Consider the following 61,166-nt stretch of genomic DNA (forward strand, 5'->3'; position numbering starts at 1 on the left):
GAGTGTGAAGCAGGGGAACCTGGGAGAAGGAGCGGCTCAGTGAGTAAAGACACTGACTGGCACCGAGTGTGAAGCAGGGGATCCTGGGAGAAGGAGCGGCTCAGGGAGTAAAGACACTGACTGGCACTGAGTGTGAAGCAGGGGAACCTGGGAGAAGGAGCGGCTCAGTGAGTAAAGACACTGACTGGCACCGAGTGTGAAGCAGGGGATCCTGGGAGAAGGAGCGGCTCAGTGAGTAAAGACACTGACTGGCACTGAGTGTGAAGCAGGGGAGCCTGGGAGAAGGAGCGGCTCAGTGAGTAAAGACACTGACTGGCACCGAGTGTGAAGCAGGGGAGCCTGGGAGAAGGAGCGGCTCAGTGAGTAAAGACACTGACTGGCACCGAGTGTGAAGCAGGGGAGCCTGGGAGAAGGAGCGGCTCAGTGAGTAAAGACACTGACTGGCACCGAGTGTGAAGCAGGGGATCCTGGGAGAAGGAGCGGCTCAGTGAGTAAAGACACTGACTGGCACCGAGTGTGAAGCAGGGGAACCTGGGAGAAGGAGCGGCTCAGTGAGTAAAGACACTGACTGGCACTGAGTGTGAAGCAGGGGAACCTGGGAGAAGGAGCGGCTCAGCGAGTAAAGACACTGACTGGCACTGAGTGTGAAGCAGGGGAGCCTGGGAGAAGGAGCGGCTCGGTGAGTAAAGACACTGACTGGCACTGAGTGTGAAGCAGGGGAACCTGGGAGAAGGAGCGGCTCGGTGAGTAAAGACACTGACTGGCACTGAGTTTGGAGCAGGGGAACCTGGTTCAATTCCCGGTGTCGGCTCCTTGTGACCTTGGGCAAGTCACTTTATCTCCCTGTGCCTCAGGCACCAAAAACATAGATTGTAAGCTCCACGGGGCAGGGACCTGCGCCTGCAAAATGTCTCTGTAACGTGCTACGTAAAACTAGCAGCGCTATACAAGAACATGCTATTATTATTAGTGCAACACCCTTAAAGTATGTGAAATTTTGATACTAATTCCTGGAAGTAGTGACTTCGAAAGGACTCAGATCAACACATTTTAATCTGCTCTGTAACTGTTACATATGCCTATGACATACATTATCGCTTACTGTGCATGCAATGTCTTGTGTATAATGTATAACCCTGCTCACTTAATGTAGCTATGTATTTGTAACCATGTACAGCTTAACCCCATTATAACGCGATCCGTTACAGCGCGGATCCGCTATAGCGCGATATGAGCGTGGCTCCCAGTTTTCTTATTTATGAATACTGTACAACACGATTATTGGTGTTTTAAATACTTTATTGTACAATGCATATAATTGTACATTATTTCTAACGCGATCCGCTTATAGCGCGATGTGATTCTTTGGACCCCAAGCACAACGTTATAAGGGGGTTGAGCTGCATTTGTCACTATAACTGTGCCCAGGACATACTTAAAAACAAGAGGTAACTCTCAACGTATTACTTTCTGGTTAAACATTTTTATAAATAAATAAAGTCCAAGACAGAGAGTTGAACCCGGATCCAGAGCGCAAATATACGTTCAGGATTATGTGAAAATAAACCAAACACAATACAGTGTCATACAGTATTAGCAGATGATACATTTAAATATCCAGGCGGTATCCCACTCGCACATATATTGTGAGTAAATCAGGCGGTGTGGTGAGTAACCAACTCATATGATCCTCTAGGCACCCTCGTCAGGCATCCCATCGGACCCAGAAAGTGAAACGGGGAGAGAGGGAAAGGGATGTCCACGTGGAATAAAAAAAAACAGCATTAATGGTGCAGATATGAAAAAAATCAATGAAAAAAAAAGTTCAAATGTGTTCCGGAACCTGTAAGGTTTCCCCCTGTTCTGAGGCAGCCATCACTCCTCAGTGTAATGCTGCTACATTGTTGCTTGTCCTTGTGTCTTCCCAGCCTGTTGCCTTGGCAACCCCCCTGTGCTCATATCTACGTTGGTTTGCCTATCCTTCCCCTGCTAGTTGGTATATTCCATGACTTGTTCCTGCTTGCACGGGAAAGCATGCTTTCTTTTCCAACCAGCAGCAATAGTGTGTAGACGTACCTTTCACTGTTCCCCCCAGAAGAGGCATTCTTTTTTTTTTTTACCTTCTCCCCACAAATGTTGCCTGCAAGTTATTTTATACCTTCTGCATACCCCTTCCAATAAAGTTGCAGAAAATAGAAGGACTCTGATGGAGATGCGTTCAGCTACCTGATCCTACTCACTTGCCACAGTGGGCCTGGGCCAGAATAATATATGCATCACACTCACAAACATAAGTAGTATCGAGCAGTTAGACCACCATGGGTCCGAGGCAGAGATTGGCAGTGTTCCCTCTCTAGGGCGGCGTCCCGACATCGCAGGTGCCCTCCGCGGATGACGTCACCACCAAAGGATATGAGGCTTCCAGCTGCAGACTATTCTCCGACTCTTCCTGGGTAACTCTCCAATGCTGGCCATGCCCTGCGTGTTTCACTACACAGGCTTCCTCAGGGGCCAGCACAGACCTACAGCCTTTATAATGGCTAACGCGTTGAACTCGGAATCTTTTACATTACAACGCGGTACCAGACAAGGATGCCCGTTATCCCCAATATTCTTCCGACTCTTCCTGGGTAACTCTCCGATACTGACCATGCCCTATGCGTTTCGCTGCGCGAGCTTCCTCAGGGGCCAGCTCTCTGCCTAAAGATGACACCTGAGACCATCTCAGACACGCTGTGCTGGGTTGCTGCAAGAAGAGCCGTGACAGGAGGGGGTCCTATTACAGTCACACCAGCTCAGAGTTCAGTAATTCTCAGCAGCACAGGCCTACAGCATTTATAATGGCTAACGCGCTGAACTCAGAATCTTTTTACATTACAATGAGGTACCAGACCTCTGTAGATCTCAGATACAATCGCCTTCTTATCTGCTCGGGGTCTACTAAAAGTAGTTGATATCGTACTGTACTGTATGTCCCATGCAATAGTCGGAGGTGAAGTTAAACAACGCACTGAAAATTCTGTTTTGTAATAACATCATTTGCCATTTATTCTTCCACAGCTCATTGCCATCTGAAATACATCCCTCAACTTTATGCGTTCGGCGACATTGTTTTTGTTGATTTATGGTAACAGTTGCTATAGATACATACTGTGTTTGTTTAACAACTCAATAAAATAGCTCTCAAAGTGTGAAAGTGTGATATAAGGCCCATTTAGCGGGGTGCACTAGGATCTATGCAACCATTTTGTCTCTCTCTGTCATCCATTTTGTTTTTTATGTGTTGTGACAGAAGGATGTGTGAGTTTTGCCCAGAGTGATTCTGGTATTCTGTAGGTCACGAATCTCCCAAGGTCCTTCTCTCTTCTGAAACCAGGCTGCCGTATGTCCAGTTTGAGATAAGAGCTATTTCTATGCAGAAACTCCCATTTGTAGAAATTGTGTTAGTCAGTGTTTTCCAAAATACAGCTCAACCCCCTTATAACGCTGTGCTTGGGGTCCAAAGAATCACATCACGCTACAAGCGGATCGCGTTAGAAATGATGTACAATTGTATGCATTGTACAATAATGTATTTAAGATACCAACAATCGTGTTGTAATGTACAGGCATACCCCGCTTTAAGTACACTCACTTTAAGTACACTCGCGAGTAAGTACATATCGCCCAATAGGCAAACGGCAGCTCACGCATGCGCCTGTCATCACGTCCTGAACAACAATACCGGCTCCCTACCTGTACCGAAGCTGTGCACAAGCGGGGAGACTATAGAGCTTGTTACACATGCGTTATTTACATCAGTTATGCACGTATATGTCTATTGCAGTACAGTACATGCATCGATAAGTGGGAAAAGGGAGTGCTTCACTTTAAGTACATTTTCGCTTTACATACATGCTCCGGTCCCATTGCGTACGTTAATGTGGGGTATGCCTGTATTCATAAATACGAAAATTGGGAGCCACGCTCACATCGCGCTATAAGCGGATCCGCGTTGTGACGGATCGCGCTATAACGGGGTTGAGCTGTAATTGGAGTTGGGAGTTAAAAAGATAAGACATTGCTTCGCGCTTTCCTTGCTTTTTAATTAGCAACCCTAACTTAGGGACGTGATAATTGGTTTGCCAAGGAAATACCACCCCCGAGGTGAGCAGAAATATAGGGTAAAGGTTATGTATTGTAAGTTTTTATTCCTAATGCTGGTTAGGCATCTGTAGCATCTAAGCCAACCCCTCCTGAAGGGGCGTATTATTGTAATTTTCTCTAGTCACAAGCCGGCCCATTTTAGGGTCATGCCAAGGACAGAGATTGGGAAAGAAAATGGTAAAGAAACCATTTTCTACGTGTGTACGTGTGAGTATTATTATAAATATCATTATTCGTCTAGCACTGTTGATTGATCACCTACTGTCTAATTTAGTTCCTTTATAATCTAAGCACATTGTGTTTGCATTTTTGCTGTTCTATGTAATGATCCTGTGCTCCCCTACTCTTTTTGTCTAAATACTGTATACTGTATACAATAACATACTGGAGATAAAACAAAAAAAGGTTCTCCCACGCGTTTCACTCCTTGAGAAGGGGACAGCGCTATCACGTGACCTCCTGACGAAGCACTACGTGCGAAACGCGTAGAGGTCACGTGGCGGCAGTCCTCGTGGAGTTTTTGCAGCCGGTGGAAGCGGGTCTTCACGCATCTAGCAGGGTAAGTACTCAGTCTGGTCCGGACCCTTTCTGTAGTACTAGCGAGATCGTGTGTAGACCCGGTGCTATCACCGATTATATTAGTGTTAAACCAGTAATTTTAATGATCTTTGTTGATTATTTGTTTTAATCCCTCAGTGGATGCTTGTGCCCACTGCCCTGTTTTATTAATAAAGTGTTCATATCCCTTAGTGCGCCTGTCTGTCATTTGTTTTCCTTGAGAAGGGGCTATAACAGCGTGAAACGCGTGGGAGAACCTTTTTTTTGTTTTGTCCCCAGTATGCTATTTTAATTATGTAGTCTAATAAATGTTATTTTTGTTGTAACCCGGTGAGTTGTGAGTGCTTTGGCGTGTTGGAGTTGTCCACCAATGCCTCACGGTGTTCTTACATTGCTTTCTGTGCTGGTTTGCCACGCTCATTATGTGACATTGTTTGCTTCTGTCTATGGAGCCAGCTACATCCTCATTACGTGTGTGTGTGTTCATGTTTCCCCATCACACTGCTGGCACTTTTGGGTGTGCCCACTTTTATTGCCAAGACCGTGCCCAGCATCTTTTGCATGTTTCAGCAGCCCTTCATTATCGTATACATGCCAACACCCTCCTGGGGGAGTTCCGGTGCCGTCGGTGCATGCGCGCAGATACAAGATGGCCGCCGCGTCGTCATGGGTGCCTAAGGCTGTGCCTATAGTGCCGTCACCCGTTGCCGTCGGCGAAAGTTATGTTTCGCGCGGCGGCGGCGCGGGATTCCGGCAATTTGATTTGTTCAAGGGCCGTCACGTGACGCAACAGCCCTTGAAATATCAAATTTTGCCGGCTTCAGGTTTTTCGTGACGGCGACATCACTATAAGTGCACGCGGCGGCGGCAATGTATTTGTTTTCGGGCGACGTCGCGTCGCCGTCACTATAAGCGCGGCCTAACAATGGCTAATTCATGCCGCGTGTGCGCGGCCATAAAACACATTGAGTAATGTGCATTGCGCATGCGTGAGGACTCCGCGGGAGAAGATGGCCGACCATTTGGTTCAAAATGGCCGGGAAAGCGCATTAGCGATCGCTGGATCGCAGGTTTGGCGGGCTTTTGACACCGTTAATTCATTGTTCAATTGATTGTGATTAGAGGCATTAGTTCCACTGGGTTTTAGGGGTATTTATGTCACATTATCATTCCCTCACTGCACCACCTTGAGAAAGGCCCCATGTCGGGACCGAAACGTTGGTTACCTGTGCCTTGTTTGTTTACATAAAAACCTATTTACCTGACTTACCTGAGTGCTGTCCTTTGATTTCGTGTGAACGGTATCGTATGGTTATCTATTGCTTATGGGACATGCACCTACCTACATAACTTACCAGTGGAGTGCCGGCTGCCACATATATATATATATATATATACAGTGTTCGACAAACCTATACATTTGCTCGCCCCGGGCGAGTGGATTTAACCCCCGGGCGAGTAAATATTGGCCCAAGCAGCACACGTTTGGTACTAGGTGGCGAGTAGATTTTTTGGTGATTTGTCAACCACTGTATATATATATATAAAGCAGAAAATAGCCGTGTTAGTCCAGTTGCGATAGTGCAGAATAAATGAGTTCTTCAGTATTAGGTGATACCTTTTTTATTGGACTAACAATTTATGTCATAGGACAAGCTTTCGAGAGTTCTCCTGCAGCTCCCCCGGCACTTAATTTAAGCGCCTTCGGGAAGCGCGCAGGGCCTCTGTAAACCGCGCGCCCCCCGCAGGCAGTCTCGCCCCCCAGTTTGCGCACCGCTGAGCTAGCATACAGTGCTTCCACTGCCGCAAGGGATTCTGGGAAATGACATGCAAATGAGCACACAGTAGCAGACCAGTCTAAGGCCGTGTCCCCGCTGGCGTTGACCACGCCTGGAGCGGTTACCTGTGTGACTAGTAATCCTCCACTCCACGCTCACGCTGTGCGCGCGCGCTCATACAGCAGGGGCACGCATGCTCTCCCAAGCTTGGGGCTTGGCGAGACAAGAGAGTTTGACTTTGGAGTGGAGAGCAGGGTCACATGACCCTGCTCTGACCAATGGGGAGAGAGAGGCAGAATAGGCTGAGTGGAGAGAGGTGAAAGGGAGGAGGAACGGAGAGAGGTGGAAGGGGGGGAGGGACGGAGAGGTGGAAGGGAGGGGGAATGGAGAGAAGTGGAAAGGGGGGAGCGGACAGAGGTTTTTTATTTTTCTTGCACAAAGGTTTTTAATTGCCATTTTTGAAAGGGGGGAGGGAGAGAATGGAGACACATACACACACAGAGACACACACACACACACACAAAGCCCCGCGGTCAGCGCCAGGCGCTGGCGAGGCTGGTGGCGCGTGCTGCCGAGTTCCCCGGTCTGCAGTGAGATGTATTCAATATTACATTCCCCGGGCGAAGTCGGGCACAAAAGCTAGTACAGCTCAACCCCGTTATAGCGCGATCCGTTACAGCGCGGATCCGCTTATAGCGCGATGTGAGCGTGGCTCCCAATTTCAGCATTTATGAATACTTTACAACACGATTATTGGCGTCTTAAATACTTTATTGCACGATGCATACAATTGTACATTATTTCTAACGCGATCCGCTTATAACGCGACGTGATTCTTTGGACTCCAAGCACAGCGTAATAAAGGGGTTGAGCTGTATATACATATACATATACACCAATACACACCAATCACATACAAATAGAGAGATCAATTCTACACAGAACATAAAGTACACATAAGGGGGATATAATTTGTCAGCTAAATTAGATGGAGTTAGTGACAGTATGATATGAAGATGAGGGAGAGGGAGAAATGGAGAGAAAGAGAAGGTGGGAGAGCAAGAGGTGGGGAGGAAGAGGAAATGAGTGCCTTAGCGTGCAGTAAAAGAATACATTGCAGTCATGCATCTCCTTATATATATATATATATATATATACTGTATATATCTCTGTATAGGTTTCTCTTTATTTGATAGTCCTTTGTCACAGTGTTTGGCAGGGATGACATGCTGGGTGGCAGTCATCCCCCGCTGGGCTCACACACAGTCTTATCAACTACATTCCACGGTCACCTCTAGGGCTTCACAGCTTAGGGGCACAGGGCCTGGCACCTCTAGGGCTGGGCATTGGGGTACGGAGCCGGGCACCTCTAGGGCTGGGCATTGGGATACAGAGCCTGCACCTCTAGGGCTGGATACAGAACCCGGCACCGCTAGGTACAGGGAAACAGAGCCTGGGATCCCCAGGGCTAGGAACAGGGACACATTGGCCAGCACCACTAGGGCTGGACAGAGGGATACAGAGCCTGGCACCTCTAGGGCTGGACAGAGGGATACAGAGCCTGGCACCTCTAGGGCTGGATACAGGGATACAGAGCCTGGCACTTCTAGGGCTGGACACAGGGATACAGAGACTTACACCTCTAGGGCTGGACACAGGGATACAGAGCCTGGCACCTCTAGGGCTGGACACAGGAATACAGAGCCTGGCACCTCTAGGGCTGGACACATGGATAGAGACCTGCTATTCTAGGGCTGGAAACAGGGATACAGAGCCTGACACCTCTAGAGCTGGATACAGGGATACAGAGCCTGGCACCTCTAGGACTGGACACAGGGATACAGAGACCTGCTATTCTAGGGCTGGATACAGGAAATGACAACCAGGCAGCTCTAGGACTGGACACAGGGACACACAGCCCAGCACCTCTAGGGCTTGACACAGAGACACACAGCCCGGCACCTCTAGGGCTGGACACAGGGACAGACAGCCCGGAACCTCTAGGGCTGGACACAGGGACACACAGCCCGGCACCTCTAGGGCTGGACACAGGGACAGACAGCCCAGCACCTCTAGGGCTGGACACAGGGACACATAGCCCAGTACGTCTAGGTCTGCACACAAGAATACAGAGCCCTGCTATTCTAGGGCTGGACACAGGAATAAACTACCTGGCACCTCTAGGGCTGGACACAGCAATACACAGTGATATACTGTAGACAGAGCCTGGAACATCACAGCTCAGCCATCCGGTAAACAGATGGAATAACCTCACCAAGCCCATTAACCTTTTCGCCTCCATCTCCTTGCGTTTCTATAATAATCAACTGGGCCTCAATGGGGGGGCCTCTAAGACCAAGAAACATCCCGAACTGCGTGCACATTGGGGGAGCCAACGAGTGGGATGGGAGCAATGGAAAACCACCCCACTGATTAATGGCCAAGGTTGATAAAGCCTCGCGTGCAATCGAGAGATGGAAATGGAACCATGATGGGCATTCGCGTCTCGGCCAGTGGGAGACGATGCACCTTCTGCGCCACCGTTGGGTGACGGGGGTTACAGGTGTGTGCTGTCCTTGGTCTCACAGCTGTGGCCATCAGAGCGCGTGACACTGGCTTTGCGGGTACTGGAGGAGACGAGGGTGAGGGGGTCCGGACGGATAAGGTAACTGTGGGAGAGACAGGCTGCGGTCAATGAGAGGGTGATATCCACCCTTGTTCTCTTCTCTCCCCATATCCCTCTTTTCTCTCTCACATACCACTCTACCTCCTTTCTCATTCACCCCTTCCTTTCTCTCTGAAAACCCCCTCCATCCTGTCTAACACATCCCCTCTCCCTCCTTTCGCTCATATCTCTCTCGCTCACACATCACACTCTCCCTCCTTTCTCTATCACACCCCCTCCCTCCTTTCTCTATCACACCCCCTCCCTCCTTTCTCTCACACCCCCTCACCCTCCCATCTCTCAAATTCCCCACTCCCACATTTCTCTCACAAACCCTCTCTCACTCATCTTGCACATATTCCCACCTCCTTCCTTTCTAATTTTCCCACCTCCCTCCTTTTTTCTCACACATCCCCCTTTCCCTCTTCTCCCATATAGCCCTCACCATTCTTTCAGAGTCATCATGCAGAAGACATGAGACAGAAGAGACAGAGACATCAAGAACAAGACAATTGAGCATCAAGACGAAGAGACTGAAGAAAAAGACAACGAGACATCAAGAGGAAGATCATGAGCCATGAGAAGGAGGAACTACATCAATAGAATACGAGATATCAAGAAGAGTTAATGACGAAGAGACATCTAGAAGAAGACAACAAGGGAAGACAATGAGACATCTAGAAGAAGACGTCAGGAGTAGACAATGAGAAATCAAGAGGAAGATAGACATCAGAAGAGGGAGAGACATCAACGCGAGACAATGAGACAACTAGAAGAGGAGCCATCAAGAGGAAACCATGAGACATCTGGAAGATGAGTCACCAAGGGGAGACAGTGAGACATCTAGAAGAGTAGTCATCAGGAGAAGAGACCTCAAAATGAGACAAAGACATATCAAGAGGAGACACAAAGTGACTGTCAGGAGAAAGAGCGAGAGACTCACACCACATCATTAAGCTCCAGTTTGGTGTCTGGAGAAGGGTTTATAAGGATATAGGACAGTGTATTATCTGTATCCATAACGTCCACTGTGAGAGAGAGACACAGGTCAGATTGTATTCTTATTTATCGTGATAAATATATGACTAATACTGACAGACTCCATAGCTTCCTTCTGTCTGTGTCACCCTGCGGTGGGAGGGACAGACGCCATGTCCCATAGCTCCCTCCTGTCTGCGTCACTGTGTCACCCTGCAGTGGGAGGGACAGACTAAATTTCCCATAGCTCCCTCCTGTCTGTGTCACTGTGTCACCCTGCGGGGGGAGGGACAAACTCCATATCCCATAGCTCCCTCCTGTCTGTGTCACTGTGTCACTATGCGGTTGGAGGGACAAACTCCATGTCCCATAGCTCCCTCCTGTCTGTGTCATTGTGTCACCCTGCGGTGGGAGGGACAGACTCCATGTCCCATAGCTCCCTCCTGTCTGTGTTACTGTGTCACCCTTCGGTGGTAGGGACAGACTCCATGTCCCATAGCTCCCTCCTGTCTGTGTCAAACTGCAGGAGGAGGGACAAACTCCATGTCCCATAGCTCCCTCCTGTCTGTCACTGTGTCACCCTGCGGGGGGAGGGACAGACTCCATGTCCCATAGCTCCCTTCTATCTGTGTCACTGTCACCCTGTGGTGGGAGATACTGACTGCATGTCATATAGCTCCCTTATTGTGTCACCCTGCAGTGGGAGGGACAGACTCAATTTCGCATAGCTCCCTCCTGTCTGTGTCACTGTGTCACCCTGCGATGGGAGGGACAGACTCCATGTCCCATAGCTCCCTCCTGTCTGTGTCACCCTGCGGTGGGAGGGACAGACTCCATGTCCCATAGTTCCCTCCTGTCTGTGTCACTGTGTCACCCTGCGGGGGAGGGACAGACTCCATGTCCCATAGCTCCCTTCTGTCTGTGTCACCCTGCGGTAGGAGGGAAAGACTATCTCATACTATACTCCGCAGAGGAGAGCCCCAGATGCTTCATCCTGGTCTTCACCAACGAGTTGAGCTCTTGCCGTTCTGACCGTCTGTACAGACTCATCCTCTGCTGGCTGATCCTCTCAGAGGCTGATTTCCCAGGCTGCCTCACCCCCTTACGGCTCAGCCGCCTGGCCCACTGCATGCTCTTCCTTCGTAGCAGAGGGTGGTCCGATTGGTCGCTGGACGTGGAGTTGCGGTGGGGGCGGCTGTGGGCAGGTTCTCCTCCCCGGGTCTCCCTTGTGTCCTCGTAATCTTCCACACTGATGGAAACCTGGGACTGGAGAAGGGGGAGAGAGAGAGTGAGAAAGTGAGAGAGTGGGTAGAGGGGGAAGAGGGACATAGAGGTGGGAGAGAGCGATGGGTGTAATAGAGAGCGCAAAAGAGGTAAAAAGGAGAAAGAGAGAGTTGTGAAAGACTGAGTAAGGAAGAGAGAGGGGTGTCAAAGAGATAAAAAAGAGAGAGGGCTGTGATACTCTAGAAAGAGAGAGCAGAATAGAGAGAGAAAAAAAGAAGAGGAAAGAGAGAAAGAACAGTCATACTTTAGCGAGAGAGAGAATGAGTGAGAGTAAGAGAAGGGAAAAGAGCTGCGATACTTTAGAGAGAAGAGAGAAAGATCGAGGGAGGGTAAGAGGAAGGGGGTTGAGGAGAGACAGCAAGCAGGAGAGAGAACGAGTTGTCGACGAAAAGAAACAATAGAAATAAAGAAGAGAGGGGACGCCGGCGAACCATTGTGGGTAATGGACGTGTGGCGAAACAGCTCCGCGGACCACACCACTACTTGTTATAATTAACACCTCGATATAATGAAAAAAAGTGGGGGGGAGGGGGGGTTCACAAAAGCCAGCTGCATAAGACCCTGGGAATAAAGAAAAGATACCCCTCAGACCGAGGACACAACCAGATCTAGACCTAGCTCTCTTTTTCAAACAGTCGGACGCGCCTGGCTCAGGAGTGTGACGATGACGAGGGCATTCTGACCAGCAACGTTCCGGACTCTTCTGACACGGAGCTGGACAGAAAATCGAGACAGATCACTCTCTAAATGATCTAGACAGGCTGTCTAACGATATACAAAGCTCATTCAACGCTGCTATACAGAAAGCCGTTTCCGGATTAAGATGGGATATACTGTAGCCTCGCTGGGATCGAGAACTATGGCCCTTGAAAAATCGACGGATCCCGACAACTACAAGCGGATACAGACGACGTGGTCCTGAGGCTAACGGAGGAAGTAAGCTCCCTGAAGGATAGCTTGGAGGATTTGAAAAAAATAGGGCAACGTAGACAAAATCTCCGCACCGGACACGTCCCGGTGAGGACCTCCTCGGAGGCGATCCAGGGGTACTCACCAAAACTAGTCATAGAGCTGGATCCAACCTTAGATGGCTGGAGCGCCCATGATGGACAGAAACCACTGGGCCTTGGGCCCAAGAATGGCAGATCCTAACAGACAGCGTGATATTATAATAGGACGCCACCACTATCAAACAAAAGGAAAGGAATACCGGGAGCCCGCAGAAATAGAAGCGACGTACAGTTGCTGCGCGATCAATCTCCCGCAGCAAGTTTTTTAATAACCTGGAGGGACCAGGTCTTCTCCTCCCAGAATACGGGCTCCCAGCCAAAGTTCAGGACACACACTGCCAACTCTGCGCGTTCAGGAGATGAAGTGATTGATGTCACGGAACGCGCAGGGTTGGCAGCGTTTCCCGAAGGTTTGGCTGGGAGCCCATATTCTGGAGGTGAAGTCCCGGCGCCTCTCCGGTTATCAAACAATTGCTGCGGAGATCGATGGCACAGCAGGGGGGGGGGGGGCGCGACGTCACGGCTGGACCTGCACCGGCTGTACCGGTCGGGGAACACGGCAGCAGACAGACGCAAGGATCCGGTCTACGCAGAACCCTCCGAGTGGGCGCCACGCTTCCCCTTAAAAGCGTGAAGGCTTTTATTTATGGACAACATGCGCGTGCAAAACCATGTGTGTTTTTTAATGTATTTTTTATTAAAACTATACTTCTCTAGGGGGTGTTTTCTGCGCTCTCTCTTTTTTTTTTTTTTTCCTAACATGTACTAAAGGAGGAGCGGAAAACCTCCCGCGGAGAGAAGCACACGCCTGAGAGCAGCACACGCCTAGAGAGCAGCACACGCCTGAGAGCAGCACACGCCTAGAGAGCAGCACACGCCTGAGAGCAGCACAATGCCGGCTGGGAGGAACAGCTGATTGCAGTTGTTTACATGTGTGCATTTGATGTTTCGCGGTGTTATTTATACATTTTGTGGGGTAATAGTTATGCCTTAAATGTAATATCCACATTTGATTGATATCTTTTATATTATTTTTCTTGGACCGCCACTTCAGCAGAAGAACGAAGAAAAGGAGATTCTCTGTCGAGATGCACGCGGTACAATGGTGAAGTGAGGTGTGGGTCATTAGTATAAGACAAAATTACTTTAATGAACGCAATAGCAAAATTAAAAATGGGAAAATGATTGGTAGGGCGAAACGTAGCCAATCATATAAACATGGACATCGGCGAACATATACACTAACAGAGTAGGTTCAGAGAGGTACGTTACTACACTCACCCAAGGGTATTGACATGCATCTACTGTATGGATGAGCAATGAGATAGTACTAAACTGGAGCACTGCCAGGCATATGGGCTACTGCCAAATATATGGATAAGGCCTCGTCTTGAGTGATCGCGACCGCGTGCGGCGCGAACAAGAGACGGCCTTCTACGGGGCCGGGCCACAGTCCTCTCGCGCCTGCTCAAAGCGCGACCACATTTTGACAAGACAAGAAATCTGTCATGGAGGAGGTTTAGCCAATGAGGGTGAACCAGCCGCGTGACGTCATGACCGCGCCCCCCGCCCCCACCTCGCGAGCGATATGAAGTTCACAGATCGCTCGGGTGAAGGGCACGAGTGCCGCCTGGCGCGTGCTCGCTGGGACCGTAGCCCAACACTATGACGGATGTCCAAAAGTGATGTGGCTTGTACACCTAGAATAAACCGATCCTCACAGAGCAACAGGGTACAACCGCCTAGTATGGCAGAGATGTAACTCCCCCGGGGCACAGCTGCATACGGGCTTATGTGCACTATTATCTTCCCTTCAACATGGAAAAACAAAGACATTATGGATCTAGGGGATCTAACCATCAGGGGTATTTATTTAACCTTTGAGGCATTAAGGTCGAAATTTGACCAACTGGAGAGGAAGGCATACAGATGTATGCAGATGAGACATTTTACTTCCCAGATGTAGTCTTCTTCGGTATTCGATGAGTTGTCCGGTTTTGAAAGAACAATGTGGAGATAGGGGATCCCAGAAAGGCCTGATCACGATCATATATAATGAATGAGTAGATGGGGGGCTCCCGGCATGATCATTCCTATACGACAAGGTGGGAAACTGATCTTCAAAGGGAAGTCCCCAGGGAGGATTGGGAGGATATCTGGGAAGCGGCCTCAAAAACCTCAAATGTGCGTAATAACGGAAAAAAATATATCAAATAATGTATCGTTGGTATATGACACCTAAGAAGGATCTTCCTGGGTTGGTTCCTCAAACCTCTGCTGGAGGAAATGCGGTCAAATAGGTGATCTTGTCCACATCTGGTGGACTTGTCCCAAGATACAAAGATTTTGGCCAAGGATTCAGAATCTAAAAATCGAGGAAGTAGTAGGGATCTCGATTCCTCTAGACCCTATGCTCATCGTTTTGGCCAACCCAATAGAAAACCACAATGCTGCCAAAAAGACGGCCAGCATCCCATATTCTCACTGCCGCAAGGTGTTCTACTGCGGCCACGCTGGAAAAACTACCTGGTTCCATCCCTGAGAATGGTGGAGCTCAGGGATGACGAGGTGATGGGGATGGAGAAGTTGACTGATTTTTTCCAGGCAGGACCTTCTACAAAACCGGGGATCCTTGGATACAGGGGCGAAGTTGAGGACCCATATTCATATATTGTTATATAATCTTTAACATCCATGGGATGGCTAGGGACTCATGCTTAGTTACCAGCTGGGGATGTTTGTTCATAACAATTTTGTACCCGTTTTTTCAAAATTGTCTCTCTTTGTATCTATTTATGTCTTATGTTTTACCTGTGAGTGTCTACCGGAATTGTATACTAAGCTGTTGGTGTTTCTCCTCCCCAACCATTCTTCCCTTTCTGTACCCGTCCCCCACCCAATATAACTCAATAAAACTTTTTGTGGAAATAAAGAAGAGATAGACCAAGGGGAGAGAGAGAGAGAGATAGACCAAGGAGAGAGAGAGAGATAGACCAAGGAGAGAGAGATAGACCAAGGAGAGAGAGATAGAGAGAGAGAGAGGGATAGACCAAGGAGAGAGAGAGACCAAGGAGAGAGAGAGAGATAGACCAAGGAGAGAAAGAGATAGACCAAGGAGAGAGATAGACCAAGGAGAGAAAGAGATAGACCAAGGAGAGAGAGAGATAGACCAAGGAGAGAGAGAGAGATAGACCAAGGAGAGAGAGAGAGAGAGAGAGACCAAGGAGAGAGAGAGAGGACAAAAAGATGCACAGCATGAGAGAAGAGTGTAGGGAGAGCTCAGAAGATACCTCGGAGGCTGGGAACATGTGGGTTTCTGTGCGGTATATACCGATGGGTATGTCTCCCGTGGTGGAGCAGAGCTTCTGGTAAAGCCTACCATAAGACCGAATCCACAGGTCCTCGTCTGTTACCCGCAGCTGTGACAGGGACACAACATGTCACATACAGGCAGAGGCTGGCACTGCCCGTGCTATACCTGTGCTGTGTATACATGTCAGCCATGGAGTCTGTCCCTCCCCCCGCAGGGTGACACAGTGACACAGGCAGGAGGGAGCTATGGGACATGGAGCCTGTCCCTCCCACCGCAGGGTGACACAGTGACACAGACAGGAGGGAGCTATGGGACATGGAGTCTGTCCCTCCCCCCACCGGGTGACACATTGACACAGGCAGGAGGGAGCTATGGGACATGGAGTCTGTCCCTCCCCCTGCAGGGTGACACAGTGACACAGGCAGGAGGGAGCTATGGGACATGGAGTCTGTCCCTCCCCCCGCAGGGGGACACAGTGACACAGACAGGAGGGAGCTATGGGACATGGAGTCTGTCCCTCCCCCCGCAGGGTGACACAGTGACACAGACAGGAGGGAGCTATGGGACATGGAGTCTGTCCCTCCCCCCGCAGGGTGACACAGTGACACAGACAGGAGGGAGCTATGGGACATGGAGTCTGTCCCTCCCACCGCAGGGTGACACAGTGACACAGACAGGAGGGAGCTATGGGACACAGAGTCTGTCCCTCCCCCGCAGGGTGACACAGACAGGAGGGAGCTATGAGACATGGAGTCTGTCCCTCCCCCCGCAGAGTGACACAGTGACACAGACAGGAGGGAGCTATGGGACACGGAGTCTGTCCCTCCCCCGCAGGGTGACACAGTGACACACACAGATGGACATTAAGCCTGTGATGACCCTCCCAGTGTACAGGTTATGAACATACTCCTACTGCAGGTCTGTGCGGATACTAAAGAAGGTGTCTGGAACAACGTCCCAAATATCTCATGAACTACAGAACAATGTTCTAGAGACGTCCTAGTGTTCATGTAGAGAACAACGGCCGAGCACAGAGCAACATTCTAGATATGAACTGGTGTAGAGAGAGAGCTTAAATCTCAGGATTATCAGGAATAGTCTGGCGACATAGAGCTCATAATGAGGTTTTAGATGCATTCTAAATTACACAAACAGGATCTAGATACATTCTAGAGTACAGGACCGTGTGATATACATATGTTATGAAGCATGAAAGAATGGTCTCGAGAGAAATTGTGTTCTAAGTCAGTGTTCGAGTGTGAATAAAGAGTCCCGTAGCAAAGGAGGGGTGGGGTGGGGGGGTGGGGAACGCCAGACATGATGTGGTTCTGGGTGACAGACGAGAGAGGAGAAAAGTGGGAGAGGGGGAGGACTTACTGCACAGAGGAATCCAGAACCAGGCATTGAATCCAGACCCAGTAAGAGGCGAGTGATTGAGATCATGTAATCCTTAACAAAGGACTGTGTCATAAAGGGGAGAAGAGGGAGCAATAGGAGGAGTTATAGGGAGCGGTAATATGGGGTAATAAGAGGAGATATAGGGAGGGGTTATATGGGGTAATAGGAGGAGTTATAGGGAGGGGTTATATGGGGCAATAGGAGGAGTTATAGGGAGGGGTTATATGGGGCAATAGGAGGAGTTATAGGGAGGGGTTATACGGAGTAATAGGAGGAGTTATAGGGAGCGGTAATATGGGGTAATAAGAGGAGATATAGGGAGGGGTTATATGGGGTAATAGGAGGAGTTATAGGGAGGGGTTATATGGGGCAATAGGAGGAGTTATAGGGAGGGGTTATATGGGGCAATAGGAGGAGTTATAGGGAGGGGTTATACGGAGTAATAGGAGGAGTTATAGGGAGCGGTAATATGGGGTAATAAGAGGAGATATAGGGAGCGGTTATATGCGGTAATAGGAGGAGTTATAGGGAGGGGTTATATGGGGCAATAGGAGGAGTTATAGGGAGGGGTTATACGGAGTAATAGGAGGAGTAATAGGGAGCGGTAATATGGGGTAATAAGAGGAGATATAGGGAGCGGTTATATGGGGTAATAGGAGGAGTTATAGGGAGGGGTTATATGCGGTAATAGGAGGAGTTATAGGGAGGGGTTATATGGGGTAATAGGAGGAGTTATAGGGAGGGGTTATACGGAGTAATAGGAGGAGTTATAGGGAGCGGTAATATGGGGTAATAAGAGGAGATATAGGGAGCGGTTATATGGGGTAATAGGAGGAGTTATAGGGAGGGGTTATATGCGGTAATAGGAGGAGTTATAGGGAGGGGTTATATGGGGCAATAGAAGGAGTTATAGGGAGCAGTGATATGGGGCAATAGGAGGAGTTATAGGGAGGGGTTATATGTGGTAATAGGAGGAGTTATAGGGAGGGGTTATATGGGGCAATAGGAGGAGTTATAGGGAGGGGGTATATGCGGTAATAGGAGGAGTTATAGGGAGGGGTTATATGGGGCAATAGGAGGAGTTATAGGGAGCAGTGATATGGGGCAATAGGAGGAGTTATAGGGAGGGGTTATATGGGGCAATAGGAGGAGTTATAGGGAGGGGGTATATGGAACAATAGGAGTTATAGGGAGAGGGTATATGCGGCAATAGGAGGAGTTATAGGGAGGGGTTATATGGAATAATAGGAGGAGTTATAGGGAGGGGTTATATGGGGCAATAGGAGGAGTTATAGGGAGAGGTTATATGGGGCAATAGGAGGAGATATAGGGAGGGGTTATATGGAATAATAGGAGGAGTTATAGGGGGGGGTTATATGGGGCAATAGGAGGAGTTATAGGGAGAGGTTATATGGGGCAATAGGAGGAGTTATAGGGAGGGGTATATGCGGCAATAGGAGGAGTTATAGGGAGGGGGTATATGGGGTAATAGGTGGAGTCATTGGGAGAGGTTATATGGGGCAATAGGAGGAGTTATAGGGAGGGGTAAATGGGGTAAAAGGAGGAGTTATAGGGAGGGGTTATATGGAGTTAGAGGGAGCGGTTATATGGAGTTAGAGGGAGCGGTTATATGGAGTTATAGGGAGGGGTTATATGGAGTTAGAGGGAGCGGTTATATGGAGTTAGAGGGAGCGGTTATATGGAGTTAGAGGGAGCGGTTATATGGAGTTAGAGGGAGCGGTTATATGGAGTTAGAGGGAGCGGTTATATGGAGTTAGAGGGAGCGGTTATATGGAGTTAGAGGGAGCGGTTATATGGAGTTATAGGGAGCGGTTATATGGAGTTAGAGGGAGCGGTTATATGGAGTTAGAGGGAGCGGTTATATGGAGTTAGAGGGAGCGGTTATATGGAGTTATAGGGAGCGGTTATATGGAGTTAGAGGGAGCGGTTATATGGAGTTAGAGGGAGCGGTTATATGGAGTTAGAGGGAGCGGTTATATGGAGTTAGAGGGAGCGGTTATATGGAGTTAGAGGGAGGGGTTATATGGAGTTAGAGGGAGGGGTTATATGGAGTTAGAGGGAGGGGTTATATGGAGTTAGAGGGAGCGGTTATATGGAGTTAGAGGGAGCGGTTATATGGAGTTAGAGGGAGAGGTTATATGGAGTTAGAGGGAGCGGTTATATGGAGTTAGAGGGAGCGGTTATATGGAGTTAGAGGGAGCGGTTATATGGAGTTAGAGGGAGAGGTTATATGGGGTTAGAGGGAGCGGTTATATGGAGTTATAGGGAGCGGTTATATGGAGTTAGAGGGAGCGGTTATACGGAGTTAGAGGGAGCGGTTATATGGAGTTAGAGGGAGCGGTTATATGGAGTTAGAGGGAGCGGTTATATGGAGTTAGAGGGAGGGGTTATATGGAGTTAGAGGGAGCGGTTATATGGAGTTAGAGGGAGCGGTTATATGGAGTTAGAGGGAGAGGTTATATGGAGTTAGAGGGAGCGGTTATATGGAGTTAGAGGGAGCGGTTATATGGAGTTAGAGGGAGGGGTTATATGGAGTTAGATGGAGCGGTTATATGGAGTTAGAGGGAGCGGTTATATGGAGTTAGAGGGAGGGGTTATATGGAGTTAGAGGGAGCGGTTATATGGAGTTAGAGGGAACGGTTATATGGAGTTAGAGGGAGGGGTTATATGGAGTTAGAGGGAGGGGTTATATGGAGTTAGAGGGAGGGGTTATATGGAGTTAAAGGGAGGGGTTATATGGAGTTAGAGGGAGCGGTTATATGGGGTTAGAGGGAGGGGTTATATGGAGTTAGAGGGAGGGGTTATATGGAGTTAGAGGGAGGGGTTATATGGAGTTAGAGGGAGCGGTTATATGGGGTTAGAGGGAGCGGTTATATGGAGTTAGAGGGAGCGGTTATATGGAGTTAGAGGGAACGGTTATATGGAGTTAGAGGGAGGGGTTATATGGAGTTAGAGGGAGGGGTTATATGGAGTTAGAGGGAGCGGTTATATGGAGTTAGAGGGAGCGGTTATATGGAGTTAGAGGGAGGGGTTATATGGAGTTAGAGGGAGGGGTTATATGGAGTTAGAGGGAGCGGTTATATGGAGTTAGAGGGAGCGGTTATATGGAGTTAGAGGGAGCGGTTATATGGAGTTAGAGGGAGAGGTTATATGGAGTTAGAGGGAGCGGTTATATGGAGTTAGAGGGAGGGGTTATATGGAGTTAGAGGGAGGGGTTATATGGAGTTAGAGGGAGGGGTTATATGGAGTTAGAGGGAGAGGTCATATGTAGTTAGAGGGAGCGGTTATATGGAGTTAGAGGGAGCGGTTATATGGAGTTAGAGGGAGGGGTTATATGGAGTTAGAGGGAGAGGTCATATGTAGTTAGAGGGAGCGGTTATATGGAGTTAGAGGGAGCGGTTATATGGAGTTAGAGGGAGAGGTCATATGTAGTTAGAGGGAGGGGTTATATGGAGTTAGAGGGAGGGGTTATATGGAGTTAGAGGGAGCGGTTATATGGAGTTAGAGGGCGAGGTTATATGGAGTTAGAGGGAGCGGTTAAATGGAGTTAGAGGGAGCGGTTATATGGAGTTAGAGGGAGCGGTTATATGGAGTTAGAGGGAGCGGTTATATGGAGCTAGAGGGAGCGGTTATATGGAGTTAGAGGCAGCGGTTATATGGAGTTAGAGGGAGCGGTTATATGGAGTTAGAGGGAGCGGTTATATGGAGTTAGAGGGAGCGGTTATATGGAGTTAGAGGGTGCGGTTATATGGAGTTAGAGGGAGCGGTTATATGGGGTTAGAGGGAGTGGTTATATGGCGTTAGAGGGAGGGGTTATATGGAGTTAGAGGGAGGGGTTATATGGAGTTAGAGGGAGCGGTTATATGGAGTTAGAGGGAGCGGTTATATGGAGTTAGAGGGAGCGGTTAAATGGAGTTAGAGGGAGCGGTTATATGGAGTTAGAGGGAGGGGTTATACGGAGTTAGAGGGAGCGGTTATATGGAGTTAGAGGGAGCGGTTATATGGAGTTAGAGGGAGCGGTTATATGGAGTTATAGGGAGCGGTTATATGGAGTTAGACGGAGCGGTTATATGGAGTTAGAGGGAGCGGTTATATGGAGTTAGAGGGCGAGGTTATATGGAGTTAGAGGGAGCAGTTATATGGAGTTAGAGGGAGAGGTTATATGGAGTTAGAGGGAGCGGTTATATGGAGTTAGAGGGAGGGGTTATATGGAGTTAGAGGGAGGGGTTATATGGAGTTAGAGGGAGCGGTTATATGGAGTTAGAGGGAGCGGTTATACGGAGTTAGAGGGAGCGGTTATATGGGGTTAGAGGGAGCGGTTATATGGAGTTAGAGGGAGCGGTTATATGGGGTTAGAGGGAGCGGTTATATGGAGTTAGAGGGAGGGGTTATATGGAGTTAGAGGGAGGGGTTATATGGAGTTAGAGGGAGCGGTTATATGGAGTTAGAGGGAGCGGTTATATGGAGTTAGAAGGAGAGGTTATATGGAGTTAGAGGGAGCGGTTATATGGAGTTAGAGGGAGCGGTTATATGGAGTTAGAGGGTGTGGTTATATGGAGTTAGAGGGAGCGGTTATATGGAGTTAGAGGGAGCGGTTATATGGAGTTAGATGGAGCGGTTATATGGAGTTAGAGGGAGCGGTTATATGGAGTTAGAGGGAGCGGTTATATGGAGTTAGAGGGAGCGGTTATATGGAGTTAGAGGGAGGGGTTATATGGAGTTAGAGGGAGCGATTACATGGAGTTATAGGGAGCGGTTATATGGAGTTATAGGGAGCGGTTATATGGAGTTATAGGGAGGGGTTACCCGGAGTTAGAGGGAGCGATTACATGGAGTTAGAGGGAGGGGTTATATGGAGTTAGAGGGAGCGGTTATATGGAATTAGAGGGAGGGGTTATATGGAGTTAGAGGGAGCGGTTATATGGAGTTAGAGGGAGCGGTTATATGGAGTTAGAGGGAGCGGTTATATGGAGTTAGAGGGAGCGGTTATATGGAGTTAGAGGGAGCGGTTATATGGAGTTAGAGGGAGCGGTTATATGGAGTTATAGGGAGCGGTTATATGGAGTTAGAGGGAGCGGTTATATGGAGTTAGAGGGAGCGGTTATATGGAGTTAGAGGGAGCGGTTATATGGAGTTATAGGGAGCGGTTATATGGAGTTAGAGGGAGCGGTTATATGGAGTTAGAGGGAGCGGTTATATGGAGTTAGAGGGAGCGGTTATATGGAGTTAGAGGGAGCGGTTATATGGAGTTAGAGGGAGGGGTTATATGGAGTTAGAGGGAGGGGTTATATGGAGTTAGAGGGAGGGGTTATATGGAGTTAGAGGGAGCGGTTATATGGAGTTAGAGGGAGCGGTTATATGGAGTTAGAGGGAGAGGTTATATGGAGTTAGAGGGAGCGGTTATATGGAGTTAGAGGGAGCGGTTATATGGAGTTAGAGGGAGCGGTTATATGGAGTTAGAGGGAGAGGTTATATGGGGTTAGAGGGAGCGGTTATATGGAGTTATAGGGAGCGGTTATATGGAGTTAGAGGGAGCGGTTATACGGAGTTAGAGGGAGCGGTTATATGGAGTTAGAGGGAGCGGTTATATGGAGTTAGAGGGAGCGGTTATATGGAGTTAGAGGGAGGGGTTATATGGAGTTAGAGGGAGCGGTTATATGGAGTTAGAGGGAGCGGTTATATGGAGTTAGAGGGAGAGGTTATATGGAGTTAGAGGGAGCGGTTATATGGAGTTAGAGGGAGCGGTTATATGGAGTTAGAGGGAGGGGTTATATGGAGTTAGATGGAGCGGTTATATGGAGTTAGAGGGAGCGGTTATATGGAGTTAGAGGGAGGGGTTATATGGAGTTAGAGGGAGCGGTTATATGGAGTTAGAGGGAACGGTTATATGGAGTTAGAGGGAGGGGTTATATGGAGTTAGAGGGAGGGGTTATATGGAGTTAGAGGGAGGGGTTATATGGAGTTAAATGGAGGGGTTATATGGAGTTAGAGGGAGCGGTTATATGGGGTTAGAGGGAGGGGTTATATGGAGTTAGAGGGAGGGGTTATATGGAGTTAGAGGGAGGGGTTATATGGAGTTAGAGGGAGCGGTTATATGGGGTTAGAGAAAGCGGTTATATGGAGTTAGAGGGAGCGGTTATATGGAGTTAGAGGGAACGGTTATATGGAGTTAGAGGGAGGGGTTATATGGAGTTAGAGGGAGGGGTTATATGGAGTTAGAGGGAGCGGTTATATGGAGTTAGAGGGAGCGGTTATATGGAGTTAGAGGGAGGGGTTATATGGAGTTAGAGGGAGGGGTTATATGGAGTTAGAGGGAGCGGTTATATGGAGTTAGAGGGAGCGGTTATATGGAGTTAGAGGGAGCGGTTATATGGAGTTAGAGGGAGAGGTTATATGGAGTTAGAGGGAGCGGTTATATGGAGTTAGAGGGAGGGGTTATATGGAGTTAGAGGGAGGGGTTATATGGAGTTAGAGGGAGGGGTTATATGGAGTTAGAGGGAGAGGTCATATGTAGTTAGAGGGAGCGGTTATATGGAGTTAGAGGGAGCGGTTATATGGAGTTAGAGGGAGGGGTTATATGGAGTTAGAGGGAGAGGTCATATGTAGTTAGAGGGAGCGGTTATATGGAGTTAGAGGGAGCGGTTATATGGAGTTAGAGGGAGAGGTCATATGTAGTTAGAGGGAGGGGTTATATGGAGTTAGAGGGAGGGGTTATATGGAGTTAGAGGGAGCGGTTATATGGAGTTAGAGGGCGAGGTTATATGGAGTTAGAGGGAGCGGTTAAATGGAGTTAGAGGGAGCGGTTATATGGAGTTAGAGGGAGCGGTTATATGGAGTTAGAGGGAGCGGTTATATGGAGCTAGAGGGAGCGGTTATATGGAGTTAGAGGCAGCGGTTATATGGAGTTAGAGGGAGCGGTTATATGGAGTTAGAGGGAGCGGTTATATGGAGTTAGAGGGAGCGGTTATATGGAGTTAGAGGGTGCGGTTATATGGAGTTAGAGGGAGCGGTTATATGGGGTTAGAGGGAGCGGTTATATGGCGTTAGAGGGAGGGGTTATATGGAGTTAGAGGGAGGGGTTATATGGAGTTAGAGGGAGCGGTTATATGGAGTTAGAGGGAGCGGTTATATGGAGTTAGAGGGAGCGGTTAAATGGAGTTAGAGGGAGCGGTTATATGGAGTTAGAGGGAGGGATTATACGGAGTTAGAGGGAGCGGTTATATGGAGTTAGAGGGAGCGGTTATATGGAGTTAGAGGGAGCGGTTATATGGAGTTATAGGGAGCGGTTATATGGAGTTAGACGGAGCGGTTATATGGAGTTAGAGGGAGCGGTTATATGGAGTTAGAGGGCGAGGTTATATGGAGTTAGAGGGAGCAGTTATATGGAGTTAGAGGGAGAGGTTATATGGAGTTAGAGGGAGCGGTTATATGGAGTTAGAGGGAGGGGTTATATGGAGTTAGAGGGAGGGGTTATATGGAGTTAGAGGGAGCGGTTATATGGAGTTAGAGGGAGCGGTTATACGGAGTTAGAGGGAGCGGTTATATGGGGTTAGAGGGAGCGGTTATATGGAGTTAGAGGGAGCGGTTATATGGGGTTAGAGGGAGCGGTTATATGGAGTTAGAGGGAGGGGTTATATGGAGTTAGAGGGAGGGGTTATATGGAGTTAGAGGGAGCGGTTATATGGAGTTAGAGGGAGCGGTTATATGGAGTTAGAAGGAGAGGTTATATGGAGTTAGAGGGAGCGGTTATATGGAGTTAGAGGGAGCGGTTATATGGAGTTAGAGGGTGCGGTTATATGGAGTTAGAGGGAGCGGTTATATGGAGTTAGAGGGAGCGGTTATATGGAGTTAGATGGAGCGGTTATATGGAGTTAGAGGGAGCGGTTATATGGAGTTAGAGGGAGCGGTTATATGGAGTTAGAGGGAGCGGTTATATGGAGTTAGAGGGAGGGGTTATATGGAGTTAGAGGGAGCGATTACATGGAGTTATAGGGAGCGGTTATATGGAGTTATAGGGAGCGGTTATATGGAGTTATAGGGAGGGGTTACCCGGAGTTAGAGGGAGCGATTACATGGAGTTAGAGGGAGGGGTTATATGGAGTTAGAGGGAGCGGTTATATGGAGTTAGAGGGAGGGGTTATATGGAGTTAGAGGGAGCGGTTATATGGAGTTAGAGGGAGCGGTTATATGGAGTTAGAGGGAGCGGTTATATGGAGTTAGAGGGAGCGGTTATATGGAGTTAGAGGGAGCGGTTATATGGAGTTAGAGGGAGCGGTTATATGGAGTTAGAGGGAGCGGTTATATGGAGTTAGAGGGAGCGGTTATATGGAGTTAGAGGGAGCGGTTATATGGAGTTAGAGGGAGCGGTTATATGGAGTTAGAGGGAGCGGTTATATGGAGTTAGAGGGAGCGGTTATATGGAGTTAGAGGGAGCGGTTATATGGAGAAGGAGGGAGCGGTTATATGGAGTTAGAGGGAGCGGTTATATGGAGTTAGAGGGAGCGGTTATATGGAGTTAGAGGGAGCGGTTATATGGAGTTAGAGGGAGCGGTTACACGGAGTTAGAGGGAGCGGTTATATGGAGTTAGAGGGAGCGGTTATATGGAGTTAGAGGGAGCGGTTATATGGAGTTAGAGGGAGGGGTTATATGGAATTAGAGGGAGCGGTTATATGGAGTTAGAGGGAGGGGTTATATGGAGTTAGAGGGAGCGGTTATATGGAGTTAGAGGGAGCGGTTACACGGAGTTAGAGGGAGCGGTTATATGGAGTTAGAGGGAGGGGTTATATGGAGTTAGAGGGAGCGGTTATATGGAGTTAGAGGGAGGGGTTATATGGAGTTAGAGGGAGCGGTTATATGGAGTTAGAGGGAGCGGTTATATGGAGTTAGAGGGAGCGGTAATATGGAGTTAGAGGGAGCGGTTATATGGAGTTAGAGGGAGCGGTTATATGGAGTTAGAGGGAGCGGTTATACGGAGTTATAGGGAGCGGTTATATGGAGTTAGAGGGAACGGTTATATGGAGTTAGAGGGAGCGGTTATATGGAGTTAGAGGGAGAGGTTATATGGAGTTAGAGGGAGCGGTTATATGGAGTTAGAGGGAGCGGTTACACGGAGTTAGAGGGTGCGGTTATATGGAGTTAGAGGGAGGGGTTATATGGAGTTAGAGGGAGCGGTTATATGGAGTTAGAGGGAGGGGTTATATGGAGTTAGAGGGAGCGGTTATATGGAGTTAGAGGGAGCGGTTATATGGAGTTAGAGGGAGCGGTTATATGGAGTTAGAGGGAGCGGTTATATGGAGTTAGAGGGAGCGGTAATATGGAGTTAGAGGGAGCGGTTATATGGAGTTAGAGGGAGCGGTTATATGGAGTTAGAGGGAACGGTTATATGGAGTTAGAGGGAGCGGTTATATGGAGTTAGAGGGAGAGGTTATATGGAGTTAGAGGGAGGGGTTATATGGAGTTAGAGGGAGCGGTTATATGGAGTTAGAGGGAGCGGTTATATGGAGTTAGAGGGAGAGGTTATATGGAGTTAGAGGGAGAGGTTATATGGAGTTAGAGGGAGGGGTTATATGGAGTTAGAGGGAGGGGTTATATGGAGTTAGAGGGAGCGGTTATATGGAGTTAGAGGGAGCGGTTATATGGAGTTAGAGGGAGAGGTTATATGGAGTTAGAGGGAGAGGTTATATGGAGTTAGAGGGAGCGGTTATATGGAGTTAGAGGGAGCGGTTATATGGAGTTAGAGGGAGCGGTTATATGGAGTTAGAGGGAGCGGTTATACGGAGTTAGAGGGAGAGGTTATACGGAGTTAGAGGGAGCGGTTATACGGAGTTAGAGGGAGCGGTTATATGGAGTTAGAGGGAGAGGTTATACGGAGTTAGAGGGAGCGGTTATACGGAGTTAGAGGGAGCGGTTATACGGAGTTAGAGGGAGCGGTTATATGGAGTTAGAGGGAGCGGTTATATGGAGTTAGAGGGAGCGGTTATATGGAGTTAGAGGGAGCGGTTATATGGAGTTAGAGGGAGCGGTTATATGGAGTTAGAGGGAGCGGTTATATGGAGTTAGAGGGAGCGGTTATATGGAGTTAGAGGGAGGGGTTATATGGAGTTAGAGGGAGCGATTACATGGAGTTATAGGGAGCGGTTATATGGAGTTATAGGGAGCGGTTATATGGAGTTATAGGGAGGGGTTACCCGGAGTTAGAGGGAGCGATTACATGGAGTTAGAGGGAGGGGTTATATGGAGTTAGAGGGAGCGGTTATATGGAGTTAGAGGGAGCGGTTATATGGAGTTAGAGGGAGCGGTTATATGGAGTTAGAGGGAGCGGTTATATGGAGTTAGAGGGAGCGGTTATATGGAGTTAGAGGGAGCGGTTATATGGAGTTAGAGGGAGCGGTTATATGGAGTTAGAGGGAGCGGTTATATGGAGTTAGAGGGAGCGGTTATATGGAGTTAGAGGGAGCGGTTATATGGAGTTAGAGGGAGCGGTTATATGGAGTTAGAGGGAGCGGTTATATGGAGTTAGAGGGAGCGGTTATATGGAGTTAGAGGGAGCGGTTATATGGAGAAGGAGGGAGCGGTTATATGGAGTTAGAGGGAGCGGTTATATGGAGTTAGAGGGAGCGGTTATATGGAGTTAGAGGGAGCGGTTATATGGAGTTAGAGGGAGCGGTTACACGGAGATAGAGGGAGCGGTTATATGGAGTTAGAGGGAGCGGTTATATGGAGTTAGAGGGAGCAGTTATATGGAGTTAGAGGGAGGGGTTATATGGAGTTAGAGGGAGCGGTTATATGGAGTTAGAGGGAGGGGTTATATGGAGTTAGAGGGAGCGGTTATATGGAGTTAGAGGGAGCGGTTACACGGAGTTAGAGGGAGCGGTTATATGGAGTTAGAGGGAGGGGTTATATGGAGTTAGAGGGAGCGGTTATATGGAGTTAGAGGGAGGGGTTATATGGAGTTAGAGGGAGCGGTTATATGGAATTAGAGGGAGCGGTTATATGGAGTTAGAAGGAGCGGTTATATGGAGTTAGAGGGAGCGGTTATATGGAGTTAGAGGGAGCGGTAATATGGAGTTAGAGGGAGCGGTTATATGGAGTTAGAGGGAGCGGTTATATGGAGTTAGAGGGAGCGGTTATACGGAGTTATAGGGAGCGGTTATATGGAGTTAGAGGGAACGGTTATATGGAGTTAGAGGGAGCGGTTATATGGAGTTAGAGGGAGAGGTTATATGGAGTTAGAGGGAGCGGTTATATGGAGTTAGAGGGAGGGGTTATATGGAGTTAGAGGGAGCGGTTATATGGAGTTAGAGGGAGCGGTTACACGGAGTTAGAGGGAGCGGTTATATGGAGTTAGAGGGAGGGGTTATATGGAGTTAGAGGGAGCGGTTATATGGAGTTAGAGGGAGGGGTTATATGGAGTTAGAGGGAGCGGTTATATGGAGTTAGAGGGAGCGGTTATATGGAGTTAGAGGGAGCGGTTATATGGAGTTAGAGGGAGCGGTTATATGGAGTTAGAGGGAGCGGTAATATGGAGTTAGAGGGAGCGGTTATATGGAGTTAGAGGGAGCGGTTATACGGAGTTAGAGGGAGCGGTTATACGGAGTTATAGGGAGCGGTTATATAGAGTTAGAGGGAACGGTTATATGGAGTTAGAGGGAGCGGTTATATGGAGTTAGAGGGAGAGGTTATATGGAGTTAGAGGGAGCGGTTATATGGAGTTAGAGGGAGCGGTTATATGGAGTTAGAGGGAGCGGTTATATGGAGTTAGAGGGAGAGGTTATATGGAGTTAGAGGGAGGGGTTATATGGAGTTAGAGGGAGGGGTTATATGGAGTTAGAGGGAGCGGTTATATGGAGTTAGAGGGAGCGGTTATATGGAGTTAGAGGGAGCGGTTATATGGAGTTAGAGGGAGAGGTTATATGGAGTTAGAGGGAGAGGTTATATGGAGTTATAGGGAGCGGTTATATGGAGTTAGAGGGAGCGGTTATATGGAGATAGAGGGAGCGGTTATATGGAGTTAGAGGGAGCGGTTATATGGAGTTAGAGGGAGAGGTTATACGGAGTTAGAGGGAGCGGTTATACGGAGTTAGAGGGAGCGGTTATACGGAGTTAGAGGGAGCGGTTATACGGAGTTAGAGGGAGCGGTTATACGGAGTTAGAGGGAGCGGTTATATGGAGTTAGAGGGAGCGGTTATATGGAGTTAGAGGGAGCGGTTATATGGAGTTAGAGGGAGCGGTTATATGGGGTTAGAGGGAGCGGTTATATGGAGTTAGAGGGAGCGGTTATATGGAGTTAGAGGGAGCGGTTATATGGAGTTATAGGGAGCGGTTATACGGAGTTAGAGGGAGCGGTTATACGGAGTTAGAGGGAGCGGTTATACGGAGTTAGAGGGAGCGGTTATATGGAGTTAGAGGGAGCGGTTATATGGAGTTAGAGGGAGCGGTTATATGGAGTTAGAGGGAGCGGTTATATGGAGTTAGAGGGAGCGGTTATATGGAGTTAGAGGGAGCGGTTATATGGGGTTAGAGGGAGCGGTTATATGGAGTTAGAGGGAGCGGTTATATGGAGTTAGAGGGAGCGGTTATATGGAGTTATAGGGAGCGGTTATACGGAGTTAGAGGGAGCGGTTATACGGAGTTAGAGGGAGCGGTTATACGGAGTTAGAGGGAGCGGTTATATGGAGTTAGAGGGAGCGGTTATATGGAGTTAGAGGGAGCGGTTATATGGAGTTAGAGGGAGCGGTTATATGGAGTTAGAGGGAGCGGTTATATGGAGTTAGAGGGAGCGGTTATATGGAGTTAGAGGTAGGGGTTATATGGAGTTAGAGGGAGAGGTTATATGGAGTTATAGGGAGCGGTTATATGGAGTTAGAGGGAGCGGTTATATGGAGTTAGAGGGAGCGGTTATATGGAGTTAGAGAGAGAGGTTATATGGAGTTATAGGGAGCGGTTATATGGGGTTAGAGGGAGCGGTTATATGGAGTTAGAGGGAGCGGTTATATGGAGTTAGAGGGAGCGGTTATATGGGGTTATAGGGAGCGGTTATATGGAGTTAGAGGGAGCGGTTATATGGAGTTATAGGGAGCGGTTATATGGAGTTAGAGGGAGCGGTTATATGGAGTTAGAGGGAGCGGTTATATGGAGTTAGAGGGAGCGGTTATATGGAGTTAGAGGGAGCGGTTATATGGAGTTAGAGGGAGCGGTTATATGGAGTTAGAGGGAGCGGTTATATGGAGTTAGAGGGAGCGGTTATATGGAGTTAGAGGGCGAGGTTATATGGAGTTAGAGGGAGGGGTTATATGGAGTTAGAGGGAGCGGTTATATGGAGTTAGAGGGAGGGGTTATATGGAGTTAGAGGGAGCGGTTATATGGAGCTAGAGGGAGGGGTTATATGGAGTTAGAGGGAGCGGTTATATGGAATTAGAGGGAGAGGTTATATGGAGCTAGAGGGAGCGGTTATATGGAGTTAGAGGGAGGGGTTATATGGAGCTAGAGGGAGGGGTTATATGGAGTTAGAGGGAGCGGTTATATGGAGTTAGAGGGAGCGGTTATATGGAGTTAGAGGGAGCGGTTATATGGAGTTAGAGGGAGCGGTTATATGGAGTTAGAGGGAGCGGTTATATGGAGTTAGAGGGAGCGGTTATATGGAGTTAGAGGGAGCGGTTATATGGAGTTAGAGGGAGCGGTTATATGGGGTTAGAGGGAGCGGTTATATGGAGTTAGAGGGAGCGGTTATATGGAGTTAGAGGGAGCGGTTATATGGAGTTATAGGGAGCGGTTATACGGAGTTAGAGGGAGCGGTTATACGGAGTTAGAGGGAGCGGTTATACGGAGTTAGAGGGAGCGGTTATATGGAGTTAGAGGGAGCGGTTATATGGAGTTAGAGGGAGCGGTTATATGGAGTTAGAGGGAGCGGTTATATGGAGTTAGAGGGAGCGGTTATATGGAGTTAGAGGGAGCGGTTATATGGGGTTAGAGGGAGCGGTTATATGGAGTTAGAGGGAGCGGTTATATGGAGTTAGAGGGAGCGGTTATACGGAGTTAGAGGGAGCGGTTATATGGAGTTAGAGGGAGCGGTTATATGGAGTTAGAGGGAGCGGTTATATGGAGTTAGAGGGAGCGGTTATATGGAGTTAGAGGGAGCGGTTATATGGAGTTAGAGGGAGCGGTTATATGGAGTTAGAGGGAGGGGTTATATGGAGTTAGAGGGAGAGGTTATATGGAGTTATAGGGAGCGGTTATATGGAGTTAGAGGGAGCGGTTATATGGAGTTAGAGGGAGCGGTTATATGGAGTTAGAGAGAGAGGTTATATGGAGTTATAGGGAGCGGTTATATGGGGTTAGAGGGAGCGGTTATATGGAGTTAGAGGGAGCGGTTATATGGAGTTAGAGGGAGCGGTTATATGGGGTTATAGGGAGCGGTTATATGGAGTTAGAGGGAGCGGTTATATGGAGTTATAGGGAGCGGTTATATGGAGTTAGAGGGAGCGGTTATATGGAGTTAGAGGGAGCGGTTATATGGAGTTAGAGGGAGCGGTTATATGGAGTTAGAGGGAGCGGTTATATGGAGTTAGAGGGAGCGGTTATATGGAGTTAGAGGGAGCGGTTATATGGAGTTAGAGGGAGCGGTTATATGGAGTTAGAGGGCGAGGTTATATGGAGTTAGAGGGAGGGGTTATATGGAGTTAGAGGGAGCGGTTATATGGAGTTAGAGGGAGGGGTTATATGGAGTTAGAGGGAGCGGTTATATGGAGCTAGAGGGAGGGGTTATATGGAGTTAGAGGGAGCGGTTATATGGAGTTAGAGGGAGAGGTTATATGGAGCTAGAGGGAGCGGTTATATGGAGTTAGAGGGAGGGGTTATATGGAGCTAGAGGGAGGGGTTATATGGAGTTAGAGGGAGCGGTTATATGGAGTTAGAGGGAGCGGTTATATGGAGTTAGAGGGAGCGGTTATATGGAGTTAGAGGGAGCGGTTATATGGAGTTAGAGGGAGCGGTTATATGGAGTTAGAGGGAGGGGTTATATGGAGTTAGAGGGAGCGGTTATATGGAGTTAGAGGGAGCGGTTATATGGAGTTAGAGGGAGCGGTTATATGGAGTTAGAGGGAGGGGTTATATGGAGTTAGAGGGAGGGGTTATATGGAGTTAGAGGGAGCGGTTATATGGAGTTAGAGGGCGAGGTTATATGGAGCTAGAGGGAGCGGTTATATGGAGTTAGAGGGAGCGGTTATATGGAGTTAGAGGGAGCGGTTTTATGGAGTTAGAGGGAGCGGTTATATGGAGTTAGAGGGAGGGGTTATATGGAGTTAGAGGGAGGGGTTATATGGAGTTAGAGGGAGCGGTTATATGGAGTTAGAGGGCGAGGTTATATGGAGCTAGAGGGAGCGGTTATATGGAGTTAGAGGGAGGGGTTATATGGAGTTAGAGGGAGCGGTTATATGGAGTTAGAGGGAGCGGTTATATGGAGTTAGAGGGAGCGGTTATATGGAGTTAGAGGGAGCGGTTATATGGAGTTAGAGGGAGCGGTTATATGGAGTTAGAGGGAGCGGTTATATGGAGTTAGAGGGAGCGGTTATATGGAGTTAGAGGGTGCGGTTATATGGAGTTAGAGGGAGCGGTTATATGGCGTTAGAGGGAGGGGTTATATGGAGTTAGAGGGAGCGGTTATATGGAGTTAGAGGGAGCGGTTATATGGAGTTAGAGGGAGCGGTTATATGGAGTTAGAGGGAGCGGTTATATGGAGTTAGAGGGAGCGGTTATATGGAGTTAGAGGGAGCGGTTAAATGGAGTTAGAGGGAGCGGTTATATGGGGTTAGAGGGAGCGGTTATATGGAGTTAGAGGGAGAGGTTATATGGAGTTAGAGGGAGTGGTTATATGGAGTTAGAGGGAGCGGTTATATGGGGTTAGAGGGAGCGGTTATATGGGGTTAGAGGGAGCGGTTATATGGAGTTAGAGGGAGCGGTTATATGGAGTTAGAGGGAGTGGTTATATGGAGTTAGAGGGAGCGGTTATATGGGGTTAGAGGGAGCGGTTATATGGAGTTAGAGGGAGGGGTTATATGGAGTTAGAGGGAGGGGTTATATGGAGTTAGAGGGAGCGGTTATATGAAGTTAGAGGGAGCTGTTATATGGAGTTAGAGGGAGAGGTTATATGGAGTTAGAGGGAGCGGTTATATGGGGTTAGAGGGAGCGGTTATATGGAGTTAGAGGGAGGGGTTATATGGAGTTAGAAGGAGAGGTTATATGGAGTTAGAGGGAGCGGTTATATGGAGTTAGAGGGAGCGGTTATATGGAGTTAGAGGGAGAGGTTATATGGAGTTAGAGGGAGCGGTTATATGGGGTTAGAGGGAGAGGTTATATGGAGTTAGAGGGAGAGGTTATATGGAGTTAGAGGGAGCGGTTATATGGAGTTAGAGGGAGCGGTTATATGGAGTTAGAGGGAGCGGTTATATGGAGTTAGAGGGAGGGGTTATATGGAGTTAGAGGGAGCGGTTATATGGAGTTAGAGGGAGCGGTTATATGGAGTTAGAAGGAGCGGTAATATGGGGTTAGAGGGAGGGGTTATATGGAGTTAGAGGGAGCGGTTATATGGAGTTAGAGGGAGCGGTTATATGGAGTTAGAAGGAGCGGTAATATGGAGTTAGAGGGAGCGGTTATATGGAGTTAGAGGGAGCGGTTATATGGAGTTAGAGGGAGCGGTTATATGGAGTTAGAAGGAGCGGTAATATGGAGTTAGAGGGAGCGGTTATATGGAGTTAGAGGGAGGGGTTATATGGAGTTAGAGGGAGCGGTTATATGGAGTTAGAGGGAGCGGTTATATGGAGTTAGAGGGAGAGGTTATACGGAGTTAGAGGGAGCGGTTATACGGAGTTAGAGGGAGCGGTTATATGGAGTTAGAGGGAGAGGTTATACGGAGTTAGAGGGAGCGGTTATATGGAGTTAGAGGGAGCGGTTATATGGAGTTATAGGGAGCGGTTATACGGAGTTAGAGGGAGCGGTTATACGGAGTTAGAGGGAGCGGTTATACGGAGTTAGAGGGAGCGGTTATATGGAGTTAGAGGGAGCGGTTATATGGAGTTAGAGGGAGCGGTTATATGGAGTTAGAGGGAGCGGTTATATGGAGTTAGAGGGAGCGGTTATATGGAGTTAGAGGGAGCGGTTATATGGAGTTAGAGGGAGCGGTTATATGGAGTTAGAGGGAGGGGTTATATGGAGTTAGAGGGAGCGATTACATGGAGTTATAGGGAGCGGTTATATGGAGTTATAGGGAGCGGTTATATGGAGTTATAGGGAGGGGTTACCCGGAGTTAGAGGGAGCGATTACATGGAGTTAGAGGGAGGGGTTATATGGAGTTAGAGGGAGCGGTTAAATGGAGTTAGAGGGAGCGGTTATATGGAGTTAGAGGGAGCGGTTATATGGAGTTAGAGGGAGCGGTTATATGGAGTTAGAGGGAGCGGTTATATGGAGTTAGAGGGAGCGGTTATATGGAGTTAGAGGGAGCGGTTATATGGAGTTAGAGGGAGCGGTTATATGGAGTTAGAGGGAGCGGTTATATGGAGTTAGAGGGAGCGGTTATATGGAGTTAGAGGGAGCGGTTATATGGAGTTAGAGGGAGCGGTTATATGGAGTTAGAGGGAGCGGTTATATGGAGTTAGAGGGAGCGGTTATATGGAGAAGGAGGGAGCGGTTATATGGAGTTAGAGGGAGCGGTTATATGGAGTTAGAGGGAGCGGTTATATGGAGTTAGAGGGAGCGGTTATATGGAGTTAGAGGGAGCGGTTACACGGAGTTAGAGGGAGCGGTTATATGGAGTTAGAGGGAGCGGTTATATGGAGTTAGAGGGAGCGGTTATATGGAGTTAGAGGGAGGGGTTATATGGAGTTAGAGGGAGCGGTTATATGGCGTTAGAGGGAGGGGTTATATGGAGTTAGAGGGAGCGGTTATATGGAGTTAGAGGGAGCGGTTACACGGAGTTAGAGGGAGCGGTTATATGGAGTTAGAGGGAGGGGTTATATGGAGTTAGAGGGAGCGGTTATATGGAGTTAGAGGGAGGGGTTATATGGAGTTAGAGGGAGCGGTTATATGGAATTAGAGGGAGCGGTTATATGGAGTTAGAGGGAGCGGTTATATGGAGTTAGAGGGAGCGGTTATATGGAGTTAGAGGGAGCGGTAATATGGAGTTAGAGGGAGCGGTTATATGGAGTTAGAGGGAGCGGTTATATGGAGTTAGAGGGAGCGGTTATACGGAGTTATAGGGAGCGGTTATATGGAGTTAGAGGGAACGGTTATATGGAGTTAGAGGGAGCGGTTATATGGAGTTAGAGGGAGAGGTTATATGGAGTTAGAGGGAGCGGTTATATGGAGTTAGAGGGAGGGGTTATATGGAGTTAGAGGGAGCGGTTATATGGAGTTAGAGGGAGCGGTTACACGGAGTTAGAGGGAGCGGTTATATGGAGTTAGAGGGAGGGGTTATATGGAGTTAGACGGAGCGGTTATATGGAGTTAGAGGGAGGGGTTATATGGAGTTAGAGGGAGCGGTTATATGGAGTTAGAGGGAGCGGTTATATGGAGTTAGAGGGAGCGGTTATATGGAGTTAGAGGGAGCGGTTATATGGAGTTAGAGGGAGCGGTAATATGGAGTTAGAGGGAGCGGTTATATGGAGTTAGAGGGAGCGGTTATATGGAGTTAGAGGGAGCGGTTATACGGAGTTATAGGGAGCGGTTATATAGAGTTAGAGGGAACGGTTATATGGAGTTAGAGGGAGCGGTTATATGGAGGTAGAGGGAGAGGTTATATGGAGTTAGAGGGAGGGGTTATATGGAGTTAGAGGGAGCGGTTATATGGAGTTAGAGGGAGCGGTTATATGGAGTTAGAGGGAGCGGTTATATGGAGTTAGAGGGAGAGGTTATATGGAGTTAGAGGGAGGGGTTATATGGAGTTAGAGGGAGGGGTTATATGGAGTTAGAGGGAGCGGTTATATGGAGTTAGAGGGAGTGGTTATATGGAGTTAGAGGGAGAGGTTATATGGAGTTAGAGGGAGAGGTTATATGGAGTTATAGGGAGCGGTTATATGGAGTTAGAGGGAGCGGTTATATGGAGATAGAGGGAGCGGTTATATGGAGTTAGAGGGAGCGGTTATATGGAGTTAGAGGGAGAGGTTATACGGAGTTAGAGGGAGCGGTTATACGGAGTTAGAGGGAGCGGTTATACGGAGTTAGAGGGAGCGGTTATACGGAGTTAGAGGGAGCGGTTATATGGAGTTAGAGGGAGCGGTTATATGGAGTTAGAGGGAGCGGTTATATGGAGTTAGAGGGAGCGGTTATATGGAGTTAGAGGGAGCGGTTATATGGGGTTAGAGGGAGCGGTTATATGGAGTTAGAGGGAGCGGTTATATGGAGTTAGAGGGAGCGGTTATATGGAGTTATAGGGAGCGGTTATACGGAGTTAGAGGGAGCGGTTATACGGAGTTAGAGGGAGCGGTTATACGGAGTTAGAGGGAGCGGTTATATGGAGTTAGAGGGAGCGGTTATATGGAGTTAGAGGGAGCGGTTATATGGAGTTAGAGGGAGCGGTTATATGGAGTTAGAGGGAGCGGTTATATGGAGTTAGAGGGAGCGGTTATATGGAGTTAGAGGGAGCGGTTATATGGAGTTAGAGGGAGGGGTTATATGGAGTTAGAGGGAGAGGTTATATGGAGTTATAGGGAGCGGTTATATGGAGTTAGAGGGAGCGGTTATATGGAGTTAGAGGGAGCGGTTATATGGAGTTAGAGAGAGAGGTTATATGGAGTTATAGGGAGCGGTTATATGGGGTTAGAGGGAGCGGTTATATGGAGTTAGAGGGAGCGGTTATATGGAGTTAGAGGGAGCGGTTATATGGGGTTATAGGGAGCGGTTATATGGAGTTAGAGGGAGCGGTTATATGGAGTTATAGGGAGCGGTTATATGGAGTTAGAGGGAGCGGTTATATGGAGTTAGAGGGAGCGGTTATATGGAGTTAGAGGGAGCGGTTATATGGAGTTAGAGGGAGCGGTTATATGGAGTTAGAGGGAGCGGTTATATGGAGTTAGAGGGAGCGGTTATATGGAGTTAGAGGGAGCGGTTATATGGAGTTAGAGGGCGAAGTTATATGGAGTTAGAGGGAGGGGTTATATGGAGTTAGAGGGAGCGGTTATACGGAGTTAGAGGGAGCGGTTATATGGAGTTAGAGGGAGAGGTTATACGGAGTTAGAGGGAGCGGTTATATGGAGTTAGAGGGAGCGGTTATATGGAGTTATAGGGAGCGGTTATACGGAGTTAGAGGGAGCGGTTATACGGAGTTAGAGGGAGCGGTTATACGGAGTTAGAGGGAGCGGTTATATGGAGTTAGAGGGAGCGGTTATATGGAGTTAGAGGGAGCGGTTATATGGAGTTAGAGGGAGCGGTTATATGGAGTTAGAGGGAGCGGTTATATGGAGTTAGAGGGAGCGGTTATATGGAGTTAGAGGGAGCGGTTATATGGAGTTAGAGGGAGGGGTTATATGGAGTTAGAGGGAGCGATTACATGGAGTTATAGGGAGCGGTTATATGGAGTTATAGGGAGCGGTTATATGGAGTTATAGGGAGGGGTTACCCGGAGTTAGAGGGAGCGATTACATGGAGTTAGAGGGAGGGGTTATATGGAGTTAGAGGGAGCGGTTAAATGGAGTTAGAGGGAGCGGTTATATGGAGTTAGAGGGAGCGGTTATATGGAGTTAGAGGGAGCGGTTATATGGAGTTAGAGGGAGCGGTTATATGGAGTTAGAGGGAGCGGTTATATGGAGTTAGAGGGAGCGGTTATATGGAGTTAGAGGGAGCGGTTATATGGAGTTAGAGGGAGCGGTTATATGGAGTTAGAGGGAGCGGTTATATGGAGTTAGAGGGAGCGGTTATATGGAGTTAGAGGGAGCGGTTATATGGAGTTAGAGGGAGCGGTTATATGGAGAAGGAGGGAGCGGTTATATGGAGTTAGAGGGAGCGGTTATATGGAGTTAGAGGGAGCGGTTATATGGAGTTAGAGGGAGCGGTTATATGGAGTTAGAGGGAGCGGTTACACGGAGTTAGAGGGAGCGGTTATATGGAGTTAGAGGGAGCGGTTATATGGAGTTAGAGGGAGCGGTTATATGGAGTTAGAGGGAGGGGTTATATGGAGTTAGAGGGAGCGGTTATATGGCGTTAGAGGGAGGGGTTATATGGAGTTAGAGGGAGCGGTTATATGGAGTTAGAGGGAGCGGTTACACGGAGTTAGAGGGAGCGGTTATATGGAGTTAGAGGGAGGGGTTATATGGAGTTAGAGGGAGCGGTTATATGGAGTTAGAGGGAGGGGTTATATGGAGTTAGAGGGAGCGGTTATATGGAATTAGAGGGAGCGGTTATATGGAGTTAGAGGGAGCGGTTATATGGAGTTAGAGGGAGCGGTTATATGGAGTTAGAGGGAGCGGTAATATGGAGTTAGAGGGAGCGGTTATATGGAGTTAGAGGGAGCGGTTATATGGAGTTAGAGGGAGCGGTTATACGGAGTTAGAGGGAGCGGTTATATGGAGTTATAGGGAGCGGTTATATGGAGTTAGAGGGAACGGTTATATGGAGTTAGAGGGAGCGGTTTTATGGAGTTAGAGGGAGCGGTTATATGGAGTTAGAGGGAGCGGTTATATGGAGTTAGAGGGAGCGGTTATACGGAGTTATAGGGAGCGGTTATATGGAGTTAGAGGGAACGGTTATATGGAGTTAGAGGGAGCGGTTATATGGAGTTAGAGGGAGAGGTTATATGGAGTTAGAGGGAGCGGTTATATGGAGTTAGAGGGAGCGGTTATATGGAGTTAGAGGGAGCGGTTATACGGAGTTATAGGGAGCGGTTATATGGAGTTAGAGGGAACGGTTATATGGAGTTAGAGGGAGCGGTTATATGGAGTTAGAGGGAGAGGTTATATGGAGTTAGAGGGAGCGGTTATACGGAGTTATAGGGAGCGGTTATATGGAGTTAGAGGGAGAGGTTATATGGAGTTAGAGGGAGCGGTTATATGGAGTTAGAGGGAGGGGTTATATGGAGTTAGAGGGAGCGGTTATATGGAGTTAGAGGGAGCGGTTACACGGAGTTAGAGGGAGCGGTTATATGGAGTTAGAGGGAGGGGTTATATGGAGTTAGACGGAGCGGTTATATGGAGTTAGAGGGAGGGGTTATATGGAGTTAGAGGGAGCGGTTATATGGAGTTAGAGGGAGCGGTTATATGGAGTTAGAGGGAGCGGTTATATGGAGTTAGAGGGAGCGGTTATATGGAGTTAGAGGGAGCGGTAATATGGAGTTAGAGGGAGCGGTTATATGGAGTTAGAGGGAGCGGTTATATGGAGTTAGAGGGAGCGGTTATACGGAGTTATAGGGAGCGGTTATATAGAGTTAGAGGGAACGGTTATATGGAGTTAGAGGGAGCGGTTATATGGAGGTAGAGGGAGAGGTTATATGGAGTTAGAGGGAGGGGTTATATGGAGTTAGAGGGAGCGGTTATATGGAGTTAGAGGGAGCGGTTATATGGAGTTAGAGGGAGCGGTTATATGGAGTTAGAGGGAGAGGTTATATGGAGTTAGAGGGAGGGGTTATATGGAGTTAGAGGGAGGGGTTATATGGAGTTAGAGGGAGCGGTTATATGGAGTTAGAGGGAGTGGTTATATGGAGTTAGAGGGAGAGGTTATATGGAGTTAGAGGGAGAGGTTATATGGAGTTATAGGGAGCGGTTATATGGAGTTAGAGGGAGCGGTTATATGGAGATAGAGGGAGCGGTTATATGGAGTTAGAGGGAGCGGTTATATGGAGTTAGAGGGAGAGGTTATACGGAGTTAGAGGGAGCGGTTATACGGAGTTAGAGGGAGCGGTTATACAGAGTTAGAGGGAGCGGTTATACGGAGTTAGAGGGAGCGGTTATATGGAGTTAGAGGGAGCGGTTATATGGAGTTAGAGGGAGCGGTTATATGGAGTTAGAGGGAGCGGTTATATGGAGTTAGAGGGAGCGGTTATATGGGGTTAGAGGGAGCGGTTATATGGAGTTAGAGGGAGCGGTTATATGGAGTTAGAGGGAGCGGTTATATGGAGTTATAGGGAGCGGTTATACGGAGTTAGAGGGAGGGGTTATATGGAGTTAGAGGGAGGGGTTATATGGAGTTAGAGGGAGCGGTTATATGAAGTTAGAGGGAGCGGTTATATGGAGTTAGAGGGAGAGGTTATATGGAGTTAGAGGGAGCGGTTATATGGGGTTAGAGGGAGCGGTTATATGGAGTTAGAGGGAGGGGTTATATGGAGTTAGAAGGAGAGGTTATATGGAGTTAGAGGGAGCGGTTATATGGAGTTAGAGGGAGCGGTTATATGGAGTTAGAGGGAGAGGTTATATGGAGTTAGAGGGAGCGGTTATATGGGGTTAGAGGGAGAGGTTATATGGAGTTAGAGGGAGAGGTTATATGGAGTTAGAGGGAGCGGTTATATGGAGTTAGAGGGAGCGGTTATATGGAGTTAGAGGGAGCGGTTATATGGAGTTAGAGGGAGGGGTTATATGGAGTTAGAGGGAGCGGTTATATGGAGTTAGAGGGAGCGGTTATATGGAGTTAGAAGGAGCGGTAATATGGGGTTAGAGGGAGGGGTTATATGGAGTTAGAGGGAGCGGTTATATGGAGTTAGAGGGAGCGGTTATATGGAGTTAGAAGGAGCGGTAATATGGAGTTAGAGGGAGCGGTTATATGGAGTTAGAGGGAGCGGTTATATGGAGTTAGAGGGAGCGGTTATATGGAGTTAGAAGGAGCGGTAATATGGAGTTAGAGGGAGCGGTTATATGGAGTTAGAGGGAGGGGTTATATGGAGTTAGAGGTTAGAGGGAGCGGTTATATGGAGTTAGAGGGAGCGGTTATATGGAGTTAGAGGGAGCGGTTATATGGAGTTAGAGGGAGCGGTTATATGGAGTTAGAGGGAGCGGTTATATGGAGTTAGAGGGAGCGGTTATATGGAGTTAGAGGGAGGGGTTATATGGAGTTAGAGGGAGGGGTTATATGGAGTTAGAGGGAGCGGTTATATGGAGTTAGAGGGAGCGGTTATATGGAGTTAGAGGGAGCGGTTATATGGAGTTAGAGGGAGCGGTTATATGGAGTTAGAGGGAGCGGTTATATGGAGTTAGAGGGAGCGGTTATATGGAGTTAGAGGGAGAGGTTATATGGAGTTAGAGGGAGCTGTTATATGGAGTTAGAGGGAGCGGTTATATGGAGTTAGAGGGAGCGGTTATATGGAGTTAGAGGGAGCGGTTATATGGAGTTAGAGGGAGCGGTTATATGGAGTTAGAGGGAGGGGTTATATGGAGTTAGAGGGAGGGGTTATATGGCGTTAGAGGGCGAGGTTATATGGAGCTAGAGGGAGCGGTTATATGGAGTTAGAGGGAGCGGTTATATGGAGTTAGAGGGAGCGGTTATATGGAGTTAGAGGGAGCGGTTATATGGAGTTAGAGGGAGCGGTTATATGGAGTTAGAGGGTGCGGTTATATGGAGTTAGAGGGAGCGGTTATATGGAGTTAGAGGGAGCGGTTATATGGAGTTAGAGGGAGCGGTTATATGGAGTTAGAGGGAGCGGTTATATGGAGTTAGAGGGAGCGGTTATATGGGGTTAGAGGGAGCGGTTATATGGAGTTAGAGGGAGCGGTTATATGGAGTTAGAGGGAGCGGTTATATGGAGTTAGAGGGAGAGGTTATATGGAGTTATAGGGAGCGGTTATATGGAGTTATAGGGAGCGGTTATATGGAGTTAGAGGGAGCGGTTATATGGAGTTAGAGGGAGCGGTTATATGGGGTTAGAGGGAGCGGTTATATGGAGTTAGAGGGAGCGGTTATATGGAGTTAGAGGGAGCGGTTATATGGGGTTAGAGGGAGCGGTTATATGGAGTTAGAGGGAGCGGTTATATGGAGTTAGAGGGAGCGGTTATATGGAGTTAGAGGGAGCGGTTATATGGAGTTAGAGGGAGCGGTTATATGGAGTTAGAGGGAGCGGTTATATGGCGTTAGAGGGAGCGGTTATATGGCGTTAGAGGGAGGGGTTATATGGAGTTAGAGGGAGCGGTTATATGGAGTTAGAGGGAGCGGTTATTTGGAGTTAGAGGGAGAGGTTATATGGAGTTAGAGGGAGCTGTTATATGGAGTTAGAGGGAGCGGTTATATGGAGTTAGAGGGAGCGGTTATATGGAGTTAGAGGGAGCGGTTATATGGAGTTTGAGGGAGAGGTTATATGGAGTTAGAGGGAGCGGTTATATGGAGTTAGAGGGAGCGGTTATATGGAGTTAGAGGGAGGGGTTATATGGAGTTAGAGGGAGGGGTTATATGGAGTTAGAGGGCGAGGTTATATGGAGCTAGAGGGAGCGGTTATATGGAGTTAGAGGGAGCGGTTATATGGAGTTAGAGGGAGCGGTTATATGGAGTTAGAGGGAGCGGTTATATGGAGTTAGAGGGTGCGGTTATATGGAGTTAGAGGGAGCGGTTATATGGAGTTAGAGGGAACGGTTATATGGAGTTAGAGAGAGAGGTTATATGGAGTTAGAGGGAGCGGTTATATGGAGTTAGAGGGAGGGGTTATATGGAGTTAGAGGGAGCGGTTATATGGAGTTAGAGGGAGCGGTTATATGGGGTTAGAGGGAGCGGTTATATGGAGTTAGAGGGAGCGGTTATATGGAGTTAGAGGGAGCGGTTATATGGGGTTAGAGGGAGCGGTTATATGGAGTTAGAGGGAGCGGTTATATGGAGTTAGAGGGAGCGGTTATATGGAGTTAGAGGGAGCGGTTATATGGGGTTAGAGGGAGCGGTTATATGGAGTTAGAGGGAGCGGTTATATGGCGTTAGAGGGAGCGGTTATATGGCGTTAGAGGGAGGGGTTATATGGAGTTAGAGGGAGCGGTTATATGGAGTTAGAGGGAGCGGTTATTTGGAGTTAGAGGGAGAGGTTATATGGAGTTAGAGGGAGCTGTTATATGGAGTTAGAGGGAGGGGTTATATGGAGTTAGAGGGAGCGGTTATATGGAGTTAGAGGGAGCGGTTATATGGAGTTAGAGGGAGCGGTTATATGGAGTTTGAGGGAGAGGTTATATGGAGTTAGAGGGAGCGGTTATATGGAGTTAGAGGGAGCGGTTATATGGCGTTAGAGGGAGGGGTTATATGGAGTTAGAGGGAGCGGTTATATGGAGTTAGAGGGAGCGGTTACACGGAGTTAGAGGGAGCGGTTATATGGAGTTAGAGGGAGGGGTTATATGGAGTTAGAGGGAGCGGTTATATGGAGTTAGAGGGAGGGGTTATATGGAGTTAGAGGGAGCGGTTATATGGAATTAGAGGGAGCGGTTATATGGAGTTAGAGGGAGCGGTTATATGGAGTTAGAGGGAGCGGTTATATGGAGTTAGAGGGAGCGGTAATATGGAGTTAGAGGGAGCGGTTATATGGAGTTAGAGGGAGCGGTTATATGGAGTTAGAGGGAGCGGTTATACGGAGTTATAGGGAGCGGTTATATGGAGTTAGAGGGAACGGTTATATGGAGTTAGAGGGAGCGGTTATATGGAGTTAGAGGGAGAGGTTATATGGAGTTAGAGGGAGCGGTTATATGGAGTTAGAGGGAGGGGTTATATGGAGTTAGAGGGAGCGGTTATATGGAGTTAGAGGGAGCGGTTACACGGAGTTAGAGGGAGCGGTTATATGGAGTTAGAGGGAGGGGTTATATGGAGTTAGACGGAGCGGTTATATGGAGTTAGAGGGAGGGGTTATATGGAGTTAGAGGGAGCGGTTATATGGAGTTAGAGGGAGCGGTTATATGGAGTTAGAGGGAGCGGTTATATGGAGTTAGAGGGAGCGGTTATATGGAGTTAGAGGGAGCGGTAATATGGAGTTAGAGGGAGCGGTTATATGGAGTTAGAGGGAGCGGTTATATGGAGTTAGAGGGAGCGGTTATACGGAGTTATAGGGAGCGGTTATATAGAGTTAGAGGGAACGGTTATATGGAGTTAGAGGGAGCGGTTATATGGAGGTAGAGGGAGAGGTTATATGGAGTTAGAGGGAGGGGTTATATGGAGTTAGAGGGAGCGGTTATATGGAGTTAGAGGGAGCGGTTATATGGAGTTAGAGGGAGCGGTTATATGGAGTTAGAGGGAGAGGTTATATGGAGTTAGAGGGAGGGGTTATATGGAGTTAGAGGGAGGGGTTATATGGAGTTAGAGGGAGCGGTTATATGGAGTTAGAGGGAGTGGTTATATGGAGTTAGAGGGAGAGGTTATATGGAGTTAGAGGGAGAGGTTATATGGAGTTATAGGGAGCGGTTATATGGAGTTAGAGGGAGCGGTTATATGGAGATAGAGGGAGCGGTTATATGGAGTTAGAGGGAGCGGTTATATGGAGTTAGAGGGAGAGGTTATACGGAGTTAGAGGGAGCGGTTATACGGAGTTAGAGGGAGCGGTTATATGGAGTTAGAGGGAGCGGTTATATGGAGTTAGAGGGAGCGGTTATATGGAGTTAGAGGGAGCGGTTATATGGAGTTAGAGGGAGCGGTTATATGGGGTTAGAGGGAGCGGTTATATGGAGTTAGAGGGAGCGGTTATATGGAGTTAGAGGGAGCGGTTATATGGAGTTATAGGGAGCGGTTATACGGAGTTAGAGGGAGCGGTTATACGGAGTTAGAGGGAGCGGTTATACGGAGTTAGAGGGAGCGGTTATATGGAGTTAGAGGGAGCGGTTATATGGAGTTAGAGGGAGCGGTTATATGGAGTTAGAGGGAGCGGTTATATGGAGTTAGAGGGAGCGGTTATATGGAGTTAGAGGGAGCGGTTATATGGAGTTAGAGGGAGGGGTTATATGGAGTTAGAGGGAGAGGTTATATGGAGTTATAGGGAGCGGTTATATGGAGTTAGAGGGAGCGGTTATATGGAGTTAGAGGGAGCGGTTATATGGAGTTAGAGAGAGAGGTTATATGGAGTTATAGGGAGCGGTTATATGGGGTTAGAGGGAGCGGTTATATGGAGTTAGAGGGAGCGGCTATATGGAGTTAGAGGGAGCGGTTATATGGGGTTATAGGGAGCGGTTATATGGAGTTAGAGGGAGCGGTTATATGGAGTTATAGGGAGCGGTTATATGGAGTTAGAGGGAGCGGTTATATGGAGTTAGAGGGAGCGGTTATATGGAGTTAGAGGGAGCGGTTATATGGAGTTAGAGGGAGCGGTTATATGGAGTTAGAGGGAGCGGTTATATGGAGTTAGAGGGAGCGGTTATATGGAGTTAGAGGGAGCGGTTATATGGAGTTAGAGGGCGAAGTTATATGGAGTTAGAGGGAGGGGTTATATGGAGTTAGAGGGAGCGGTTATACGGAGTTAGAGGGAGCGGTTATATGGAGTTAGAGGGAGAGGTTATACGGAGTTAGAGGGAGCGGTTATATGGAGTTAGAGGGAGCGGTTATATGGAGTTATAGGGAGCGGTTATACGGAGTTAGAGGGAGCGGTTATACGGAGTTAGAGGGAGCGGTTATACGGAGTTAGAGGGAGCGGTTATATGGAGTTAGAGGGAGCGGTTATATGGAGTTAGAGGGAGCGGTTATATGGAGTTAGAGGGAGCGGTTATATGGAGTTAGAGGGAGCGGTTATATGGAGTTAGAGGGAGCGGTTATATGGAGTTAGAGGGAGCGGTTATATGGAGTTAGAGGGAGGGGTTATATGGAGTTAGAGGGAGCGATTACATGGAGTTATAGGGAGCGGTTATATGGAGTTATAGGGAGCGGTTATATGGAGTTATAGGGAGGGGTTACCCGGAGTTAGAGGGAGCGATTACATGGAGTTAGAGGGAGGGGTTATATGGAGTTAGAGGGAGCGGTTAAATGGAGTTAGAGGGAGCGGTTATATGGAGTTAGAGGGAGCGGTTATATGGAGTTAGAGGGAGCGGTTATATGGAGTTAGAGGGAGCGGTTATATGGAGTTAGAGGGAGCGGTTATATGGAGTTAGAGGGAGCGGTTATATGGAGTTAGAGGGAGCGGTTATATGGAGTTAGAGGGAGCGGTTATATGGAGTTAGAGGGAGCGGTTATATGGAGTTAGAGGGAGCGGTTATATGGAGTTAGAGGGAGCGGTTATATGGAGTTAGAGGGAGCGGTTATATGGAGTTAGAGGGAGCGGTTATATGGAGAAGGAGGGAGCGGTTATATGGAGTTAGAGGGAGCGGTTATATGGAGTTAGAGGGAGCGGTTATATGGAGTTAGAGGGAGCGGTTATATGGAGTTAGAGGGAGCGGTTACACGGAGTTAGAGGGAGCGGTTATATGGAGTTAGAGGGAGCGGTTATATGGAGTTAGAGGGAGCGGTTATATGGAGTTAGAGGGAGGGGTTATATGGAGTTAGAGGGAGCGGTTATATGGCGTTAGAGGGAGGGGTTATATGGAGTTAGAGGGAGCGGTTATATGGAGTTAGAGGGAGCGGTTACACGGAGTTAGAGGGAGCGGTTATATGGAGTTAGAGGGAGGGGTTATATGGAGTTAGAGGGAGCGGTTATATGGAGTTAGAGGGAGGGGTTATATGGAGTTAGAGGGAGCGGTTATATGGAATTAGAGGGAGCGGTTATATGGAGTTAGAGGGAGCGGTTATATGGAGTTAGAGGGAGCGGTTATATGGAGTTAGAGGGAGCGGTAATATGGAGTTAGAGGGAGCGGTTATATGGAGTTAGAGGGAGCGGTTATATGGAGTTAGAGGGAGCGGTTATACGGAGTTAGAGGGAGCGGTTATATGGAGTTATAGGGAGCGGTTATATGGAGTTAGAGGGAACGGTTATATGGAGTTAGAGGGAGCGGTTTTATGGAGTTAGAGGGAGCGGTTATATGGAGTTAGAGGGAGCGGTTATATGGAGTTAGAGGGAGCGGTTATACGGAGTTATAGGGAGCGGTTATATGGAGTTAGAGGGAACGGTTATATGGAGTTAGAGGGAGCGGTTATATGGAGTTAGAGGGAGAGGTTATATGGAGTTAGAGGGAGCGGTTATATGGAGTTAGAGGGAGCGGTTATATGGAGTTAGAGGGAGCGGTTATACGGAGTTATAGGGAGCGGTTATATGGAGTTAGAGGGAACGGTTATATGGAGTTAGAGGGAGCGGTTATATGGAGTTAGAGGGAGAGGTTATATGGAGTTAGAGGGAGCGGTTATACGGAGTTATAGGGAGCGGTTATATGGAGTTAGAGGGAGAGGTTATATGGAGTTAGAGGGAGCGGTTATATGGAGTTAGAGGGAGGGGTTATATGGAGTTAGAGGGAGCGGTTATATGGAGTTAGAGGGAGCGGTTATATGGAGTTAGAGGGAGCGGTTACACGGAGTTAGAGGGAGCGGTTATATGGAGTTAGAGGGAGGGGTTATATGGAGTTAGACGGAGCGGTTATATGGAGTTAGAGGGAGGGGTTATATGGAGTTAGAGGGAGCGGTTATATGGAGTTAGAGGGAGCGGTTATATGGAGTTAGAGGGAGCGGTTATATGGAGTTAGAGGGAGCGGTTATATGGAGTTAGAGGGAGCGGTAATATGGAGTTAGAGGGAGCGGTTATATGGAGTTAGAGGGAGCGGTTATATGGAGTTAGAGGGAGCGGTTATACGGAGTTATAGGGAGCGGTTATATAGAGTTAGAGGGAACGGTTATATGGAGTTAGAGGGAGCGGTTATATGGAGGTAGAGGGAGAGGTTATATGGAGTTAGAGGGAGGGGTTATATGGAGTTAGAGGGAGCGGTTATATGGAGTTAGAGGGAGCGGTTATATGGAGTTAGAGGGAGCGGTTATATGGAGTTAGAGGGAGAGGTTATATGGAGTTAGAGGGAGGGGTTATATGGAGTTAGAGGGAGGGGTTATATGGAGTTAGAGGGAGCGGTTATATGGAGTTAGAGGGAGTGGTTATATGGAGTTAGAGGGAGAGGTTATATGGAGTTAGAGGGAGAGGTTATATGGAGTTATAGGGAGCGGTTATATGGAGTTAGAGGGAGCGGTTATATGGAGATAGAGGGAGCGGTTATATGGAGTTAGAGGGAGCGGTTATATTGAGTTAGAGGGAGAGGTTATACGGAGTTAGAGGGAGCGGTTATACGGAGTTAGAGGGAGCGGTTATACGGAGTTAGAGGGAGCGGTTATACGGAGTTAGAGGGAGCGGTTATATGGAGTTAGAGGGAGCGGTTATATGGAGTTAGAGGGAGCGGTTATATGGAGTTAGAGGGAGCGGTTATATGGAGTTAGAGGGAGCGGTTATATGGGGTTAGAGGGAGCGGTTATATGGAGTTAGAGGGAGCGGTTATATGGAGTTAGAGGGAGCGGTTATATGGAGTTATAGGGAGCGGTTATACGGAGTTAGAGGGAGGGGTTATATGGAGTTAGAGGGAGGGGTTATATGGAGTTAGAGGGAGCGGTTATATGAAGTTAGAGGGAGCGGTTATATGGAGTTAGAGGGAGAGGTTATATGGAGTTAGAGGGAGCGGTTATATGGGGTTAGAGGGAGCGGTTATATGGAGTTAGAGGGAGGGGTTATATGGAGTTAGAAGGAGAGGTTATATGGAGTTAGAGGGAGCGGTTATATGGAGTTAGAGGGAGCGGTTATATGGAGTTAGAGGGAGAGGTTATATGGAGTTAGAGGGAGCGGTTATATGGGGTTAGAGGGAGAGGTTATATGGAGTTAGAGGGAGAGGTTATATGGAGTTAGAGGGAGCGGTTATATGGAGTTAGAGGGAGCGGTTATATGGAGTTAGAGGGAGCGGTTATATGGAGTTAGAGGGAGGGGTTATATGGAGTTAGAGGGAGCGGTTATATGGAGTTAGAGGGAGCGGTTATATGGAGTTAGAAGGAGCGGTAATATGGGGTTAGAGGGAGGGGTTATATGGAGTTAGAGGGAGCGGTTATATGGAGTTAGAGGGAGCGGTTATATGGAGTTAGAAGGAGCGGTAATATGGAGTTAGAGGGAGCGGTTATATGGAGTTAGAGGGAGCGGTTATATGGAGTTAGAGGGAGCGGTTATATGGAGTTAGAAGGAGCGGTAATATGGAGTTAGAGGGAGCGGTTATATGGAGTTAGAGGGAGGGGTTATATGGAGTTAGAGGTTAGAGGGAGCGGGAGCGGTTATATGGAGTTAGAGGGAGCGGTTATATGGAGTTAGAGGGAGCGGTTATATGGAGTTAGAGGGAGCGGTTATATGGAGTTAGAGGGAGCGGTTATATGGAGTTAGAGGGAGCGGTTATATGGAGTTAGAGGGAGCGGTTATATGGAGTTAGAGGGAGCGGTTATATGGAGTTAGAGGGAGCGGTTATATGGAGTTAGAGGGAGCGGTTATATGGAGTTAGAAGGGAGCGGTTATATGGAGTTAGAGGGAGCGGTTATATGGAGTTAGAGGGAGCGTTATATGGAGTTAGAGGGAGCGGTTATATGGAGTTAGAGGGAGAGCGTTATATGGAGTTAGAGGGAGCGGTTATATGGAGTTAGAGGGAGCGGTTATATGGAGTTAGAGGGAGCGGTTATATGGAGTTAGAGGGAGCGGTTATATGGAGTTAGAGGGAGCGGTTATAGGGAGGAGGGGTTATATGGAGTTAGAGGGAGGGGTTATATGGCGTTAGAGGGCGAGGTTATATGGAGTTATAGGGAGCGGTTATATGGAGTTATAGGGAGCGGTTATATGGAGTTAGAGGGAGCGGTTATATGGAGTTAGAGGGAGCGGTTATATGGGGTTAGAGGGAGCGGTTATATGGAGTTAGAGGGAGCGGTTATATGGAGTTAGAGGGAGCGGTTATATGGGGTTAGAGGGAGCGGTTATATGGAGTTAGAGGGAGCGGTTATATGGAGTTAGAGGGAGCGGTTATATGGAGTTAGAGGGAGCGGTTATATGGGGTTAGAGGGAGCGGTTATATGGAGTTAGAGGGAGCGGTTATATGGCGTTAGAGGGAGCGGTTATATGGCGTTAGAGGGAGGGGTTATATGGAGTTAGAGGGAGCGGTTATATGGAGTTAGAGGGAGCGGTTATTTGGAGTTAGAGGGAGAGGTTATATGGAGTTAGAGGGAGCTGTTATATGGAGTTAGAGGGAGCGGTTATATGGAGTTAGAGGGAGCGGTTATATGGAGTTAGAGGGAGCGGTTATATGGAGTTTGAGGGAGAGGTTATATGGAGTTAGAGGGAGCGGTTATATGGAGTTAGAGGGAGCGGTTATATGGAGTTAGAGGGAGGGTTATATGGAGTTAGAGGGAGGGGTTATATGGAGTTAGAGGGCGAGGTTATATGGAGCTAGAGGGAGCGGTTATATGGAGTTAGAGGGAGCGGTTATATGGAGTTAGAGGGAGCGGTTATATGGAGTTAGAGGGAGCGGTTATATGGAGTTAGAGGGTGCGGTTATATGGAGTTAGAGGGAGCGGTTATATGGAGTTAGAGGGAACGGTTATATGGAGTTTAGAGAGAGAGGTTATATGGAGTTAGAGGAGCGGTTATATGGAGTTAGAGGGAGGGGTTATATGGAGTTAGAGGGAGCGGTTATATGGAGTTAGAGGGAGCGGTTATATGGGAGTTAGAGGGAGCGGTTATATGGAGTTAGAGGGAGCGGTTATATGGAGTTAGAGGGAGCGGTTATATGGGGTTAGAGGGAGCGGTTATATGGAGTTAGAGGGAGCGGTTATATGGAGTTAGAGGGAGCGGTTATATGGAGTTAGAGGGAGCGGTTATATGGGGTTAGAGGGAGCGGTTATATGGAGTTAGAGGGAGCGGTTATATGGCGTTAGAGGGAGCGGTTATATGGCGTTAGAGGGAGGGGTTATATGGAGTTAGAGGGAGCGGTTATATGGAGTTAGAGGGAGCGGTTATTTGGAGTTAGAGGGAGAGGTTATATGGAGTTAGAGGGAGCTGTTATATGGAGTTAGAGGGAGCGGGTTATATGGAGTTAGAGGGAGCGGTTATATGGAGTTAGAGGGAGCGGTTATATGGAGTTAGAGGGAGCGGTTATATGGAGTTTGAGGGAGAGGTTATATGGAGTTAGAGGGAGCGGTTATATGGAGTTAGAGGGAGCGGTTATATGTAGTTAAGAGGGGAGGGGTTATATGGAGTTAGAGGGAGGGTTATATGGAGTTAGAGGGCGAGGTTATATGGAGCTAGAGGGAGCGGTTATATGGAGTTAGAGGGAGCGGTTATATGGAGTTAGAGGAGCGGTTATATGGAGTTAGAGGGAGCGGTTATATGGAGTTAGAGGGTGCGGTTATATGGAGTTAGAGGGAGCGGTTATATGGAGTTAGAGGGAACGGTTATATGGAGTTAGAGAGAGAGGTTATATGGAGTTAGAGGGAGCGGTTATATGGCGTTAGAGGGAGGGGTTATATGGAGTTAGAGGGAGCGGTTATATGGAGTTAGAGGGAGCGGTTATTTGGAGTTAGAGGGAGCGGTTATATGGAGTTAGAGGGAGCGGTTATATGGAGTTAGAGGGAGGGGTTATATGGGGTTAGAGGGAGCGGTTATATGGAGTTAGAGGGAGCGGTTATATGGGGTTAGAGGGAGCGGTTATATGGGGTTAGAGGGAGCGGTTATATGGAGTTAGAGGGAGGGGTTATATGGAGTTAGAGGGAGCGGTTAAATGGAGTTAGAGGGAGCGGTTATATGGGTTAGAGGAGCGGTTATATGGAGTTAGAGGGAGCGGTTATATGGGGTTAGAGGGAGCGGTTATATGGAGTTAGAGGGAGGGGTTATATGGGGTTAGAGGGGAGCGGGTATATGGAGTTAGAGGGAGGGGTTATATGAGTTATAGGGAGCGGTTATATGGGTTAGAGGGAGCGGTTATATGGAGTTAGAGGGAGCGGTTATATGGAGTTAGAGGGAGCGGTTATATGGAGTTAGAGGGAGCGGTTATATGGAGTTAGAGGGTGCGGTTATATGGAGTTAGAGGGAGCGGTTATATGGAGTTAGAGGGAGCGGTTATATGGAGTTAGAGGGAGGGGTTATATGGAGTTAGAGGGAGCGGTTATATGGGGTTAGAGGGAGAGGTTATATGGAGTTAGAGGGAGGAGTTATATGGGGTTAGAGGGAGCGGTTATATGGAGTTAGAGGGAGGGGTTATATGGGGTTAGAGGGAGCGGTTATATGGAGTTAGAGGGAGCGGTTATATGGAGTTAGAGGGAGCGGTTATATGGAGTTAGAGGGAGCGGTTATATGGGGTTAGAGGGAGCGGTTATATGGAGTTAGAGGGAGCGGTTATATGGAGTTAGAGGGAGCGGTTATATGGAGTTAGAGGGAGCGGTTATATGGAGTTAGAGGGGAGCGGTTATATGGAGTTAGAGGGAGCGGTTATATGGAGTTAGAGGGAGCTGTTATATGGAGTTAGAGGGAGCGGTTATATGGAGTTAGAGGGAGAGGTTATATGGAGTTAGAGGGAGCGGTTATATGGAGTTAGAGGGAGCGGTTATATGGAGTTAGAGGGAGCGGTTATATGGAGTTAGAGGGAGCGGTTATATGGAGTTAGAGGGAGCGGTTATATGGGGTTAGAGGGAGCGGTTATATGGAGTTAGAGGGAGCGGTTATATGGAGTTAGAGGGAGCGGTTATATGGAGTTAGAGGAGCGGTTATATGGAGTTAAGAAGGGAGCGGTTAATATGGGGTTAGAGGGAGCGGTTATATGGAGTTAGAGGGAGCGGTTATATGGAGTTAGAGGGAGCGGTTATATGGAGTTAGAGGGAGCGGTTATATGGAGTTAGAGGGAGCGGTTATATGGAGTTAGAGGGAGCGGTTATATGGAGTTAGAGGGAGCGGTTATATGGAGTTAGAGGGAGAGGTTAATGGAGTTAGAGGGAGCGGTTATATGGAGTTAGAGGGAACGGTTATATGGGGTTAGAGGGAGCGGTTATATGGAGTTAGAGGGAGCGGTTATATGGAGTTAGAGGGAGCGGTTATATGGAGTTAGAGGGAGAGGTTATATGGAGTTAGAGGGAGGGGTTATATGGAGTTATAGGGAGCGGTTTTATGGGGTTAGAGGGAGCGGTTATATGGGGTTAGAGGGAGCGGGGTATTAATGTGAGGATATGGGGTGTTAATGTGGTCTGGGCCAAGCACAGTACCTGGTATAGGAGGGTGTCCAACATGCTGACACTGAAGACTTTCCCTGCAGCAAAAGGCAGTCGGAACATGAAGACCAGGTTAGAACCTCGTTCCCGCTCCCTCTGAGAGAATAAGAGCAGGAGAGGTGTGAGAGAGAGGGGAGAGAGAGGGGGGGAGAGGGGAGAGAAGGGGGGGGAAGGGAGGGGGGAGAAGGGGGGGGAAGAGGGAGAGAAGGGGGGGGAAGAGGGAGAGAATGGGGGGGAAGAGGGAGAGAATGGGGGGGAAGAGGGAGAGAGAGGGGGGGAGAGGGAGAGAAGGGGGGGAAGAGGGAGAGAACGGGGGGAAGAGGGAGAGAATGGGGGGGAAGAGGGAGAGAATGGGGGGGAAGGGGGGGAAGAGGGAGAGAGAGAGGGGGGAGAGGGAGAAAAGGGGGGGGAGAGGGAGAGAAGGGGGAGGAAGAGGGAGAGAAGGGGGGGAAGAGGGAGGGAAGGGGGGGAAGAGGGAGGGAAGGGGGGGGAGAGGGAGGGAAGGGGGGGGGAAGGGAGGGGAAGAGGGAGAGAAGGGGGGGGAAGAGGGAGAGAAGGGGGGAAAGAGGGAGAGAAGGGGGGAAAGAGGGAGAGAAGGGGGGAAGAGGGAGAGAGGGGAAGGGGAGAGATGGGGGGAGAGGGAGAGAATGGGGGGGGAAGAGGGAGAGAAGGGGGGGGAAGAGGGAGAGAATGGGGGGGAAAGAGAGAATGGGGGGAAAGAGGGAGAGATGGGGGAAGAGGGAGAGAATGGGGGGAAAGAGGGAGAGAATGGGGGTGAAAGAGGGAGAGAATGGGGGGGAAGAGGGAGAGAAGGGGGGGAAGAGGGAGAGAAGGGGGGGAAGAGGGAGAGAAGGGGGGGAAGAGGGAGAGAAGGGGGGAAGAGGGAGAGAAGGGGGGAAGAGGGAGAGAATGGGGGGGAAAGAGGGAGAGAAGGGGGGAGAGGGAGAGAAGGGGGGAGAGGGAGAGAACGGGGGGGAAGAGGGAGAGAAGGGGGGGAAGAGGGAGAGAATGGGGGGGAAAGAGGAGAGAATGGGGGGAAAGAGGGAGAGAATGGGGGGAAGAGGGGAGAGAGGGGGGAAGAGGGAGAGAAGGGGGGAGAGGGAGAGAGGGAGAGAAGGGGGGGAGAGGGAGAGAAGGGGGAAGAGGGAGAGAAGGGGGGAAGAGGGAGAGAAGGGGGGGAAGAGGGAGAGAAGGGGGGGAAGAGGGAGAGAGAGAAAGAGAGATGGAAGGGAAGCGAGAGCGACAGAGAGAGAGACGGAGAGAGACAGAGAGAGAGGGCGAGCGAGAGAGACAGAGAGAGGAGAGAGAGAAAAGAAAGAAATAGAAAAAAATAAGGTAACAGACAATATGGGTAACAGAGGGGTGAAGTTAGGGGGTAATAGAGGGGTGAAGTTAGGGGGTAATAGAGGGGTGAAGTTAGGGGGTAATAGAGGGGTGAAGTTAGGGGGTAAAAGAGGGGTGAAGTTAGGGGGTAATAGAGGGGTGAAGTTAGGGGGTAATAGATGGTTGAAGTTAGGGGGTAATAGATGGGTGAAGTTAGGGGGTAATAGATGGGTGAAGTTAGGGGGTAATAGAGGGGTGAAGTTAGGGAGTAATAGATGGGTGAAGTTAGGGGGTAATAGAGGGGTGAAGTTAGGGGGTAATAGATGGGTGAAGTTAGGGGGTAATAGAGGGGTGAAGTTAGGGGGTAATAGATGGGTGAAGTTAGGGGGTAATAGAGGGGTGAAGTTAGGGGGTAATAGATGGGTGAAGTTAGGGGGTAATAGAGGGGTGAAGTTAGGGGGTAATAGAGGGGTGAAGTTAGGGGGCAATAGAGGGGTGAAGTTAGGGGTAATAGAGGGGTGAAGTTAGGGGGTAATAGAGGGGTGATGGGTAGGTGGGTAATAGAGGGGTGAAGTAGGGGGTAATAGAGGGGTGAAGTTAGGGGGTAATAGAGGGGTGAAGTTAGGGGGTAATAGAGGGGTGAAGTTAGGGGGTAATAGAGGGGTGAAGTTAGGGGGTAATAGAGGGGTGAAGTTAGGGGGGTAATAGAGGGGTGAAGTTAGGGGGCTAATAGAGGGGTGAAGTTAGGGGGGTAATAGAGGGGTGAAGTTAGGGGGTAATAGAGGGGTGAAGTTAGGGGGTAATAGAGGGGTGAAGTTAGGGGGTAATAGAGGGGTGAAGTTAGGGGGTAATAGAGGGGTGAAGTTAGGGGAATAGAGGGGTGAAGTTAGGGGTAAGAGGGGTGAGTTAGGGGTAATAGAGGGGTGAAGTTAGGGGGTAATAGAGGGGTGAAGTTAGGGGTAATAGATGGGTGAGTTAGGGGGTAATAGAGGGGTGAAGTTAGGGGGTAATAGAGGGGTGAAGTTAGGGGGTAATAGATGGGTGAAGTTAGGGGGTAATAGAGGGGTGAAGTTAGGGGGTAATAGAGGGGTGAAGTTAGGGGGTAATAGATGGGTTGAAGTTAGGGGGTAATAGATGGGTGAAGTTAGGGGTAATAGAGGGGTGAAGTTAGGGGGTAATAGAGGGGTGATGTTAGGGGGTAATAGAGGGGTGAAGTTAGGGGTATAGAGGGGTGAAGTTAGGGGGTAATAGAGGGGTGAAGTTAGGGGGTAATAGTGGGGTGAAGTTAGGGGGGTAATAGAGGGGTGAAGTTAGGGGGTAATAGATGGGTGAAGTTAGGGGGTAATAGATGGGTGAAGTTAGGGGGTAATAGATGGGTGAAGTTAGGGGGTAATAGAGGGGTGAGTTAGGGGGTAATAGAGGGGTGAAGTTAGGGGGTAATAGAGGGGTGAAGTTAGGGGGTAATAGAGGGGTGAAGTTAGGGGGTAATAGAGGGGTGAAGTTAGGGGGGTAATAGATGGGTGAAGTTAGGGGGGTAATAGATGGGTGAAGTTAGGGGGTAATAGAGGGTTGAAGTAGGGGTAATAGAGGGGTGAAGTTAGGGGTAATAGAGGGGTGAGTTAGGGGTATAGAGGGGTGAAGTTAGGGGGTAATAGAGGGGTGAAGTTAGGGGGTAATAGAGGGGTGAAGTTAGGGGGAATAGTGGGGTGAAGTTAGGGGGTAATAGAGGGGTGAAGTTAGGGGGTAATAGAGGGGTGAAGTTAGGGGGTAATAGAGGGGTGAAGTTAGGGGGTATTAGAGGGGGTGAAGTTAGGGGGTAATAGATGGGTGAGTTAGGGGGTAATAGATGGGTGAAGTTAGGGGGTAATAGATGGGTTGAAGTTTGGGTGTAATAGAGGGGTGAAGTTAGGGGGTAAGTAGAGGGGTGAAGTTAGGGGGGTAATAGAGGGGTGAAGTTAGGGGGTAATAGTGGGGTGAGTTAGGGGTAATGTGATGGGTGAGTTAGGGGGTAATAGATGGGTGATGGTTAGGGGGTAATAGATGGGTGAGTTGTGGGGGTAATAGATGGGTGAAATTAGGGGGCAATTGAGGGGTGAAGTTTGGGGGTATTGATGGGTGTTGGTAGGGGGTTATAGTGGGGTGAAGTTAGGGGGTATTGAGGGGTGAGTTAGGGGGTTAGTGTGGGTGGTAGTGTGGGGTATGAGGGGTGAATGTTAGGGGGTTTGTAGGGTGGTGAGTTAAGGGTTGTAGTGGGGGTTGAGTTGGGGTTAATTGTTGGGTGTGGGGTTGTGTTTTTTGTGTGTGGGGTTTACAGAGTGTGGAGGGGGTATGGGGGGCGAGGGGTGGTATTAGAAAGGGGAAGGGAGGTAATAGATGGAAGGAGTAATAAAGGGTATTAGAGCAGGTATCAGTACCTTTTCCAGTTTAGACAGCACCACAGAGTATTTATCCTTGGCTTTAAACTGCATGAACCTCATATTAGCGGGGTGCGTTAATTCTGTGATAATGTTCAATCCCGGGAACAGCCTGAGAGAGGAGGGGGAGAGGGGGGGGTGAGAGAGGTGGGGGAGGGGGGGGGTGTGAGAGGAGGGGGAGGGGGGTGAGAGAGGAGGGGGAGGGGGGGGGGGGGTGAGAGAGTAACCTCACTGATGGGATTATATTACTAACCTCTGGTATGGGAGGTTCGGGTCAGAGATATATATATATATAATACGGAGCAAGGTGACCTAATGACAGGGACGTGTGTAATGGGTTAAAGGGTCAGTCCCACGTAGGGGCAAAGTGACCTGATGACAGGGACGTGTGTAATGGGTTAAAGGGTCAGTCCCACGTAGGGGCAAAGTGACCTAATGACAGGGACGTGTGTAATGGGTTAAAGGGTCAGTCCCACGTAGGGGCAAAGTGACCTAATGACAGGGACGTGTAATGGGTTAAAGGGTCAGTCCCACGTAGGGGCAAAGTGACCTAATGACAGGGATGTGTTTAATGGGTTAAAGGGTCAGTACCACGTAGGGGCAAAGTGACCTAATGACAGGGACGTGTTTAATGGGTTAAAGGGTCAGTCCCACGTAGGGGCAAAGTGACCTAATGACAGGGACGTGTGTAATGGGTTAAAGATGGGTCAGTCCCACGTAGGAGCAAAGTGACCTAATGACAGGGACGTGTTTAATGGGTTAAAGGGTCAGTCCCACGTAGGAGCAAAGTGACCTAATGTCAGGGATGTGTTTAATGGGTTAAAGGGTCAGTCCCACGTAGGGGCAAAGTGACCTAATGACAGGGACGTGTTTAATGGGTTAAAGGGTCAGTCCCACGTAGGGGCAAAGTGACCTAATGACAGGGACGTGTGTAATGGGTTAAAGGGTCAGTCCACGTAGGAGCAAAGTGACCTAATGACAGGGACGTGTTTAATGGGTTAAAGGGTCAGTCCCACGTAGGGGCAAAGTGACCTAATGACAGGGACGTGTGTAATGGGTTAAAGGGTCAGTCCCACGTAGGAGCAAAGTGACCTAATGACAGGGACGTGTTTAATGGGTTAAAGGGTCAGTCCCACGTAGGGGCAAAGTGACCTAATGACAGGGACGTGTGTAATGGGTTAAAGCGTCAGTCCCACGTAGGAGCAAAGTGACCTGATGACAGGGACGTGTGTAATGGGATAAAGGGTCAGTCCCACGTAGGGGCAAAGTGACATAATGACAGGGACGTGTGTAATGGGTTAAAGCGTCAGTCCCACGTAGGAGCAAAGTGACCTGATGACAGGGACGTGTTTAATGGGTTCAAATCGACACGGGTCAGAGGTCACGGACGATTCTACCTGAATAGGGTCTGGACATTGACAATGGTTCGAGCGTCGGCCATATAATCTTCCTCCGCAATCATGGAGCTTTCCTCTCCCACCACCACCATGTGAGCGGCGTAACTCACCCCACAGCGCAGCGCGTCATCCAGGCTGCGGGGAGGGGGAGGGTGAGCCGCACAGCTATCTCTCAGTGTGACACACACACAGCTATCTCTCAGTGTGACGCACACACAGCTATCTCTCAGTGTGACGCACACACAGCTAAATCTCAGTGTGACGCACACACAGCTATATCTCAGTGTGACACACACACAGCTATCTCTCAGTGTGACGCACACATACAGCTATCTCTCTATTCATTACTTACTTATCGATGGATCCCACCATGTAATAAACCAGAGGGAACCAGCAGATCGCTTCCAGGAAGTGCGTGTCAGGCCTGGGGTAACAACAGTACACAGTGATGCACACACACACACAGTGACACGCACACACACAGTGACACGCACACACACAGTGACACGCACACAGATACACAGTGACATGCACACACAGGGACGCGCACACACACAGTGACACGAATACACACAGTGACGCGAACACGCAGTGACACACACACACTGATACACAGAGTGACTGACACGCACGCACAGAGTGACACGCACACACACAGTGACACACACACAGTGACACGCGCACACACAGTGACGAGCACACAGTGACGAGCACACACAGTGACACGCACACAGTGACACGCACACAGTGACACGCACACACAGTGACACGCACGCACACAGTGACACGCATACACACTGATGCACACACAGTGACATGCACACACTGATACACAGTGACACACACTGATACACAGTGACACACACGCACACAGTGACACACACAGTGGCACGCGCATACACAGTGACACACACACACTGATACATAGTGACGCACACACACCGATTCACACACAGTGACACACACAGTGGCACGCGCATACACAGTGAGACACACACACTGATACATAGTGACGCACACACACCGATTCACACACAGTGACACACACAGTGGTACGCGCATACACAGTGAGACACACACACTGATACATAGTGACGCACACACACCGATTCACACACAGTGACACACACCAGTGGCACGCGCATACACAGTGACACACACACACTGATACATAGTGACGCACACACACCGATTCACACACAGTGACACACACAGTGGCACGCGCATACACAGTGACACACACACACTGATACATAGTGACGCACACACACCGATGCACACACAGTGACAGAAAAAGGCGAAAAAACGAGCGCAACAAACACTGTAATCAAAATATCATATGATAAGTCCAAGAAATGACGTTAATGTATAATGTCCTATGATGGGTGCAGCAGAAGGTTAGGTTCCATCCAAGACCACTATGAATATAACTGCAGAGAGTCCCAAGCACCCTCACATCCAAGTGGATACATACGGAAAAAAGAGATGAACAAAAAAAAAAATCGAAAATTGTGTATTTTTGTAGTAAAAATGCCATGGACTATTGGTAAAACATACAAACGTGGCACTCACATTGCATGTGAGCAGAATGAGCGGATCGGCTGGTCCAAGTAACCAACTTCGGAGATGTAGACGGTCATCGCTGGGGGGCAGGATACTCCCGGCGAGAGCAAAAGCCGAGGACACAGGGATAATCGAAATAACTTTATGTAAAGCAGAACGCACTTACAGGTAGGTTAGTAAACGCAGACCATTGGACCCTCTGGATTAGGGAGTGGGTGGTACAATCCAGGAAGAAGTCTTGTTTTAGCAGTCCCTCGTGGTGGCCATCCACCAATGGGGGGGGTGGAGATGTCCTGGATCATTCTCTCCACTGCCTCGATTATAGTGCCGCCCTACGCGTTTCGTCAGTTCATTGTGACAATGCCCCTTGAGGAAGTCTGAACTGACGAAACGCACAGGGCGGACCTACAATAGAGGCAGTGGAGAGAATCATCCAGGACATTCTGACCTCTGGTCAGGTTTACTTGAGAATTGTAGTGCCGCCCTACGCGTTTCGTCAGTTCATTGTGACAATGCCCCTTGAGGAAATCTGAACTGACGAAACGCGTAGGGCGGCACTACAATAGAGGCAGTGGAGAGAATCATCCAGGACATCTCCACCCCCCCATTTGCGGATGGCCACCACGAGGGACTGCTAAAACAAGGCTTCTTCCTGGATTGTACCACCCACTCCCTAACCCAGAGGGTCCAATGGTCTGCGTTTACTAATGTACCTGTAAGTGCGTTCTGCTTTTTATTATTGTGTTATGTAAAGTTATTTCGATTATCCCTGTGTCCTCGGCTTTTACTCTTGCCGGGAGTATCCTGCCCCCAGCGATGACCGTCTACATCTCCGAAGTTGGTTACTTGGACCAGCCGATACGCTCATTCTGCTCACATACATCGATGGCATTTTTACTACAATAATACACAATTTTCTATTTTTTTTGTTCATCTCTTTTTTTCATATATATCCACTTGGATGTGAGGGTGCTTGGGACCACAGTGACACACACACACACACACACTGATGCACACCCAGTGACACGCACACACAGTGACACACACACACACACACACTGATGCACACCCAGTGACATGCACACACAGTGACACACACACTGATGCACACCCAGTGACACGCACACACAGTGACACACACACACACTGATGCCCACCCAGTGACACACACACACACTGATGCACACCCAGTGACACGCACACACAGTGACACAAACACACACAAAACTGAT

The 61,166-nt window shown here is 48.7% G+C and overlaps 1 protein-coding gene across 4 annotated transcripts; it reads right to left on the minus strand.

The window, feature by feature from the left end:
* Positions 1–4,956: 4,956 nt before the first annotated feature.
* LOC142470767 (potassium channel subfamily T member 2-like) lies at positions 4,957–59,870 on the minus strand. Of its 4 annotated transcripts, XM_075577470.1 has the most exons (9): positions 58,724–59,870; positions 58,372–58,506; positions 56,975–57,086; positions 53,232–53,333; positions 17,110–17,193; positions 15,710–15,838; positions 11,085–11,391; positions 10,091–10,175; positions 8,906–9,151 (listed from the first exon to the last, which is right to left on the minus strand). In XM_075577470.1, exons 1-9 carry the CDS (start codon positions 59,431–59,433, stop codon positions 9,040–9,042), a joined length of 1,776 nt encoding a protein of 591 aa, XP_075433585.1. In that variant the 5' UTR covers positions 59,434–59,870; the 3' UTR covers positions 8,906–9,039. The 4 variants fall into 4 exon arrangements, with proteins under 4 accessions (XP_075433587.1, XP_075433586.1, XP_075433584.1 ...); XM_075577472.1 differs by lacking the exon at positions 10,091–10,175 and having other exon boundaries at positions 4,957–9,151; positions 56,975–57,057; positions 58,724–58,862; XM_075577469.1 differs by lacking the exon at positions 10,091–10,175 and having other exon boundaries at positions 4,958–9,151.
* Positions 59,871–61,166: the final 1,296 nt, after the last annotated feature.

The sequence above is a fragment of the Ascaphus truei genome, chromosome 20, assembly GCF_040206685.1.
Source record: "Ascaphus truei isolate aAscTru1 chromosome 20, aAscTru1.hap1, whole genome shotgun sequence".
NCBI classification, from domain to species: domain Eukaryota; kingdom Metazoa; phylum Chordata; class Amphibia; order Anura; family Ascaphidae; genus Ascaphus; species Ascaphus truei.

Bases quoted from the DNA above. Each gene is read 5' to 3' on its own strand.
- LOC142470767 (XM_075577469.1), bottom strand. From the start codon at position 59,433: ATGCGCGTACCACTGTGTGTGTCACTGTGTGTGAATCGGTGTGTGTGC. The intron at 57,087-58,371 runs GTAGAATCGTCC...CTCCTCTCTCAG, and splicing joins AATGTCCAGACCCTATTCAG to GCTGTTCCCGGGATTGAACA. The intron at 11,392-15,709 runs GTATCTTCTGAG...CCCCTTCTCCAG, and splicing joins ACATGTTCCCAGCCTCCGAG to TCCCAGGTTTCCATCAGTGT.